At 38.4% G+C, this 65,702-nt stretch overlaps 2 protein-coding genes and 1 non-coding gene across 5 annotated transcripts; all 3 read right to left on the reverse strand.

Moving 5' to 3' along the window:
• Positions 1 to 1,022: 1,022 nt before the first annotated feature.
• Positions 1,023 to 35,352, reverse strand: LOC148861697 (serine/threonine-protein phosphatase BSL1-like). 2 transcript variants are annotated; one of them, XM_088982919.1, is made up of 21 exons: positions 34,585 to 35,352; positions 34,439 to 34,499; positions 34,247 to 34,325; positions 34,049 to 34,128; positions 33,858 to 33,952; positions 31,879 to 31,978; positions 31,675 to 31,744; positions 26,945 to 27,046; positions 24,735 to 24,816; positions 24,247 to 24,417; positions 16,390 to 16,573; positions 16,089 to 16,290; positions 15,835 to 16,005; positions 15,508 to 15,746; positions 12,710 to 12,794; positions 12,504 to 12,602; positions 12,224 to 12,423; positions 12,054 to 12,129; positions 1,944 to 2,079; positions 1,726 to 1,865; positions 1,023 to 1,639 (listed from the first exon to the last, which is right to left on the reverse strand). In XM_088982919.1, the coding sequence occupies exons 1-21, from the start codon at positions 34,784 to 34,786 to the stop codon at positions 1,556 to 1,558; spliced, it is 2,658 nt and encodes an 885-aa protein (XP_088839045.1). In that variant the 5' UTR covers positions 34,787 to 35,352; the 3' UTR covers positions 1,023 to 1,555. The 2 variants fall into 2 exon arrangements, with proteins under 2 accessions (XP_088839045.1, XP_088839046.1); XM_088982920.1 differs by having other exon boundaries at positions 34,049 to 34,118; positions 34,585 to 35,349.
• A 13,694-nt stretch (positions 35,353 to 49,046) lies between these two features.
• TRNAA-UGC (transfer RNA alanine (anticodon UGC)) lies at positions 49,047 to 49,119 on the reverse strand. Its single transcript has one exon. It is a non-coding gene; the product is annotated as a tRNA-Ala (tRNA).
• A 9,447-nt stretch (positions 49,120 to 58,566) lies between these two features.
• On the reverse strand, positions 58,567 to 63,204 carry LOC148861699 (DHHC-type zinc finger family protein). Of its 2 annotated transcripts, XM_088986376.1 has the most exons (10): positions 62,961 to 63,204; positions 62,750 to 62,843; positions 61,024 to 61,118; positions 60,750 to 60,917; positions 60,561 to 60,633; positions 60,386 to 60,438; positions 59,900 to 59,991; positions 59,758 to 59,810; positions 59,338 to 59,463; positions 58,567 to 59,073 (listed from the first exon to the last, which is right to left on the reverse strand). In XM_088986376.1, the coding sequence occupies exons 1-10, from the start codon at positions 63,107 to 63,109 to the stop codon at positions 58,795 to 58,797; spliced, it is 1,182 nt and encodes a 393-aa protein (XP_088842502.1). In that variant the 5' UTR covers positions 63,110 to 63,204; the 3' UTR covers positions 58,567 to 58,794. The 2 variants fall into 2 exon arrangements, with proteins under 2 accessions (XP_088842502.1, XP_088842503.1); XM_088986377.1 differs by lacking the exon at positions 61,024 to 61,118 and having other exon boundaries at positions 62,961 to 63,185.
• Between the last annotated feature and the right edge of the window lie 2,498 nt (positions 63,205 to 65,702).

The following is a 65,702-nucleotide window of genomic DNA, read 5'->3' on the forward strand; positions in this document are numbered from 1 at the left end:
GAGTTCATAGTTTCCTAGTAAAAGACTCAGAAATTCAATGCCAAACCCAATCGGATAGGATGTGTGGGAGACAAATCAGACCGACAATGCTCAGCTGAAGCAAATTTTTTTATGTTGGGTTTTATTTTGAAATTTTGAGGAATAATAGAAGATAAATTTGGCTGATAACAGTACTTTTAAAATAATATATAAACAATAAAGATAGAATTAATCAATTAGATAAATCACAAGAGTAATTTAAAAAATTTGCCCTATCCAAAAAAAAAACAAAAATATCTTAGAGATAGAAAAAATGAAAAGACTTGCATCTACCAATGGAGCATATCCTATGATACTTTGAACTATGTGAGCTTATACCACACTTATAATCATCTAAGACTTGAATTTGGGGTTATTAATGTCTTATTTTGGGATTTATTGGAATTTCCTTAGTGTATCTATACATATCCTAAATTTTCACTATATCCATGCGTATTTAAATCATATCCAATATTTCTTAAATTTGCCTTTGCAATACTACTTGCATTTCTGATACTTTTGGCCTTGTTTAATATATGACTTGCACAAACCACAAAACCTTAAGTTTAAGAGATCCAGTCTCAGCATAAGGCGGGTAGGTTTAGACGTTTAATTTCATTGGTTATGTCATCACTCCATTTAGACAAATCCAGACATATGAGGAGATTGTTCCCAATTCACGAGGGGTAGGCGTGGGCAGAAGATCCGGAGCCCATTTAGACGTTTAGTTTGGTTGGTTACGCATCACCCCAAACGGCCCGAACAGTACTAAACTTACCGCTTGACATCCTTATCTTGGTGCTTGATCAAAAATAAAAATAAACATATCTCAGTTACTTAATTCTGCAACGATGTGTGTGTGTGAGAGAGGGGTTAAAAATAAAAGAACAACCTTCCCTTTGTCCCTATTTGTGCATCTGTTCACCGAAAAGAAAAAAACAAACAAAATATAACCCTATTTGTGCATCTGTTCTCTGCAGTTAAAAGAGAATGGGAAAAAAAACTGCCGCAATACCCACTTTTCATTACCAAATTGATCATTATTCCATTAAGGGGTTCCAAACCGTAAATTGCACGTAATCCTGTATAACCGGATAACCTCATCTAACAAAAATGGACAATAATATAATACATCAAATGGAACACAAGTAATTTACATAGGAGTAAACTACCTAAATGTTCAGTTTATCTGTCCATTTACCTACTTCCTCCATTGGCCGGAAAAATGTTCAACGCCGTCTCTTGCAAGTTTCGGATTGTACAAATATTACACGAACAATTTGATGATGGATCATGATCGCCAACTGGAAAAAAACTAGCTCTTCTAATACTCAATCTATGTAAACTAGATAAGGGCTCATCTTCTGATGCTTGTATTTTTCGGTGTAAGTTACAACAGCTACTGCAGAATAGCTCCGTTGTACCCAAATTTGTCAGATTTGAGCTTGGCTGAACAGGAGATGGAAGTATAGTTTCCGCATCAAATAAGAAGCACCATAATATATGATACTTCAAAAAGGAATCTGTTTGCGTCCCATTATATATATGCAAGTGAGCTTCGGTCAAGGTCAGGCTGTGGGCGACCCCGAATTGGGGTTGGGGGTCTTTGAATGTTAAGTTCCTGCAGAGACCCAAAATGTACAGGATGGAACAAGTCAATTACTGTATGGACTTCCTTACCATATGCAATTCCAATTTAATCTTTACCTGCATCCATGTTTCATCTAAGACGCGTTCTGGAGATGTTTCTGGTGACTGAAGAGGAGGTGGTAAAGGATGAATCAATTTTGGAACTATAACCAATCCCCTACCAACAACCAGTATAGCTCCCGCATTGTTTGCCGTCCCTGAATCAATAATCAACTTAGATGCAAATATAGCAGATTGGTGCAGAAAGGGAAAAAAAATTTTCAAACATTGCTTACCACAGTAGTTGGTTGCAGAAAATAGAGTTATCAACTGTCCCTGAGCAAACCGTTCGAAGCCATCCATCACACATTCATGTGCTCTTATAATGAGCTGTAGTTTATTTTTCTTGCAGAAGTCTGTGACTCGATCAGGCTGTGATAATAATACCAAATCAAAATATGTTCCAAAAGTGCATGCAGTGAAGAATGCCTTGCAATTATTCAAAGCATTAGTTGTACTCTTGCAACACTCGAGTGAAACAAATAAAAATTATCCTAACCAGGAAGGTGATATTAATGTTGTAACAGAATACCAAAATATGATAGCATGAGAAAATACCACTAGCAGTGTCAATTAGTTCCTGTGGTTTACCAATTTTGTGACTGTTTTTGATGAATAAAGATTAATAAAATTGGGGTGCACCACGAGGGCTTCCCAGGAGGTCACCCATCATTTTGTGACTGTTCTTTTAAAAAAAAATAAGTATGCATGTTATTTGATGAGTACTGTGAAAGTCCACTATAGGATAAGTACTGTGAAATACAATGAGCAGTACACTTTCTCTTCCCTTTTCTGAGGGCAATAGGAAGGTTCAGGTTATCGGTAATGGGATTAATAGAATAAATGGGAACTGAAACAGTAGAGGGATCAAGAGGAATACTTGAATCCGTGTCAACTGAATTTGAAGTCCCCAAGGAGCCAACAGGAAGTGATATGAGTTCTGTTGTAGTGGAATCAACCTCCCTGTGAAGTCTTTGTCATGAGTAACACTGAGAAGCAGGACGCAAGGGAGGTGGTAAGGTAGGTGACACAGGAGGATCAGGCACAGGAATGGACACAGGGACTAGAACTGGGAGAGGGATAGACTGCTCACTCACTTCCCCAAAACACTCCCCCTAAGAAGGATTCTTCGAGAAGAAGTATGTTGACTAAAAAAAAGTGACATCTATAGTAACATACCAACTCCCAGAGACTAGATCATAGCAGCAGTACCCTTTCTTATTTTCTGCATATATAAGGAAGACACACTTCTTTGCCTTCGGGTCAAAGCTTCAAACAATAAGGAAAAAGGATATGTGCAAAGCAGACACACCCAAACACCCCAAGAGGAATATGAAACATCTCCCCCTTAAGCAAAAGGAGACTGAATGGACCCTGTTAATCAAATATACTGTTGTGAGAACTACATCACCCCAAAACCAAACTGGAATTGTAGATCATGCTTCTTGCAATCTCAACAATGTGTCTATTCTTCCTTTCTACAACGCCATTCTACTGTGGACTGTAGGAACAACTGCTCTGATGGACAACACCATATTCTAACAGATATGAAGCAAAGTGTTTTTCAAAATATTCCCTGGCATTGTCTGATCTGAACACCTTTATTCGTGTTCCAAACTGTGTTAGCACCATCTGATGAAATTGTCTTACCAAGGATGGTACCTCATCTCAGGATCTCATCAAGTAAACCCAAGAATATCAAGAGAAATCATCCACAGATAAGAGAAAGTATCGATGACCACCCATAGAAGGAACATGATAAGGTCCCCACACATCAGAATGAATAAACACCAAAAAAACACATTTTATTACTAGCTTTAAAGGAATGTCTACAATGCTTTCCAAGTTGACAACCTTTACACTCCAAACTTGACAAACTAACAAACTCAAATAACTTGGGAAACAAAAGACCCAAAGAAGAGAAAGGCAAATGACCCAAACGATTATGCCAAAGCATAATCTGACCCACTGACCCTAACTCACTATCCCTACTGACATGATGACTTTGATGAAGAGGAAACACATCTAGGAGGTAGATTCGATTCACTTCACGGCCAATCCCAATTGTCCTCTTTGAATCCAGACCCTATAAGATACAATGACCAGGAGAAAAAATTACTGAATAGCTCAGATTCTTAATCAAACTACTAACAGATAACAAATTAGTGCTCAATCTAGGAACATGAAGGATAGATGGAACGGAAATGGAATCACTAATCTTGACAGACCCCTTCCCAGCAATGGAAACATGAGATCCATCAGTTGTGGAGACCCTGTCTCTGCTAGAACAGAGCTGGTAAGAAGAAAAAATAGTGGAGCTATGGGTCATGTGCTCTGAGGCTCTAGAATCTATAATCCAAGGAGGTCCCTCCTTACCTGAAGTAGAAACATAATTTGCAGTGGCATGTGAACTACCTGTGTGAGCAAAGGAAGTAGAATGAACTCCACCAGAACCACCTGTACCTTGTTGTCCGCCTATTGCTGAACTAGAACTGGCTATATTCCACTGGTTCAGAAATTGCCCATACCTCTTAAGTTCGGCCCTTACTGTCCAAAGCAGTTGTAGTAGGAGGGGCCAGAATGTCACCAGTGACTGCCATGTGAGCATTTCCCTTCTTATTTTTTAGTCTATTCGGCACAAGATGTGGATGAAACTTCCAAGTATCTTTTGTGTGTTTAGGCTTCTTACAGTAGTCACAAATCAAATATTTTTTGTCTTCCTTCTTGATTTCACTACCACCCCGGTCTCCACCTTGTTTAGGTCTCATAGTACTAACCATGGCTGACTACTCAAACCCAGAATTTTTCATCATCACATTTCTCTTGCTCTCCTCCCCCTGGTTTCATTTCACTCCCGGGCTTGTTTTCAACTCCGTGACCATCCATACTTCTCAAAAGGTGCAAAGAAAATTACTGTAATATGCAAGAAGATCAAATGAAACACTTTTGGAACCAACGACACCTTTCCGGTGCCCTAGATGGTCCTCCTACAAAAGATTCATTTTCTGCGGAATGGAAGAAGAGAGAGAAGAGGCAACCACTCTCTACAAAAACCTCCAAATCAGGCAGGACTTGAACCGCCCTCTATAGAAAACTCCAAAGAACCCTAAAAAATTAGGGTGCCACTTCCTAGGTCAAAATTGAAGAGTCCAACAGAAACATGACTCTCCCCCTTTTCTCCAGTTTTTCCTGATTTTGATGAGAAACCCTAGGCCAGCTACAAGGCAAAACAGATTCACCAAAAAATCCAAAAATTAGGCTTACCTGAGATCTTTGATCAACCTCTTAAATCACCATGCAGTCGGCCAATCTGGGGCTGCATGAGAAAACAACTCAAGGAACCTTCAGCCCTCTAATACCAAGTAGAAATCATTGTTTATAAATCAAGATGAATTCCTTGTGAAGAGAAAGCAGATGATGAAGAGTTTCAGCAGTAGAAAAGAAAAGAGAGGAAAGAAAGAGTGGGATGTTAACTAGATTGAATTAGTTCTGGCCACCAATCCCTCATTATATTTTATACTTAAAAGAATGAAAGATTACAAGAATGCCCTTAGTAGGGCAGCTACTAAAGTAGTTGAACAATCACAACTTGAGAACATAAGCTAATGGGCCTAAAGCCCAACAGCTTCCTAACTTAACAACTTAAAGTAAGAACAAAAAACAACTAGCCCCAATAATTAGAAATCGGCCCAACTCAACAAAAGGATTCAATGTTAATGACCTCAACAGGAATGTGTTCCACTTTTTGCACTCCTCCCCCTTTATTCCACACACCCCCAGTCCCCTCAATAAGGGAAAGAACTTGGACTCTAAGTTTTGATGGAAGTGCCTTGGGTAACCCTAGAGTTGTCGGCATAGGGGGAACCCTAAGAAATGAAAATGGGCTCATCTGCTGGGTATACAGTGGACCGACTGGAATAGCTAACTCTACAAAGGCTGAAGTGTTAGCAGCTCTTACAGGGATTCACCTAGTCAGCAAACTGGGTATTCAGAACTTCTCCATTGAAGGTGACTCAGCAAACACTATAAAATGGTTAGGAAAACAAGAAGTTGGACCGTGGAAACTTAGTCACTTCTTAACAGAAGCAAGAGATCTATTGGCTCTTACGAATGTTTCTCTATACTGGATTCCAAGGGAGCTAAACACCATTGCATATGGATTAGCAAAATTAGGTGCCACTCTAGAGTCCTTGTATTGTGATAAAACCCCTCCCGTGTAATTCTCAGAGGTTTGACCCCTGTTATGTATTTGTACACCTTCTTGTGCACCTTTCTCTCTTTTTAATGAAATCGGTTAACTTTTTTTCAAAAAAAAAAAAATTCCCATATTTCATGGTGTAGAGTGGAGAACGGAGGTTGACATTGACAACTTATTGTTTATGGACTCAACTCAAAAGGAATGAGAAAGGGGGAGAAACCAAAGCCCAAAAAGGTAATCAGTGGCTATAACTTGTCATACATTACAGTTCAACTAATGGTACTTTAGCACACTTTTTTTTTTGATAAATATGTAGCACTCTGTAGAGAACACTGATGTGGGCCCCACAGCTACGGTCCCACTGTGTTCATAGGGTAGAAGGTGTTCTAGTCTTCCTAGGGTTAGTTGTTGGTCATTTAGTTGTTTCAGTTGTTATTTATTTCAGTCTTATTTTGCTCTATTTGTTATGTAAAGACTAAGGGCAGATCTGTCCTTTCCATGTAATGAGCATAACCTATAAATATTAAATAAAGTGGCGGCGGCAAAACATTAAGTTTCTATTCCTCCTTTCAACTCTTGTGTACTACTGCTCTTTCCTCCCTCTTTCTCCTCTCTTCTCTATACATTTTTTCTTATTTTCAAACCTGAAATCTATTACGGTTCAAGACTGATAACAGTTCTGAACATCTACTTGGTATCAGAGCTAGGGTTTCTCATGTGAGTCTAGTCCAGCCGACCACATGAGAACCATCTAAGGCTAGAAGCTGAGAAGGTAGAGTTCGTTGACTGGTTCTTGGAGATCTCCAGAGGGTTTAGCAGTTGTTTGAAGAATTGCCACAGTTGCAGCGTGTTGGTGATTAGGAAGAATCAGAGAAGGCTAGGGTTCGGGTAACCTTGGAAGGCAGCAAACAACATCCTCTTTGTAAGTTTTTTTATTTTCTGAGAGAAGTACTATCAGAGAAGATAGGTTGGACCTATCTAGAAAGGGCAACCGAACCACTCTAGGGTTTTATCTTTCTATTCTCTAGGGTTGTCTTAACCCTACGGCAAACCCTAATACTGGGCTGAACCTTGTGATCTAACACTGCAGCAAACCCTAATAGTTCTCTCCTCAACATTGATCAGTTTTAGGGTTTCATATTAACCCTACTACAAGCCTTATCCGTACGGTACTGCCTGGAGTGTACAACTGAGAATTTGCTTTTAGGACTGATTAAAACCCTAATTCTGCTTTAGCATATCAGATTATTCTCCAAGCTGTTTTCAGTTTTCTTTTGGGGTTTCGAACTCTTCTAAGGGGATGAAAACTGTACGGATTGTTGCTGTTGTGTGTGGTAATTGGTTTCAAATCAGTTTTATACCTGTTTCATGCACATCTACTGTGAGTACAGATTGGTTCTATACTGATTTTGTGATTGTGGTTGATAGTCCAAGTGCTGTTTTGACTGTAGTAACCCTAATTTTGAGACTACTGGCTCTTGACCAAAATGGAGTTTAAGAATCAGGCAGAAGGTAGTTTTGGGAACAGCAGTTATGGTGGTGGTTCCGAGACAGGTTTTCAGATTACAACTGTAAGATTTGATGGATCAAACTATTTGGAATGGGCCCAATCAGCCATGATGGCTATTGGTGGAAGGGGCAAAGTAGGGTATCTCTTGGGAGATGTGACAGAACCTTCCAAGGGAGACCCTATGTATACCAAGTGGGTCCAAGAAAACTACTTGGTTATGACATGGCTGTGTAATTCATATCAGTCGAAATTACTTGTGGGCAAAGACAGCCAATGAGATATGGGATGTGATGAAAGAAACTTACTCCCAACCCCTTAATGTTGCCAGGGCATATGAATTGAAATGTGAGGTGAATACCCTTAAACAAGGAGAGAAACCGGTTTCGGTCTACTTCTCTACCTTGAAGTCCTTGTGGCATGAGATTGATCACTTAGAGACTCTTGAGTGGGAGAGTCCCAAAGATGCTCAGACCCATAGAAAGCACATCGAGACAAACAGGGTGTTTGAGTTTCTGGCAAGACTAAATTCAGAATATGATATTGTGAGGCAGCAGATTTTGACCAGAGATAGTGTGACCCTCACTCAGGCATACTCCTTAGTGCACAGTGAAGAGACCAGGAGGAAAGTCATGATGCAACCTCAGCCGCTTACACCTGCCTTGGTAGTTGTCAAACCCAAAACAGGAGGTGATTCAGAGAGGGACAGAAAGAATGAAGATAAAAGGGATGTGGTATGTGAGCATTGTAAGAAACCTAAACACACAAAAGAAACATGTTGGAAGCTGCATCCACATTTGGTCTCGACAAAGTTGAGAAACAAGAAGGGTAATGCTCATGTGGCCGTGACTACTGATTCAGCATCCTCGTCTGGCACAAGAGGCACACCCTTAGAGACCTTAACTGCAATTCAAGCTACTCTAATACAGTTGGAAAAGGAAGTTGGCAACTCAGCTCAGTCACCGCAGTCACCATCAGCCCCTGCCACATCAGCCTTTGCACATTCAAGTACTCGAGCCTCAGCCTACCATGCCTCTGCTTGGGGAGAGTTCTCGTCGAGAAGAGTCAGTGGATAAGAAGTCACTTGTTTCTCAGGTTGTGAGTCCGGTTATGCTTTGGCATAACCTTTGTCTTTTCGATCCTTAAAGAGTGTGTTCCCTACTTTGTTTGAGTCTGTTGAGTCGTCTCAGTTGAAATGTGAAAGTTGTGAGTTTGCTAAACATTGTAGAAACTCTTATTCATTGAGTAATAAAAGGAGTAATAGTTCTTTTGAGCATACTGATGTTTGGGGGCCATATCACATTCCTTCTATGGATGGGTACAGATATTTTTTGTTATTTGTTGATAACCATACTCGGTTTTCTTGGGTTTATCTTATGCATTCACGAGATGAGGTTCTCGCCCTGACCCAAAACATCCACCAAATGATCCTAGCTCAGTTTGATGCCAGGATCAAAGTTCTTAGATTTGATAATGCAAAGGAATACTTTGCTAAGCCATTGGCATCGTACCTTCTTAATCATGGGGTTATCCACCAGAAAACTTGCCCTCATACACCTCAGCAGAATGGGGTTGCAGAAAGGAAGAATAGGCACATCTTGGAGGTGGCTAGAAGTATTATGTTTACCTCCAATGTCCCTATTCGCTTCTGGGGTGATGCTATCCTCACGGCGGTATATCTTATTAATCGGGTTCCTTCCCGGGTTCTTGATATGAAACCTCCTTTGTCCCTTCTATACTCCAATGAAGAGTTGTTTACTATTCCCCTGAAAACATTTGGTTGTACCTATTTTGTTCAGCTTCTCGGTCCCCATCACTCCAAGTTCGAACCCAAGGCCTCCAAATGCATCTTTCTTGGTTATGCACAAACTCGAAAGGGTTATTGCTGCTATGATCCTGTCTCAGGGAAGAAGTTTGTATCCATGGATGTCACTTTCTTTGAGGAGACACCCTACTATTCTTGGGTCTCTCCTCAGGAGGAGAGTAGTGAGCGTGGGGATTTGGGTCATTTTCTTCAGGGGGAGTGCAGTGACAACAGGGTTAATACTTTTGGGGCTGTTCCTTTACCTATTCCATTAGGTGATGAGGGCTACAGTAGCGAGGGTGGTCAGGGGGATCAGGAGTTGAGAGTCTATCACAGGCGATGCAGGCAGGTTGATCCCGGTCATCAGCAATCCCAGCCAGCTCCAACCTCCTCAGCGACTCCAAGTCCAGATATTATAGTCCCAGGGCCCACAGAGACTCTTTCCATTGTTTCCACTTCACCCCCTGTAGACGACCTTGACCTTCCCATTGCCATCCGTAAAGGAAAACGGCATTGCACCACATCTACAGCCCACTGCATCTCCCATTTCTTATCCTATGATCACCTATCTCCCTCCTACAGGTCCTATCTCACTTTCGTTGCTAATGTCCCTATTCCAAGAACAGTGCAAGAAGCCCTATCAGTCCCGGAGTGGAGAGGTGCAATGCAAGTTGAAATGGATGCCCTATTGAAAAATAATACCTAGGAGCCAGTTGATTTGCCCAAAGGAAAGAAACCAATTGGATGCAGATGGGTATTTACTGTGAAGCATAATGCGGATGGTTCCATTGAGAGGTACAAAGCTCGGGTAGTTGCAAAAGGGTTCACTCAGACTTATGGTATAGATTACTTAGAGACATTTGCCTCGGTAGCCAAGATGACCACCATTCGAGTTCTATTATCTCTTGCAGCGAGCCACACTTGGCCTTTGTACCAAATGGACGTTAACAATCCCTTTCTGAATGGGGACTTGCAAGAAGAGGTTTACATGCAGTTTGCCTCCTGGATTCTATGATACAAAGGCAGGTAAGAAGGTCTGCCGGATCAATAAGGCATTGTATGGTTTGAAGCAGTCACCTAGAGCTTGGTTCGACAGATTCAGACTAGCCCTTGGGAAGTTTGGTTATGTATAGGCCCAGTCAGATCATACATTGTTCATCAAGAGGGTGGAGTCCTCTCCGACACTACTTGCAGTATATGTTGATGATATTGTGGTGACAGGAAATGACATCCATGAGATTGAGTCCCTCAAACAGCTCCTTCATCAAGAGTTTGAGGTGAAAGATCTGGGTGCACTACGGTATTTTTTGGGTATTGAGGTTGCTAGATCTAAACAGGGGATCTTTGTCTCTCAGAGGAAATATGTTCTAGATCTGTTGGCAGAAACTGAAAAGCTAGGTGTCAAACCTGCGGATACACCCATTGAACAGAACCGCAGGATTAGTGCAGAGAGTGGGGAGCCTCTTGAAGACAAGGTTATGTTCCAACGATTAGTGGGAAAACTCCTATATCTATGCCTCACTTGGCCAGATATCAGTTATGCAGTTAGTGTTACCAGTCAGTACATGCATTCTCCTAGAACCACACACCTTCTAGCAACAGAAAGAATATTAGCATACTTGAAGAGATGCTCGGGTAGAGGTATATTGTTCAAGAACAATGGCCACATGAAGGTGGAGGTCTATATGGATGTTGATTGGGCTGGAAGTGTTGATGATAGAAGGTCTACCTCTGGATATTGTGCTCTTATGGGAGGTAACCTGGTCTCTTGGAGGAGTAAGAAACAGAGTGTTGTCTCCCGATCTAGTGCTGAAGCTAAATACAGGTCAATGGCTAACGGAGTGGCTGAAATTCTTTGGCTGAGATAACTACTTGAGGAGTTGGTATTGAGTATGAGAAGCCCATGATGTTGTATTTTGATAATCAAGCGGCTATTAATATAGCACACAACCTGGTGCAGCATGACAGAACTAAACATATTGAAGTTGATCGACATTTTGTGCGTCACAAGAAGTGTGTCTCCCGTACATCACCTCCAACATGCAACTGGCAGATATCCTCACCAAAGTTGTACCACGAAAGAAGCTAGAGGCGGATCTATCCAAGTTGGGAATGATAAACATTTATTCCCAGCTTGAGGGGGAGTGTAGAGAACACTGATGTGGGCCCCACAACTACGATCCCACTGTGTTCGTAGGGTAGAAGGTGTTCTAGTCTTCCTAGGGTTAGCTGTTAGTCATTTAGTTGTTTCAGTTATTTATTTCAGTCTTATTTTGCTCTATTTGTTATGTAAAGACTAAGGGCAGATCTATGCTTTCCATGTAATGAGCATAACCTATAAATATTAAATAAATTGGCGGCGGCAGAACATTAAGCTTCTGTTCCTCCTTTCAACTCTTGTGTTCTACTGCTCTTTCCTCCCTCTTTTTCCTCTCTTCTTATTTTCAAACCTGAAATCCATTAGGGTTCAAGACTGATAACAGTCCTGAACATCTACTCACTCATAATTTAACAATATAAGTGGCATTAAACAGAATGGAATGGCAAAATTGGATTCATGTAGCCGACCCCATACAGTTGGGATGAGGTTTAGATGATGATGATGAAGAATTAAATAAATGATACTTAGATATCAATAATAGGTTCCATCCATATATCTAAGGCAATTTTTATGTATTGAATGATAGAGAACAATATGTATGATACCATAAAAGTTCAAATTATGGATATATTTTGGATTTAGATATTGCAGTTTCAGTTCTCAGCAAGAGGGAGAGAGAGAGAGAGAGAGAGGCAAAAATGCACTTAGAGAAGTTCAATGGATTGAGAGAGCATACTCCAAAAGTGACAAGACCAGGTCCCCTAGCATTTGGTCTCAAACCCTCTATACTATCATTTTCTGTGGGATCAGACCTGCAAGGTATAGCAAACATTTGCAGTAAGCTAATTATATATAACACAAAAAATGTCAATGTGCAGAGAGGACTAAAGTTAAAAAAAAAAATACCATAGAAGGTCCATTAGAATGATAGACCCTGTATCCATTGTTATAGGTCTTTCAAGTTTCTCTATTTGTTCTACAGAGTGGATCGACCTTCCAATGCCACCATGCATGCAGATAATTTTCTTCTCAATAAGTGCGGCAAGTGGAAGAAAGTTGAAAAGCTGATTGAATCGTGTCCATGCCCATATCCCATCACTCTCTCCCTACAAAAAAAACATCTTTGCTCAGTATTGCTAATTCTGGCTTTCAATTCAGACAAAAAAAACATGAATATTTGTAATACCATTCTCTCAATGCATTCGAGACGGAAACCAAAAAGTGCGTTTATGTCAGCGGCCTCATGGTTCCCACGGATTAAGTGAACATTTTCAGGATATTCAATCTGCAAAAACCAGAGCCAAGGAAAAAAGTGAATGCAATCAACAAAAAGTGCAACCTGGAACACTATTAGTCCTTTTAGTTGCAATACTTGAAATGGAATAAACTTGCCTTAAGAGCTAGAAGTAAGGTTATAGTCTCCAAGCTGTGCTGTCCGCGATCAACATAATCCCCCAAAAACAAATAGTCAATATACCTGAAACATCAAATATATGGCTGCTGAACAACAATTCCATGGAGATATATCAGATTACTATCAAATATCGTAAATTTTAATAAAAAATTGGGAAGTTGTAAAAGTAGAAGAGTAGCTAGCAGGGACTAGGCCACATATCAGGGTGCTTAGGCACTTCAATGTAACATTGTTATTTTTTTAAAACTTTATTTTTAAGGCTAAAGATAGTAGCATATGGGTGTGTTACCCAAGATGATTTGTGGAATGTTTTTTTATGGTATTCTTCTATTCAAAAAGGGTACAAGTGTCTTGATAATGTGTTTGGGTAACACTTTGTTACTATGGAGATTACCTTTTCTAGTCCACTCCATATTTTTCTACTGCATCTCTTCAAGGGGAGAGTTTGTTGGAACCTCTACACCTAACCAATGTCTCTTCCCCTACCCAGTATCCCAATCTTTGATGTTGTAAAAGATCCTTTAAGTTTATTCTCAATGGGCTAAAAAGGGAAAAGATATTGAGGCCTCTGCTGAACCTCCAAAACAATTGGAGTCCTTGAATCCAAGCCCAAGTATGCAATCTATTGCTCAAAGAAAAGGAACATAGCATTGTGCCTATGATGCCAAGATACTTACACATGCCTAGCATACCAATGTCAGATATGGTATTCAATACTCCATGGATACTTTTTTTTTTATAATTAACTCCATGGATACTTCTAGATGTACTTTATAGCATTAACACATTTGAAGTATGTAAAATGGAAAGTTTTAACAAATTATATCATAAAAGGACCTGCACATATTAGAAATTTAATTAAACTTGGCAAGACATAAGTCTTGAAAATGACATTTAGCTTCCTTCACAAAGTAGACATAAACATATGATACAAGCATATTTCATGAGATACCCTACATCCCGACCTGTATCCATGTCCATGGTTTTAGGAAATGGAGAATCAATTTAATTAAAGTTTATTATACAGTCCTAGAGAGATAATGTGATCAGTTTTGGAAAAGGATGGACAAATGGATATGTTGACCTAATTAAGGATATGTATGAGAACACAACAACCGATATTGAAATTCTTGTGGGAAAGACATTAGATTTTTTTAGTTGTTGGGTCTTCCTCCAAGGCTTAACATTAAACCTTGTTTATTTGCACCAGTCATGGATGAATTGACTAAACATATTCAAGAGGAATTTCCATGGTGCTTGTTGTTTGCTGGTGACATGGTATTAATTGACGAAACCAAAAAAAGACTAAATGCAAAGTGAGGTTTATGGACAGATACCTTAGAAGCAGGAGGTTTTAAAATAAGTAGGACTAGAACAAAACATATGCAATGTAAATTTAATAATAATAGGACTGCAAATCAGGCTGCACTTAGGATTGTTGAACAAGAGATAACTCAATGTGGCCTCTTCCTTGCCATGGTTCAATAATCCATAACAAGGAAGATGTGTTACAAATTAACTCCTGGCCCTGATAGACCCCATTCCAAATGATCCCTTATAGCTCCTGCTCTTGCTAAGGAATCAGCCAAAACAATTGCACTCATAGGAATCAAGTTGAACAAGCTATTCAAACTCTTACCCAGGATTCATGCCTTGCTAACCAAAGATAGAAATCCCCATGGGACCTCCGCTTTTATCTTCATCCACAAAATTATGGTTTGACAGTAGCCTTCCACGTCAACATCTTTCATCCAATTCCTGCTCAACAGATCTAGGCCTTTGTTTAGTGCCATTAATTCTGCCCTTCAGCATTACCTTGTCCAATTCATCCCACAATATTGCTGTTATGGTCTCTTACGACAACCCCCACCCCAGACTGTCCTGGATTACCAAGACGGCAGCCGTCAAAATTGAGTTTTAATCTGCCTACAGCCAGAGGACTCCACACTTCCTGCCTTTGCTGATTTCTGATTCTTTTATAATAAAATTAAATTTTATTAAAAGGAAAAGGAGAGAATACAAGAAGGTGACCAAACTAGCCTCTAAAATAAAAAAAGGAAATAACACTTCATCTTCCACAAACCAACACCAGCCTCTAAAAAAAACTCATCAAACTAGAAAAACCAAACAAACAAGAAAACCAACCCACCATCATACGATAGCCTACCTACCCAACACAAACCAAATAACAACCACCCCACTAAACCAGACAAGACTAACAAAGCACCCTACAAAGAATAGTAAAAATTCTTAAAAAAATCCACAATCTTATTTTGGAACCTCACTGCTACAAATTTTCTTTGATTTCTTCACCTCCTTAGCAGGTCCAACTCCAAATAAACCACATTCTAATCTTGTGCTACCCTTACCATAATAAGATCAATAAATCTTTCAGCCTCCACTTCTTTGTTTTTGAAAATTCTTACATTTCTCGCAATTCACAAGCCCCAAATAACTGCTGCCCTTGTGCACTAACATAGTATACAGTTAATGATTTTTATTAACATATGAACAGATTATATGTAAGGATAATGTGTCAAGAACTCCTTAAAGCCAACCAACACAAAATAGATTAAAAGCTCCTACCTTGGGGAATTAAACCCCAATACATATGAATTCTGTTAACCTCCTGCCTTTGCCAGGCTATCTGCTAGGCTATTGAGTCAATTTTTTTTTCTTTCTTTCCTTTTTAAGAGAGAGAGAGAGAGAGAGAGAGAGAGAGAGAGAGAGAGACTATTGACTATTGGCTCAGTTTGTTTCCTATAGTCATACGCACGTTATGTCTCCAGCAGTTGAAGGAAATCCATATTCATCAAATAAGCGCATTAAATCACCAAACTGTCCATGAAGATCACCAAATACTTTAACTGGAGCCTTCAATTGCAGAACTGTTGGCTCTTGCATGAAGATCTGCTCAGCAGCATAGCAAAGCTCACCCACTTCATAAGAGTCTAGGAAAAATCTCCTATTAGCAGGAGCTTTCCAGTTCCGTGGCCTAAGTAGAAAAGAAATGATCTGCAATAGAATAAATGGCAATAAACCAACTGAAATTAACATACAATAATTAAAAAAAAAAAGAGCCAAGAGTTCAAATAATGCTTACCTTCTTATGCAACCCCTGAGGGGACCTCTGTCTAGTGAAGAACTTTTTAGTAGGATATGATGGATCACTGCTTGTGGGGACCATTCGTCTGCTCTCATTTTCAAACTGATCCAAGGACAGCTGCCTTACCAGACCCCCTAGGTTGCCAACAGTCTCTTTCGCAACCACAACCTGTAACATCAGGATCATCAAGTACTTTTAACTTGAAAATGATGGAAATTCTACATATATAAATGGTAAGGAAAGATACATACAGCTCTAGAGTGAAGGTGGACATCAGCCTCGTTATCACTACCATCTGAGGAGTGCTCTGGGACATTCAAGTTGCTCTCTGACACAGGTGCTTCTTCTACAGGAACTGCAGATGTTAACTTCATGGTTTGCCAGACAGCACTGACAGCCTCAGCTTCAGCAGTTGAAGCTGCCACCAACTTCTCAATAGAATTCTTGTCCATGCTGGTAGAAATGGGAAAAAATGCACTTTCTGTAAAATTGTTGTGAGTCAAAATAAGTTTACCAAATAATAGACAAGGAGTAAGCTATTGGATATAAAACCTTAAGCCACCAGAAGGAATCTCCATTCTGCCATCTGAAGGTGGTGATACATAAGAACTTGCACTTGATTGATTTGTTTTTGCACTCACCATAGGCGATACTTTCTCAGAGTTTAATATAGGCGAGTTAATTTCAGACTGAAATGGTGAATTTTCTGCAATGAGAAGATCATCCAGCAGCATATCTGCAAAAATTAATTTAAATACTGTTAGGTTGAAACACAAACATAATGACAAACAAGAGTGAATCAGATGCCACAAACAAACTGGTTAATTGCATTGCTTCATGAAATATGTGATAAATAGCCAGACATTAATCTCCTAGATGCAAACAGAATTTACATTATTTCAAATCTATAGTATAAAATACAAAAAACTTTTTCTGGGAAATGTCATCATCATCTAAGCCTTGTCACAACTATATTTGGGTCAGCAATGTCAGCTACATGAATCCTGTTTTGCCATCTATTCTGTTTAAATCCATATCCATTGTTAAACTATTGGCGCTTAAATTATTTTTTACTACTTCTACCCAAGTACATTTTTGGTGTATCCCAGGCCCTTGTAGCCCCTTCAACTTGCAACAAATCAACTTCTTACAGCTGCTGTTGATGACCTTCCATGCATGTTAGCAAACCATCTAAGTCTACTTTCTCTCATTTTATCACCTATTGGTGCTACTCCTATGTTCCTACAAATGACTTTGTTTCTAATCCTATCCTTTCTAGTTTTTCCACTCCATCTTAGCATTTGCATTCTGCCACACCCATTTTTTGGGCATGTCGCCTCTTGACTAAACAACACTTGCTCCATACAGCATAGCTGGCCTTTCAACTGTTTATAGAATTTTCCTTTTAATTTAAGTGGCATTTGTCTATCACATAAAACTCCAGATGCACTCCTCCATTTTTCCCATCCTGCTGGACCTGCTCTAATTCTATGGGTGGCTTCTTCATCAATCTATCCCTTGTTATGAATTGTTGAACCAAGGTGCTGCAAAAGGTCACATTATCTCTTGGTCTCTGTTTCGACTGCTGCTACAGTAGTCCGAACAGGAAGAGGAGAAGAAGAAAAAGAAGAAGAAGAAGAAGAAGAAGGGTCTGTCGAAAATCTGATGGTTAACCCATCCAGTCGACCCCCTTAATCTATATTAGATTCTAATAATGTTTACAAAGACAGAAATGCCCTTACTTAAGTGTGGGGCAGAGTAACTCTAATAACACTGCCACATAAGCAAGTTACTTAATAAACAGAAGAAGACTAAACCACCCCTATTCAGCACATCTTAACACTCCCCCTCAAGCTAGAGAATATGTCATATAATCCCAGCTTGTTACATAGATAGTTCACTTTCCCTGAGCTTAGAGCCTTTATAAACAAATCTGCCCACTGGTCATTGGAGCCCACATGTTCTTTATTTATCTCTCCAGCAAGAACCTTCTCTCTCACAAAGTGGCAATCAACCTCTATGTGCTTTGTTCTCTCATGAAAGATAGGATTGGATGAGATATGGAGTGCAGCTTGGTTGTCACAGTACAATCTCATAGGTTTATCCATGTGAAACCCAATTTCTTATAGGAGATTCCTCAGCCACACTAATTCATAGATAGTGTGAGCCATGGCCCTATATTCGGCTTCAGCACTGCTTCTGGCCACAACCGTCTGCTTTTTACTCTTCCATGTCACAAGATTTCCTCCTAGAAATGTGCAATAGCCTGTAGTAGATCTTCTGTCACTCACTGAGCCTGCCCAGTCTGCATCTGTATACCCAACTACTTCAAGTTTTCCTCCTGGTTTATACAATAGCCCACGGCCTGGAGCTCCTTTCAAATACCTCACAATTCTAAGGACTGCATCCCAGTGAGGTATACGAGGGTTCTGCATGAATTGGCTCACCACACTAACTGCAAAGGAGATGTCGAGTCTCGTGATAGTCAGATAATTCAGCTTTCCCACTAGTCGTCTATACCATCCAGGATCTTCAAATACTTCTCCTGTATCACTGCTCAACTTAACATTTGGTTCCATAGGGGTCTCAGCCGGTTTTGCACCTAACAGTCATGTTTCTTCCAATTGATCAATGACATATTTCCTTTGACACAGATTCACACCTTGTTTTGACCTGGCAACCTCTATTCCCAAGAAATACTTTAATGTTCCAAGGTCCTTTGTTTGAAAATGATTTTGCAGAAATACCTTTAGTTTTCCAATCCCCAATTTATCACTACCAGTGATGACAATATCATCCACATAGACCACTAATAAAATCTTCCCAGCTTCTGAGTCATAGCTAAACACTGAGTGATCAACCTTGCATTGCTTCATTCCAAAACTCCTCACCACTTCGTTGAACTTCCCAAACCAAGCACGTGGAGATTGCTTCAACCCATAAATTGTTTTCTTCAGCTTGCACACCTTACCACCCTCCCCCTGAGCAACAAACCCAGGTGGTTGCTCCATATATACCTCCTCCACTAGATCACCATGGAGGAAGGCATTCTTTATGTCAAGTTGAAGGAGAGGCCAATCATACATAACTGCCAAGGAAATTAGGACAAGAACGGAACCAATTTTAGCCACTGGAGAGAATGTCTCCATGTAGTCCACACCATACAACTGTGATTAACCTTTAGCAACAAGTCTGGCCTTCAGACGCTCCACACTACCATCTGGCAAGTATATCTCAATATACACCCATTTACATCCCACAGCATGCTTACCAGGTGGAAGAGTAGTAAGTTCTCACGTTTGAGTATGTTGAAGAGCAAAAAGTTCCTCCTCCATTGCCCGCCACCATCTAGGTGAACTAAGAGCTTCTTGAACATTGTTAGGTATGGAAATAGAAGACAAAAGTGAAACAAACTGGCGATGTGAGGTAGAAAGACGAGATAATGAAACAAAATTGGAAATGGGATGGAGTGTAGAACTACGTTTACCTTTCCGTAAGGCAATGGGTAGGTCAAGGTCTGAGGGTTCAGCAATAGGAGCCATGAGAGGATCCGCAGATGAGGTAGAAGCAGGAAGAGGGGCCGGTGTCGTTCGACGTGTGTACACTTGTCGGATCGGTGGTCGTTCAGTGGTGACCTGCACTGGATGAGGAGATGAGTCTACTCCAACAATAGCCTCTAGAACTGAATCACTGACAGGAAGAGGAAGAGGAGGTAAGGGTGAGGACAAGGGTGCTTCATGACTGGAGAAGAAGGGGAGAGACTCAAAAAAGGTGACATCAAGGCAGACATAGCACTTTTGGGCAATGGGATTGTAACACTTGCACCCTTTTTGAGTCCGAGAGCAGCCAAGGAAGACACATTTAATTGAGCGTGCATCTAGCTTGTCTACTCCAGGGTTCAAATTATGAACAAAGCACACACAACCAAAGACACAAGAAGTTAATGGAAACGGAGATAAAGTGGGAAACAAGATGGAGAAGGGGATCGACCATGAAGAATAAAAGAGGGCATCCGATTAATGAGAAAACATGCAGTGAGTACAGCATCACTCCAAAACCGTTTAGGAACATTCATGTGGTGAAGCATAGACCGAGCAATTTCAAGAAGATGACGATTCTTCCGTTTAGCCACCCCATTTTGTTGAGGGGTAAAAGCACACGAGGTCTGAAAAATAATGCCATGTTGTTCTAAATACTATTGAAACGAAATAAGAAAGTATTCACGACCATTATCTGAACAGAGAACTTTGATTGAAAGACCAAATTGTGTGCGTATTTCAGCATGGAATTTTTGAAAAATGGAAAATAATTCACTTCTTTCTTTCATTAAGTAAATCCATATCATTCTTGAACAATCATCAATAAAGGAGACAAAAACTTGTACCCATTATAAGACTCTATTTTGATTGGACTCCAAACATCTGAATGAACCAAAGAAAAAGGTCTCAACATACAACTCTCAACTCTTGGACTGAAGGACACACGACGGTGTTTACCGAACTGACATGACTCACATTGTAAAACTGACAACTGACTCAATGATGGAACCAACATCTTGAGAACCTTAAGAGATGGATGTCCTAGTCGGCAATGCCATTGTAGAGGAGTAAGGGAAGTCTGAAGTGCAATTGAAGATCCACCACCGTCAAGGTAATACAATCCACCAGCTTCATGCCCCCCACCAATCTTCTTCCCCGTCTTGAGATCCTGAAAAACACAAGTGGAAGGAAAGAAGGTAACAGAACAGTTAAGAGCTTTGGTTATTTTACTAACAGACATAAGATTGAATGGAAACTTAGGTACATATAAAACAGATGATAAGGGGACAGAAGCCATGTCAACATTACCAACACCACAGATGGGAGATGAGGACCCATTGGCAAGTGTAACAGTTTGTGATGTGGAGGTTTCAGAAAGAGAAGAGAACACACCTGGAGTCCCGGTCATATGATCTGAGGCTCCAGAGTCAATAATCCAGGAATGAGTTTTAGATGACATGCAAGCAATACCTGATTGGGCATATGTGGCAGTGGTATGTTGTGAAGTAGTTTGAAGGAACTGTTCATACTCATCACGCGGAACACTCAGCATCTCCCTCCCAGAAGTAGATGTAGATGTGGGAGGTGTTCGGTCTGCCAATTTACTATCACTAATAGCAACCTCTTCTGCTACAGCATGATTAGCCCATTTAGAGGGAGGGCTATGTAGGTCATAACAAAAATTCACTGTGTGTCCTTCCCTATCACAATGAGTACACTTCCTCATAGAGTTATTTTTTCCTCTGCCACAACCTCCCCCTGAGTCACGGCCACCCCGACCAATCATGGAATTGCCACGGCCCCCTCTGAGATGACCTCCCCCTCTTGTACTATGTCCACCACCTCTAGTTGTCACAAGTGTTGATCTATCAAACTGTGTGGGGTTCTCTATCTGTCCCAAAGAAATTCTACAAAGTCTTGAGAATACTTCCTCAAGTGTAGGGAGAGTAGAGCCCCCCAATATTTAAGCTCTAACTGGTTCATATTCCGACTTCAACCCCTCTAAAAATCTTGTAACATCTAGTTGCTCCCTTTGCTGTTGCTAAACTTGAATATCTGGAGTAAGGGGATGATAGACATTGAGTTCATTCCTTATATTCTTCATGCAGGCATAGTACTCTTCTAGTGTTTTGGTTCATTGTTGTAAATCAAAGTACTCCTGATACAATTGATATACTCTTGTTGTGTTATCTTGTCCAGAATATAGCTTCTTAGCATGCTCCCATATATCCTTAGCCGTATGAAGAAACATGAAGTTGGCACTGATTTTGGGTACAGCCAAGTCATGATTTGAGCATCTTCTTGTTCCCAATCATCAAACCCTGGAGAGTCAACCGGTGGCTTCTCATCTCTTACATGCTTTACTTTCTTCTTTGCCTGGAGAAAAACTTCCATAGATTTAGCCCATGGAACATAGTTCTCATTTAACTTAATTGAGGTCATTTGTACCCCTAGGTAGTCGAAGGAAATTACTACACTAGGTTTCTAATCATTGTAACAATCTCCTATTGCTGCCATTGTATTCTTTCACAATTGCCTCTAACTTTACTTCTCAGCTACAAGCTGATTGATGTTGTTCAAAGTTTGATATTTCAGCACCTATTGCAGCCTCTAAACACAACAATGGAAGCACACACTTGTTCTTTTTCACACTACTGCTGACTTCACACACTTACATCCCACATAAGCATCAGTTTACCATTCACTAATCACAAGTAGGCCCTCTTAAAACCACTCAAAACAAATTGTGCATCACAAGCACCACAGCACAGTCAAATCTGTTGCACCCAGTTCAGACTTGTTTAACACACTTAAGAGGGCATTACACAACCACAAGGAGTTCGGCAAGGTCACTGCATTCTACCTTACACCACTCGGCCACTTACAGCAGCCCTAACACCACTTAACAACTTACAGCAGCCCTACACCATTCGGCTACTACACACACAGCCCTTCCTAGGGCAACAATGAACCTAGTTCTCTAGGTTCTAATCAATACTAACAGCTTCTTGTAGGGTTTCTACCCAAAAATATAAGTAACACTTGAAGAAGAGAGAACCGACCTTCCTTTGAGAATATCAATCAACCATTCACTGTTGAAGTCACTTTCCTTGTTGAAGAAGGTTATGTGCAGCAGAGAGACAAGCTGTAATGTTTCTGACATAGGGCGAACCAGTTCTCTCCATTGACTGACCAGAAATGAAGGTGAAGAGTCACGAACAATGTTGAGGTGCTTTACCAACTGACGTAGGTCAGGAGCATGGCTCTGATACCATGTTTCGACTGCTGCTACAGTAGTCCGAACAGGAAGAAGAAGAAGAAGAAGAAGAGAAGAAGGGTCTGTCGAAAATCTGATGGTTAACCCATCCAGTCGACCCCCTTAATCTATATTAGATTCTAATAATGTTTAAAAAGACAGAAAGGCCCTTACTTAAGTGTGGGGCAGAGTAACTCTAATAACACTGCCACATAAGCAAGTTACTTAATAAACAAAAGAAGACTAAACTACCCCTATTCGGCACATCTTAACAGTCTCCAGTCCTTAGTGTACCATGATTTGCACTCCTTTTATTATTGAATTTGCATATCATATATTCTGTTTTAGTCTTATTTTGAAACCTCTTGTTTCCAAAGTCACAGAATAATATAATAATATACACGAGGATTACCTGTCAACACCATAATAGTATAGAAACGAGGATGGCATGCACTAACTTTGCATGTTCTGAAAGGGGTACAGATTGCAAGTGAACTGGGCGTGACAAATTTGGAGATTGAAGGGGATTCAAAGCTGGTGATTGGTTGGTTGAAAGATCCAGACTCGATAATTCGGTGTTATAGGGGTGAGATGAAGGAATTTAAATGGCTAACCAGGAATAATGAACATGGGAATAAATTGGGTTAGGAGAACAGCTGGTGCTATGGCAGATGGGTTAGCTAAACAAGGGGTAAACAGGGACAGCTTGCACTGGGCTCAGTTGTAATAGATATCTGTTTTTTTTCTAATGTCTAAGTGAGAGGTAGCATCTCGTGCCTCTCCATGGGATGCTTGTATTGTTTACTTCTTGCAACTATAAATATACAATCTTTTTACTTATCAAAAAAAATTGCATGTTCTTATGTCATTTTAGGTCATTAATGTAATTTTTTTGTCAATAACAGGAACCCATTAGATTAATAAAAAATTTTAGTTACAGCACTCCAGAGAGAGATAAAAAGGCTTAACTCTCTCCAAGACGACAACAAAGAAAAAACCTACAGAACAGCCCAAAACATTTGATCCCTTCCCACCCCCTGCTTTGCCAAATCATCTGCAAATGCAATTTAACCCACTGAAATTGGATTTCCAGCCCCCTAGTTAGCCATTTAATGTAATTTTCATAGTGATTCTAGTGCAGTAAACCGGACAACTTTTCCAAGGAATCCAACTCACAAACATTACATGCATACATAGCATCTATGAATTCATGTAGAGAAATGTGAATCTTTCTCTTCCTTTCTTTTTTGTTGGACTTCAATTAATAAGATTATACAAAATTAAAGGAATACAAAAACCAGGGAAGAAAATAACCCATATTGAGAGATAAAGAAAAAAGTGACTAGGTCATAACTGTAGAGCTCACATCTGCACCCCACAGAGTGCACCCCACAGGCACCCCACATGCACATCTCAGCGTGCATTGGGAACATGTCCCATACTTGTCATTGGGAGATGTTCCCAATACATGGTTGGGATGTGCTGTGGGGCACAAAAGTGATCTCATAACTGCAGCTTAAATTTAATATTTTCCAACTCCATGCTTAGCATATATCCAGCATTTCAGTTATCTAAAACTTGAAAATAAAGCATATGTTGCTGCATCATGTTTACCTCCTCTGAGACCTCCATAAATGTATATTCGAACTCCTATTGATGCAGATGCATGGCGGAAACGGCGCATAAGTTCCAATGAAGCATCATGTTCATTGGGAGACTTATTTGTTCGGGATGAAGTCACAATCCCATTTCTATCCAGCCATACTCCAGCAGCAGTGTCCAAGACTTCCAAGCAAAATAAAATAAGATGAATTAAGTTCCATAGTAATGGACTGATAAATGGGCCATTACCTGGCAGAGAGGTAAAATCTTGGAATGACAAGCATGAGAACACAGGTTCAAATCTGAGAGCATGGGGGGGGGGGGGGGGGGGGGGGGCTTGGAGGGGGACTTAGGTCCATATCCAACTACCCCTCCCAGAACCCGGATAGCCAGGACCATCATTGGCTAATTGTCTTATGTAGTAATGGATTGACTACTTTGTATGTAGGGGGGGGGGGGGGGGGGGTCTATGCGTGAGAGGGAGAGAGAGCATAAATTACCTGCAGTAGATGCTTCACCTTCTACTGGTCGTCCTCCCCTCAAAGAACCACCTGTCACATGCAATCGAGCACCAACAAAAACCTACCAACCAGCAAAACTAATTATCATCATCATTGTTATTACTATTAGTAGTAGTAGTATATTATTGTTGTTGTTATCTAAGTTAAAATGTAAATTAAGACCAAACAACTGAGGGCAGCCACATTGTGTGGAAAAATGCCAAAAGGTTAGGACCATACCCAGTCTACCCCTCCCAAGACCCCAAATAGTTGAGACCAACATTGGGTAATGGCCTTTTTTACTTGAAATAAGAAAACAAGAAAAACACAAAATGGAGTTAACTTTTAAAACAATAGGCCATCTGAAAACATGTACAATGTGCATAATCCTAAACTCAAAAATTTGTGAAATAGGCAGTATTGGCATAGTTATCAAAAACTTATTATTTACAATATGATTTCACGATCAGAATTATGAATCTTAATGGTCCTAATTTGAATCTTATAGTGGAATCTTTAAAAAAAACTAAGATTATTGATTGAAACCCACTATTCAATTCATGAATCTTACTGTTTATCGGACTCATGCAATTTGGAACAGTTTGACTGGGACAGTTATGTACTTTTGTCAATTTTTTGTTCAATTTTAAGAAGCTTTCTTATTGCTAACCCAATAGCAATTTCGTTGATATGTAAAAAAGAATATATAGTCTATACAAGACAAATTGTACCAAGCACCTCACAGTTCAGTTTAGGCTAGCCCATCCGCCTAACCCATTAGGAGCCCTTCTTATGATTACATGTATCATTCTGTTTCCCTGTGAGTGACACCCCCCCTACAATGAAACTTTTGTAGTTTGAGTATTGCATGTAAGCCTTGATTTAGTTCCCTAGACCAATAGGTCAGGAATAGATAGCCAATATTGCCCCGCCTTGATTCTTAAACATTATCCCAACACCTGAAATACCTGGGTTTCCCAAGATGCACCCATCAATGTACGGTTTTATATGGTTTACTAGTGTCAGGGACCAAATAAGTGATGCAATGCTTCTAGCCGAAGACAAGGGCACTGATTTAACCCAATGAGACACCTTCACTGTGATGTTCTCAACCAAAGTTTTCTTTAGGCCATGTTTGGTTTGACAGAAAATAGAGAGAAACAGAAAGTTGAAAGAAAAGTTCTAAACAAATTTTGTTAAATCCCTTAAGAACTTCCTCTCAAGTTCCTATTTCGCCCATATTTTCTGACAAACCAAATACAACTTTAATGTGTGCCTCCTTCCTAGTGGTTCTTACATTCTTTTCTTCCCAAATTGACTAAAGGATGGAAGTCCATGTGAGCCTCCATAATTACTGTCCCTCTTTTTTGGTTGGAGACAAAAAGGCATGCTCAAAAAGACTTCCCATGTTCCTTGGAGATGTCTACCAGCCTCCAAAAAGGCCAAAGAAAAACTCCCAAATACCACAAGCATAAAGGCAAGAGATTAGCCGGTGAAGTTCAGTTTACCGCTTGCCATGCAAATAAGCAAATATGAGGTGACAGGCACCAGTTAGACCTCCTTTTCTAAAGGGTTTCACAAGTATTGATTTTCTAATGTATTACCTCCTAACAGTAGACCCAGATCTTGAGGACGTAAATAGCAGATCTAAAGTAAAGAAGAAGAAAGGGAAGCAGTTATTTACCTAAATTCCGTTTCTCAGTTGTTTAATTTCTGTTTTAATGATTCTTGATTGTTTCTAGATTTTTTTTATTCTCTACAGTTTACAATACAATTACAATTTTCAGAAGTATTGATTTTCTAATGTATTACCTACAGTTTACAATACAATTACCACTTGCCATGCAAATAAGCAAATATGAGGTGACAGGCACCGGTTAGGCCTCCTTTTCTAAAGGGTTTCACAAGTATTGATTTTCTAATGTATTACATCCTAACAGTAGACCCAGATCTTGAGGAGGTAAATAGCAGATCTAAAATAAAGAAGAAGAAAGGGAAGCAGTTATTTACCTAAATTCCGTTTCTCAGTTGTTTAATTTCTGCTTTAATGATTCTTGATTGTTTCTAGATTTTTTTTTATTCTCTACAGTTTACAATACAATTACAATTTTCAGATGACTGTCAAATATCCAATGGAGACCTTCCATTTGAAATTGTACAGCCATGAAATTGAGTAACAATATGATAGAAACCATATAGCCTTCACTTACCGCAGCATGCTGGTACCTTGGGGAAGGAGACACCCCAGGTGCAAGTGTCCATTCCCATTGACCATTCCTATGCAAGAGCAATCCATAAGCATCCCCCAGTGGCTGCAAAAGCATGGGTAAGTTTTATTTTTTCAGAAAAGAAAAAAGCTGCAACAAATTGTCTAACTTATTTACTGTAGTAAAAAAACAAAGGATTTTTTTTATAAGTAAAAAATCATTAGAAAAACAAAAAGGAGTAGTACAATCTGATGGGTGACAAGTCATCACCCAAATACAATACATCTGAAAATCAGAAAGAGTTTTCTGCATTATAGATTTGAATACCCAGAACCTCCCCTAACTTATTCCCCAGGTCCTCCTTATCTAATTGCCTAAACTCTGGGAGAATCAAGACCCAGTCTGCCACAGATCTGCTAACAGCAGCTATCAACCTATCCACACTGTGAGCTCTGTCATCGAAAGTTCTTCTGTTCCTCTCCTTCCATATGTTCCAGAAAATAGAAAAAGGGGTGCAGCTCCATCAGCTTCACCTTCTTGCTTCCTCCCAGTTTAGGCCATGAAGAAAAGATTTCTGCAGCTAAAACTGGGTGGAAACCAGGGACCCCAAAAATGGTGGTAAATAATCTCCACACAAAATTAGCAAACTTCCAGATGATAAATAGATGCCTCACATTTTCCTTCTGTTCTTTGCATAGACAGCACCTGTTAGCCAAATGGAATCCTCTTGATTTCAGGTGATCCACTGTCAAGACGCTACCCATTGCCACTGGCCATGCCAAAGCTTCAACTCTCAGGGGCACTGGGTTTCCCCAAATACCTTTTATTTGACTTGAGTCTGTGTTGGACCTGCTGAGTGCCATATAGCATGATTTGACTGAAAATTTCCAATTCTTACATTCTTTCCACCAAAGTTCATCCCTCTGGTGCCCTGAGATTTTTTTTTTCTATCAATGCTGCCCTGAGATTTTCACTCTTTCCAATTCTCCCAGCAGAGAGATACATTCTTCCACTTCTCTATCGCCCCCCCCCCCTCTTTCTTAACATTGACTGATAGATACCTCTGCCTCAGTCAGCCTATATAATGTTGAGCATAGATCACTCAACTTGCCTATTCCACACCAATTGTCATCCCAAAACCTGATTCTTGATCCCTCCCGTACTGCAAAACATATTAGACTTCTAAACTCCCTGTTAAAACTCATAATCCCCTTCCACACACTCACCCCATATGAATCACTCACCTCTCTAGATTCCCAGCCGAACCTCACCACCCCATACTTCCCAACCAGCACCCTCCTCCATAATGAGTTTTCCTCTTTCCCTAAACCAAATCTCCAAAGCCACTTTCCCATTAGAGCCTTATTGAACATTCTCACTTTTCTCAGCCCCAGTCCCCCCTTCTCTTTCGGTTTACGGACCTTAACCAAATTTACCAAGTGAAATTTCTTTCCCCCTCCAATAGGAAGTCCCTCTGAATTTTCTCAGTTCTCTCTGCTACCTTAGTTGGTATTTTCAGCAAAGATAAGTAATAATTTGGTAAGCTTGACAAGACACTTTTAATTAATGTTATTCTCCCCAACCCTCCCCCCCCCCAAAAAAAAATAAAAAAATAAAAAAAGATAGATATTTAGCTTTCCACCCATCCAACCTCCTTTCAACCCTCTCTAAGATTGGTGTCCAAATTATGCCAGAATTTGAAGCACCTCCTATCAGCATTCCCAAATGGGTAAATGGGAGCTCACCAATTATGAATTCAAGAGCACTAGAGCATTCCTCCATAACATCCCTCCCCACCTCTCCTACTTCGATTATCATGGTTTTTGACAAATTAATCTTCAGCCATGTTAACATTTCAAAGTTTTCCAATACTTCTCTTAAATTCAGCATCTGTTCCACCATAGCATCCAAAAAAATCAAGGTGTCATCTGCATACTGCAGATGGGTAATACAAGGACCATCCCTTCCAACCTTAAATCCCTCAATCAGGCCTATTTGTCCATTTCTCTCTAATAAAAGATTCAAAATCTTCATAACCATCACAAATAGCAGAGGAGATACTGGATCTCCTTGTCTTAGACCACTAGAAGCTTGAAAGAATTCTGAGGATATGCCATTTATGAGAATTGAGAGTGAAACAGTTGATACACATGCATGCATCCAAGACCTCCACTTTTCCCCAAATCCCATCAGTCTTTGAATTTCTTCTAAGAATCCCCATTCCACATGATCGTAAGCCTTCTCCATGTCAACCTTACACACCAAACCTTGCCTTCCACTTCTCAATCTAGACTCAATGCATTCACTTGCCACTAGTACTCCATCCAGAATTTGTCTTCCTTCCACAAAGGCCATCTGAGCTTCCCCTACTACCTCATGTAAAACTGACCTTAATCTCTTCGATAAAACTTTAGCCAATAACTTGTAAGGGCTGCTGATTAGACTTATTGACCTAAAGTCCTTTAGATCCACAGCTTCATCTTTTTTTGGAACTAGGGACATGAAAGTAGCATTCATCATCTTCTCCAAGCTCTTATCTCTATTAAACTCCTTAAACATTTGATTAAAGTTTCTCCCCAACCAATTACAACAGGCTTTGATGAAGGTGAAGTTAAAACCATCCGGGCCCAGGGCTTTATCCCCGTTAATGTCTTCTAAGGCTTCTTTAACTTCCTCCAACCAAAATTCTCTTTCGGTCCAGGATGCTCAATTCTCATTCAGCTTCTTTGGAGGCAGCCCTCCAAGTGGCATCCACTCCACTTTTTTGAGGTATACAAAGCCTTGTAAAAACCAACTACCTTATCCTAGATTTCAATCCAGGGCTCTCCAATCTCCCCTTCCACCTGAATTCTAGAGATGAAGTTCCTCCTTGCACTAGCATAAGCATGAAAAAAAAAGGTATGTTTTTACTCTCAAAATGTGGCAAATCATCACATTTAAAATACAAAAATATTTTAAACATATCAGTTTGAAAACTTACAACAATAACTACTAATATAATAAATATTAGCAATTTCATATCAATTATCAACTAAAGAAGGCTATAATTTTATATGATAAAAATTTAAGAAAGAAAGTAAAGGAGAAAAGACAAGGTTGGAGCTGTTGTTTTATTTAATGTCAAACAGGGAGAGATAGAGAGAGAGAGAGAATAGGAAAAAATAAAGATTAAAAAGCATCTTTATGTTTCTATTCTTTCTTTCCTTTTCTCTTATCAAAACCCTTTGACCTTCCAAATTTCAAGAAAAACTTTAAAACAAATCATAAATGTTAGTAAGAAAAAGCAATATGAATGATATTATAATAAGGCACCCACCATATCGTTTTTGTTGCCTAGGCAGATGCCTTGTTGCTGCAAGTCAAGGAATTTAGGTGATGCTTTGAAGTCTTCAATTGTGTGTAAATACCACATCCAACACTTTGTTTATCTATGCCCTTACCATATCTCTATCAACTTATATATGATATAGTATCACCATCTTAATTTTGGAACTATCTCTTTTGCAGTCAAGGATCTCTTTGTTGGTGGGATAGGGCCTGTGTAACTAACCCCAAATAGTTGGAATTAAAGCTGAGATGAGTTTGTGCTCAAATAGTCAGCTCCTAGGCAACAAGTAGTCAAGCATTGCCTAGGGAGGCCAAAACAACTATTAAACATCTCACCTCACTGATGTCACTGTTCAAAAGTTATTTTAATAGTTTAAAAACTTACACATTCAGGTAAAGTATCCAAACTTGGGGACAATATAATACAAAGAAACCAAACAAACTATAAGTTGCCTAATCTAGAACATATATACATATTGTGAAATAGAATATAGGTCACCTATTCGAGAGGAAATGCACATTCCATGTCAGCTACATGAGTCCTGCTTCGCCAATCCATTATATTTCTAACCCCTTCAGTGTGTAACAAATCACTTCTTCTAATTGGCGCAGTTGGTGGTTGCCTATGCACATGCCCAAACCATCTTAGTCTACTCCCTCTCATTTTATCACCTATTGGAGCTACTCCTAGGTTCCTACAAATAACTTCATTCCTAGTCCTATCCTTTCTAGTTTTTTTCACTCATCCATCTTAGCATTTGCATTTCTGCTACAGTTTGGGAAGAGTACAAATACAAATATTTACACTACAAATACAAGGTTTAGAAATACAATATGTGCAAGGTTTTGCACTTTACATATTTGTATTTGTACTCTTCCCAAACTGAGTCTTAGAAGTAACCACTATACACTCCAATAAGAAATATTGGATTTTATAAGAAAACCTGAAAGAAAGTTATGAAAGCATGGGCCCCACAAGTTGTTCATTCTCTTGCTTCTCTTTCTAACAACTGAATAATAAAGCATCTAAAGAACTCATAATGAAAATCCAAAATAACGTAAATAGACTGATAAAAAGCTGTCAGACTTCAGGGAAAAAAACTCAAGACACCCAAGTCTCAAATCAACGCCAAAGGCACCTAAAAACAATTCTGTTCTCCTTAGCACAGTGAGTCTGACAAAAAAGAAAGAGGTGAAAAACCAAAAAAAAAGATTCAATATCACACCCCAAAGTTCCATTGGGAAAAAACAGTTTAAGATCATGCAAACATGTTGTTATGTTATATGGACATAATTCAAGGATTAACTTTTTCAGATCTTATAGAGAGCACCGGGGGAGGGGGGAAGGGGTGAGAGAGAAAGAGAAAGAGAGAGAGAGAGAGAGAGAGAGAGAGAGGACATTATACCATGCCCGAGGAATCTCTTCCACCACAAAGCAAAAACATACCATCCGAACGGGCACTAGCTGTTGCATACCTAAAAGGTAGAATGAGTGAAATTAATTAGGGAATAGAAGCTCTTCAAACTTTCTTTTCGTTCAAGATAATATTACTTAGTAGAACTTTTACAACTTCGTAACGATGTGTATAACAATGTGTATATAAACTGACATTCTAGCAGAAGGCCTATCTCCTTCAGGGTTGAGTTTCTGCCATCTGTATGGTTTTTGTGCAGTATCCAGAGCCCAAGCATCTGATAAAACTCTCTTGCCTACAAAAATAAAGTAAATTATAGTCCAGAACCACTAAAGAGATTAATACATAATAAAAAACATTGTTCACACATATGCACATGTATTCAAATCAATTGCTTAGGAAGAATATCTAAAAATAAATAATAGATGTTAACGAGGATCACAAAAAGGAGTAGAAAACAGTTGGTAAACTATAAGACATATTGCTCCTCCAGCCAATTATTTTTCCTCTTTGTTGCTGATGGGTTCTTGTAGATGCTGGATCATGTGGAGATGTGCCCATGCAACTATTCTTTGGTGGTGCATTTTGCAGGAAAGTTATTCCAAAATCTTCATCATAGACATGAATATCATCAAAATGGCCCACTGCATCCTACAAGAGATTAGTCTAACAACTTCTAGGTGGATCAGTGATCAGAGAAAAGGCACATTATTGAGAGATCATCAATTAGCAGGAATGGTCAGTCAAACAAAGCCCCCCCCACCCCAACCACCATCACCACCAAACACAATCAGGGACCTATGAAGCCTGATCTCATTTTTTGCTAAGGAACCTGAGACCTTCAATAGAGGTGGTTCATTTGGAGGATCCAGATAAATACTGGTAGTGTGCTCAAACCAATTGTGGATGAACAATTCACTCAGAGCAAAGATTATAGCATTGCTTCTATTAGTGGTGTAGGGGGAATTCTCAGGCCACAACTGCATATGGATGAAGAATGGTTTTGATGGACCTCGAAGTCTAGTCATATAATTATGGTGGCAAAAGCCTTGGTTTCTGAAGAAAAAACAATTTGTCACCCTCAACTCACAAAAGTGTGCCCATAGTACTCCCAATGACCTCTTTAAAGCGCATATTCATAGCCTCCATGGAGCTGAAGCGGAAACCTTCCCATACTTGTTATTGCAATGTAAATACACATACAACATTTGGTCCCACCTCATGATGTTCAAAAGAAATCAGATCATCTATAAGAATCTCCCAATGTTGATATCTTCTTGGCCAATAAGAGATTTCATCAAGCATGGCACCATTTTCTAGAATCACACCCCTGCAAGGGTCAGAGTATATATTGCTTATTAAAAGAGAGCAAGATTTGCTTTCAAAGATGAGCTTCAGATTCTTCCCTTCCAATGACTTCAAAAGTCAAAACCTGATAAAAGGTTTCAACTTCCAGAGATTTACCTTCAAAAGGATGGACTGTTTCTCAGGTGTTCTTTAATTCCTCCTCTTCCTTAGATTCCAAAACATGGTAACAACGGACCAACTTCAAAAAACTTCACCCTACTAGCACATAAGAAGCTTAAAAATCCTTACCCTGCCCATATCACCAGTTACCATGGAGAATGACAGACACTGCAAATGGGCTGCAGACTGGCTCCTTTCTTTTCTTCTCAAAGCATAGCTCCAGATGCACCATCAGTCTTTTTTTTTATCAACACTGGACGTGATCAATCCATCTCAATTAATCAACCATCTCTTGCACTATTATCCATTATGGCTTGGGAATACTCATGGGTCTAATGGATGTGCTCATTCATGACTTTCTATTTTCCTGGAATTGACAGCTACTTACCTCAATCTCCACACTCAACTATTCTCATTGAGAAAATATTATTTCGTGCTCGTCTCAGACTTTGTTTCTACAAGGCATGAGCAGTCTCACTGTCTCAGTATTTTCCTCATTCATCTTTAGTTGCCCATTATGTGTTAGTTAAGAAGCAACCAAGATGACTTGCTATCATGATCCTTTGTCATGATTCTCATTCTCTTATTTTTGCATAACTTTATTGATACAACATAATAAGAAAAATATATGCACAGCTAAGTAGGGGAGGAGAGGTTTGCATGATCTGAATAAAAGAAAGAAAGAAAGAAGTGTCAAATGCCCCCACCATCATTGCCGCTAACGGTGACGAGATACCTTTGACCAACCAAATCCATTGCGTGGCCATAGCGAGGTCCGGGACCTGGGCCTTGAACAACAACCCTGCATTAAAGTAGGGGGAGAAAAAGATGAAATGAAACAACAGTAAAGAATTCACCCTTAACTCAAAATTCACTAGAAGAAACTCCCATGACTAACCTGTGCCACTTAAATTTTTCATTAGTCAAGTCAAGCACGTAAAGATCATCTGTGGAATGCCCAGCAGGACCTATGCCACCCTAGCAAGATAGCATCAACGAGTAAAACAAGACCATATAATGTAACAGAAGAAATAAATAACATACTTCAAAAGAAAGATGTCTGTTTCTTTCTTTTTTCTGAATTTCCTTATTTCACCTGGAAAACAACCATAGTGCCAACAGCAGCTGCAGCATGTGCGGCCCGAGGTGAAGGTGGCTCCCCAGCAGGTCGGATCCTGCAAAATTCGAAGCCTCAAACCCACCCAATAAGCAAATCTCTTCAAACTTTAATCAAAATTAGGGGGTTCAAAGGATAATTAAAAAGCAGAATAGAATGAATAGGACGTACCTAGTCCATTTCCTGGTAAGAACATCATAAGAATGAACTGAACTGGTCACACCCGCCAGCCCTGCAATACACAGACAAAATACTGAAGTGAATTCATAAACAGAGAGGAGGTAGTTGCAGGGAAAAAAAGTGGAAGGAACCATAACTGATCCCAGGAGCAGAGGGACCGCCACCCTCGATCGCAGTGGCTCCACCAAAGAGAATAAGGCGAGGACCGTGAGTTTTGGTGGCAGCGACGGCAGTAAGCGTGTGTGCACAGCGTGGTCCAGGTGCATCCTCGTCTGTTTCCCAGCTCGTCTCGACAGAACGGTAGGTCGGAGCTGGGTACAGCCATGGCTTGGAACCCATCCAGCCAGAGAGAGAGAGAGAGATGACAGACTTGACAGGTATGAAGGGATGGAGGGAGAGACGAGACGAAGGTGGAAAGAGAAAAAAAAAAAAAGACGAGAAAAGCCAATAGAAGAAAAGTGGAAGAAAAAAGAAAAAAGTTGGAACCCTAGGTGGATCGGAGGTGGGTCCCGGACTCGGTTGGCCTGGCACCAATACCGACCCCCCCTTCTTTCTTCCCAGTTCTCAGTTCCCCCCTCCTCTGCCGCTCTGCCACACTGCTCTGGTGTTTGGTTGGGTTGGTTCTGCTGTTGTCTTTGATTCCCTTTTTATGGAATTTCTTTACTTTTTTTGGCTTCTCTGGCTTGCTCCCCCGCTCCCAAGAAAAGAAAAAAGAATTACAGGTAGTTGAGAGAATTCCCCCCTTCATCAGTCATAAGTCATCATCATGTGCGTTTTCTTCAGTTTTGCTTCTTCTCTGTCTGATTTATTTTCTCATTCTTCCTTCTTTTCATTTGTAATCATGGTCATTTTGATCCTCTGGAGCAAGAGTTAAAGCCAAGTAACCAACTCTCAAATTCAAATGTGAATCGATTCAGAGAACCTTGACTATTTATTACTGTTTGTCTGTTACCGCAACGTACAGTTGGGTTGGTGGATCCAGGACCCATGTGGAATTTTTCAGTTTAAACCTTCATGCGTCAGTTTCTTATCCGAGGGGTCCACACGTTGGGATGACGTGGAGTATCGTGATTGGCCCAATATCACCCACCACGGCCATAGAGAATTCAAAGTTCAAACCGCAAATACTCAGCGTCAGCGAGTCCACTTTGAATTGTACGTTATCTTTACAGGTAAATTTTTCTTCTTCCATTTCAACCAATGAGATGGGTCCACGTCGGTTCCTCTTTCTTTTAATTTCAATTCAAAGGCTGCGTTTGGTTGACATGTAAATACACTTTTATACACTTTTATACCGATGTAATAAAATGTAAGTAGCAATCAGATTGTTAGGGAAGAAACCCAAAAAAGGACAAAAGGGGAGTGTGTTCAGACAACACACTAGACAGGTGGCAAAGGAGAGTGTTAGACAGGTGGACAGTTGTTGATAGCCGTCATGGAAAATACATCCCGGTGAAGATGCGATTGGATCATGAAGGATATGTTTAGCATCGATGCTACATATACGGCATGTGTGGGTGGAAGAGAAAATGGTGTTTTTTTTTTAAATGTTGTTGTTAGCTATAACGTTTCTTGGAGTAATAACAACACTTTATGGTACTAATGCTTCATATCTATTTTCATCACAATATGTCGTACCCATTATAGGAAGTCCATTTCATGTTACATCAAGTCTTCATTGGCAGCAATGAGCTCCAATACAAAAAAATGTCAAATTCAGCATTGCTCCAAACCATACCTTCTCAATTTCCTAGGCATGGCTTGGAATACAATTTTTTATGGAAAAACGGTTCCAAACAAACAGGCATTTCCTAAAGCACTTTTTTTTCCAACGTGGCACTAATGTGTCACCGTTTTCTAGAGCAACGACATCGATGCCAAACAAACACAAAGAACGTAGGGATGCAAGTCAGGCGGGTTGGGCCAGGTTTATGGTCAACCCGGGCCCAACCCTAAATTTTGGGCTTAAGGCCCGAGCCCAGACCAAGCCCGAAGTCAAGCCTGATTTTCCTAACCCAAGCCCAGCCCGCACTATAATTTGATTTGGGTTGGGCTCGGGCTCGGGCTGAGTTTGGGTTGGTCAATGAACCCACTCTAAAATTATACATATATGTATACGTATATTTATGTATATATGTATACAAAATATGTATGTGAATAGAATATATATATATATATATATGTGTGTGTGTATAATTGGGCCGGTTCGGGCTCAGGTTGGGCCCGCCCAAGTTGCACCCCTAAAAGAATGCCACAAGAAGACTCAAGCAAACAGTTAGATGGATATATCATTATATCTTATTTATAAGGAAAATTTCTTTATCAATACTCTCTGAACTTTTAAAATTGTGTCAAGTTAATTCCTGAACTTCAAAATATAACTGCAGTACTCTAAACTTCCAAACTATCCCTCAGATGTTGGTTGGGGGATGAATTGAGATTTCTTACCAATTAAATATGGTTCAACACCCTACCAACACCATACACCTCATACATGTCTGGTTCAACTTTAATGGTGGATATGAGAAGAATTTTTTATTGTTGGAGATTCCTTGAAGGGAATGAAATCATGTTAAGGATTGGTTAGCCAATAACTCTCTTAATCAATAATTAATTGGTTCTAATTTTCATTGAGATATTTGTGAAGGATTGGGGTAGTCCTTACTCAGCATCATTTTCATCTTTCAACATATTAAAGAAAAAAGGAAAATTGTCTAAAATTCATCACGACTTTTCAGTATTTCTCTTAAAATCATCATAACTTTTCAAAACGTCTAAAATCCATCATGTCACTAGCTAATTTTACGTTAAACAAACTAATGGGTGTTAATATATTACAATTTTACCCTTCATAAAAAAATATAAAATATATACATATATATTTTAATATTTTAAATAAAAACACATGAAAAAAAGGAAAAGTTCAAAAATTATTTTCAAATATAAAATAAATAAAAACACAGAAATTACAAAAAATATATATATAAAACATTATAGAAGTTCCAAACAAAATAAAAATTATTTTTAAATTATAGAAACTAAAGAAATTGAAAAACAAAATCAGAAAATAAAAATTATAGAAAAACACAAAAAATTATAGCAAAACACAGAAATTGCAAATAAATAACAAAAATATAGGAAAATTTATAGATTGTAGAAAGTAGAAAATTTTTAAAAAAGAAATTATAAAAACATTAGAAATTATATAACACAACAATGAAAATGCAAAAAAAATATAATAAAATTGAAAACTAAAAAAGACAAAAAAAACTCTAAAAATATAAAGATTGGATAAAAACAGAAATTGCAAATATACATTGAATGATAAATGTTATATAGAAAAAAGTAATAAATTGTAGAAAACAAGAAAATTATAATTTTTTTCAAATAAATCAATTACAAAAATACATAAAGTGATAAAAAATTAAATCAGTGTTTTAAAACATGGAGGCATGACGCAAGGTGTAATTCAGAACGCAAGAGGCATAAGTCTCCCGAACACACCTTGAGAGGAGGGGGTTATGAGGAGGATGAAAAGGAAGGGGGGATCTTATTATTATTTTTTTTTTTAATAAAAATCTTTTATATTAAGAAGAATAAAGATGCATAAGAATAGTTCAGAAGAGTGAGTATACCTTCTTGCATGTTCTAATGATTGAACGGAAAAAAACTATGAAATAAGTGCAAAATGAAGCCTAGAGCAGTTATGAGATCTTTGGATTGTTGTAGCTGTACATGTACAGAATAGTAGTTATGAGATCTTTTTTTCATCTCTAATGTCCTCTCATCTTCCCTATCGCTCCCTTTATTCCTCTATTTCCATGTTTGTTTAGGTGTCTTTGGTGATTATATAACCTGGGTTTTGAAAGTTGAAGACTCACTTGACGGTGAGGAGGTGTTGAAGGTGAGATGTGTGCAATCCATCATAAACGGTTCTAAGTGTCGATGGTGGTGATTATTCAATCCACAAGAAGGATGAGGATGTTTTATTTTTATTTTTTTAATGGTTTTTGCAGCATCAACTCTAATTTAGTTTCTTTTTCGGATTTAGGTTTTGTAAAAGCTACCGCAACAATGATAGAAATGAGAGGAGATCATCACTAGGGAGTACACACATCAATGCACTTTCAAGAAGATGGGTTGGACCTATACATGAAATCAAAAAGTTTACATAGAAAACAATAGGGGATCTAGAGTGTGACAAGGGGTTGGGTTCTCTACAATTTGGTTGAGTTTTATTTATGCTTTGGTTGCTTCAACCGAAATGGGTAATTTGGTAATCTGCTAATGAATTCATGTAGAAGGGAATTTATTTTGTGGTTAACATGAGTTGAGTTTGGATTATTTTATGGGGAACATTGATTGGCATTCGGTAATAATTGAGTTGGTAGCTAGATTCTAAAATTCTTCCACTTTTTTTTTTTTTGAATTGGAAGCTTCAGGTTGGGTCATAAAAGCTTGATAAATGCAAAACAAATACCTAATATTATTTTCATAAAATAACTTTTCAGGTCTCACCAAATATAAAAATTACATAGTGGGGAGCCCACTTGAATTGCTAGGTTACCAATTAATGGTGGTTTAGTTGATAGTTTTCTGGATGTTTGTAGTGGAGATCTAGGACCAATTATCACTGCTACTAGTAGGATTGTCCATGAAAAATCGAACCAAATCGAGAAAACTGAACCACAAAATGTGGTTAATTGAATTGGTCAGTTTGACTTTGGTTCGGAATTTTTGAAAAACTAAAGGACTGGTTCAGTTTTGGTTAACCTATAAAAAAAACCGACGGTTAACCAAACCGACTGGTACATATATTTATATGTATATTTTATATATATTTTTAATATATGTCACATATTTTCTATGTATTTTATATAAATATATATTCATTATATATAAATATATACTTATATTATATTTATAATGATCTATTTACAAATATATTATATATTTTTAAAATATTTATAATATATTATATATCATTTATTCTTTATAATATAATTAAAATATTTACAAATGACATTTGTAATTTATTTTATTTTTAAAACATGGCCAAGTTAGGTTGTAGTCATAATTAAATTAATCTAAGTCCAAGCTTGAGCTTTAAGACTATGGGCTGGGCTTTGGTTGATCCTCAATTCAAACCAATCCACCCAAGTTACACACCTAAGAGAAATGTGGTATTCGTATATGGGTTGAACCAAAACAAGGATAATCCATCCATACATTATTTTTAGGGTTTTAACTAATTTTAGATAAAAACTATTAATATTGAAGCCGAAGGAACTATGGGGAATGGGCTACCCCCATTCATGTAGCCAATTGAACCTAAAAATAAAAGATCTTGGGCCAAGCTTTAATATTGTATTAATAGTTTTTAAGGTTGCCTTGCCCAATTCGACTCACATCCCAAGTATAATAATATTTGTTTGGGTCTGAGATATGGACTAGCTTGCATATATTAATTATAAAACAATGATTTCTTTCATAAATTACAATTTTTATTTAATTTTAATTTGCTATAATAAATATATAAAAAATCTATCTAGGCAACCTATAAAATTATTAATACAATATGAAAATCTAGCCCAGTATCTTTTATGTTTTTGGTTCATTGAGCTACACAATGGCATCCCCTATAAATCAGTTTGGTTCAAATAATTACAAATGTCGCATTGCTCTTAGGGTTGCAACTTAAGGGGTTGGGTCAGGTTGAGGATCAACCAAAGCTCAACTTGAATTTTTAAACCTCAAGCTCGGGCTTAGAATAATTTAATTATAACTACAATTTAACTTTATGTATTTACTAATATTTGAGTATTTTAAATATTTATGTAATATTTACAAAAAAAATATTATATTTAATTGATAATAAAATAAAATAAATAAAATAGAATACTAATGGATAATATGAAAAATATTTATTTTATTAAGTAATTAACAGTAATTTATTATTTTTGTAACAAATAACAAAAATAAAGATCAATTATTTGAAACAACATTGTAGTTATCAGATTTATTATTTTTAACAAATTCCTTCAGACACATGCCATTGTAAAATTTCAATAGATAGAATCTTAGAAGATGTTAAACTCTCACTCTTAAAAAAGTCTATCCACTCACAAAAAAGCGATAACTTCACTTGTTAAAATTCACACATGTAGCATCATAATTCCTAACAAGTGGACACTTCAAATGTTATGGTAGTAATTAAATTTTATTCGAACACAACCATTTCAAAAGTAAAGATTAAACAAATAATTTAACTTTAAAATATTCAAAATATTAAATGGATAAAAATAAAAATAAATGAAATTCATAAAAATGACTAAACAATTAATACAAATGGTGTGGGTTTCATTCTTTTAGATGAAATAGTTTATTAATTGCAAACTAGATTTAACTTTTTTTGGAAGCATAACCTAATTTAGCTTTTAAAAATAAATTTATCAAATAAATAGTAAATACCAATTCAAGTGGGTTATTGTTTACAAATAAGACCTCATTTAATCTCTTAAATCATATTAAAAACAACATAATTAATAGTGTTTTTCCAACAAAGTAGGTAAGAATGGATTGTCAATTACAAAGATGCAAGACCAATGATAATTTTTCTAATTTAATTTTTTATAGTTAAATAATAAATTTCAAATTAAATGATAATGTAGCCGTCCCTTATAGTATGAGGTCATTCTCTAGATAAAACATGATAAGCCCCTTAGGCTGCACTTGAAAGCGATGTAAATCAAGAACCGATGTAAAATTTACATAGGTTCAATTTTGTAGGCGTTTGCAAGGAGCGTGCAATTATGATCGACGTAAAACTCCACTTCGGTTCAATTTTGCATGCATTTGGATAGAGTAGAGTTTTACATCGTCAAGCATAAAGTTTTACATTGATACTTGATATAAATATTACATCAATTTTATCGATGTAAAGCTTTACACTTCTTATGATGTGTAGTTTGAGAGTGCTTTTTTGAAAAATAATTACTTAAAAAATAAGTGTTTATCACTTAGGAGCGTTTAGGACACAGTATAGGTATTCGATGAACTAATCAACAACCGAACGAGACTGAATCCAAGCGAGTGAATGCAAGAGGAAGGGCTTTGTAAAGTGCAAAGGACTATAAACAACACTATTCGGAATAGGAGTCTTTGCTTATGAGTTTGAGTTTGAGTTTGAGCTGAAAGACGAGTCGAAGAAGTCAAAGGAGCAGGAAAAGGCATAATAGCCATCAACCGGAAGCAGAGCAGAAATAGGAGGAGAGCTTGTCTCAGCAAGTGATTGGGATTGCCGACGAGGACATAGTTGCCTGACCGCGAGGAAGGCCCTAGACGAGTGATTGACTGACCGTCAGGCTCCCTAAACCAAAACCCACCTATTCTTATTGAAATGACATGGCGGGTTAATTTTAACCTCAGAAAGTAGACAAGTAGGAATGTCAAAAAGGAAATAATTATGTGTACAATAAGCACTTAACAGAAACTTAAAATTTGAATTTTTCGAATAAGTAAGAGAAGTACCAATCAGCCCACATCAGAATTTACTAGGTTAAAAGTACATGGGAATGCATGAATTGATGCCAAATTTACGGGCAGGATGTGGTTTATAGGGGCGAGAGGGCTAGTTGTAGGGGGGCCTGGAATTCAGAAATTTGCGTCGTGTGTTTTCGTACTTTTCCCTTATTCTTTTGCATTTATTTGAACTTATTTATAAAATGCAAATAAGGTTGTGTTTGGTTGCAATGTAAACACAAATATAAGGTTCCCTTATTCTTTTGCATTCACCTTGTTTGTTTGAAATGGATGCAAAAGTGTGGGCCCATCATTAAATGCTCTAAATATCTTATGCTCTAGTGTATTAACTTTGGTCAAAAAGTTATTTATCAGAAGAACACAAAATTGTATCAAAAAAATAGGTACAATAATGTTCTCTTCTTAGAGTATCAAAGTGTCAGAAAATGCATTTTTACTCTGATAATCATTACTTTTTTATGTTTCAAACAAACACTTGCAAACACGAATCAGGGTACATAAATACCCCGGTTCGGCGTTTGTATCGCAAACAACAGAGTCTAAGTTATTATTGGTGTGGTCCCAACCCGAAATAAGTGGTTATTCAAATAAACACTTATTTTTAATCACTCCTAAACTTAAACTTAATTCACATCGAGTTTGATTTTAATTGCCATTCTTTTTTTATCCAATAATGGAAAATTGTGTTGTTTGTTTGTATTATTTTACTTATTTAGACACAAGTTCTAAACCCAACCCACCCACATCCCTTGAATGCGATGAGGGTAGGGTCGAGGGTTTTGCATTTTCATGTACAGGGAGAATTTGGATTCTCAAAATCCAACTCACTACAGGTTTTGTGGCGGGTACGTGTTAGGAGGTTTAGGGAGGCAAGTAGGGTATAGAATTTAAACTTTGAATAGGTAATTTTGATATTTTAAAAAAATTTTAAGTCACACATGATATAGACTAAACCGGGACATTTTGGGAGTTCAAGTATGAATTGGCACGTTTTGAAATTCGGATACCAAAGTGAGACTAAGCCTGAAATACAAAATACTAATCTATAATTTACCCTAAAATTTAATCCCGTCTCTACTACAATCATGTAGGAAACTTGGTGATGAAAAACAATCGTATTCATACTAATAGTGATGAGGATCGATCCGCACTAAATCCTTGCTAGCAATTAATGATAGCTTGTCTCTAATTGGGTGACATCAATATGCCGAATATGTAAGACGATAACATGTTAGAAAGCCCAAAGGGGATGACCCAGGCAGGGGACTCTGATAGTCAAGTTAGCATTGAGCTGACGAAGTGAATGGAAACTAACAAGTAGGAAATCAGAGTAGAGAGCTAGTATGCAAAAGAGTGAGTATACCTTTTGAGGGTGAGGAATCACCTTTATATAGACTTTGAGGCTCGATTGAGGCGTACCTAACACATATGGAGATGATAGAGCTTATTTGTCAGTTGCTTACGGAGTATGCCTACACAGCATCGTGGTGCCCCTTATTGATTCCCTACAAAGCAAAAGGAACCGGATTTATCGTTGCCATGTGGACGTTGTGTTTGTACACGTTTTGGGGGTGCTAAGTGGTGCGAACGAATAAGGAATGACATGCCACATAGGTCAAAAATCATCCTAAGATCAACGTGATCTTTCAGGTCGTAGGTTGTCCAAGTCGAAGAGGTAGATCATTGTTCAGTGCAGTCAATGAACGTGCGTCTTGACTCTATAAGCCAATATACCAATCTGCTCTTAAGCGAGATCAGAGTTACTCTAAACAGCATAAGCTGATCTGTCAAAGAACATTCAAGTGTGGTCGCACCACATGTGATGCCGAAGTGTCATAAAACAAGTATAGCCGCGTCGCCACATGGAAGCTTGTGATTGGAGGGTCATTTTATCCCTCATCAAATATTCACATGTCAAGTGCCAAGTGAAGACAAGTAAATCTCTTAAACTGCCCCTATTGTTCATGAAATTGACAAACTATCATGTGAGTGGTAATTATTTTAAAATTCATAAAATACCCTTATTGTTTATGGTTGTTGTTATAAGTTGCAGTTGTGGCGATGATTTTGGTATCATCATCCCAAGCAACGGCGACCACACGGTTACTGGTGCTAGAGTTGACCCTCTTCCCTTCTCGCCAACCTAGAATTGGTCTCTCTCTCTCTGCAATAGACATTCTCGAAAGACGATGATGCCGATGGTAGTTCTCTATTCACCGTCAAGAGATGAAGATGGAGGAAAGAGAAGTAGAGGAAGAAGGAGAAAGAGAAGAAAACTTGGTCGTCTGTATCCGAGTGCGTGAAGGGGTCCCCCACTACTACAACTTGTAGCGGCGGTGATGAAACAAGGGCAAGAGGGAATGGGGAAGAGAGAGAGAACGAAGGGGAGGAAGAGAGAAAGAGAGGGAGGGAGCCATTTGCCGGTGGCTGTTGTCGCCTACGACAACTATGCTGAGAGGGAGAGAGAACGAATGGCTCATCGTAGGCATAGTTGTCGTTCTCTCTCCCTCTCGGCACAACCGTCACAGGCGACAATAACCACAGGTGAAGGGCTCCCTCCCTCTTTTTCTCTTTTCCTCCCTTTTGTTCTCTCTCTCTCCCCCTTGCAGTAGCGGTAGCGATGAAACAGGGGCGAGAGGGAATGGGGGGGGGGGGGGGGGGGGAGAGAGAGAGAGAGAGATGATGATGAAGGGGAGGAAGAGAGAAAGAAACAGAGGGAGCCCTTCACCGGTTGTTGTCGTCATTGTGACAACTGTGCCGAGAGGGAGAGAGAACGATGATTGTGCCTGCAACAAGTTGTTTGTTCTCTCTCCCTCTCAGCACAGCCGTTGCAGGCAACAGCAGCCACGGGCAAAGGGCTCCCTCCCTCTTTTTCTCTCTTCCTCCCCTTCATTCTCCCTCTCGCCCTTGTTTTATCACTGTCGATGTAGCAAGGCTATCACCCATGTTTCATCATCGCCGACGATCCACCAAATCAGTGTTGGAAAGCAACGTGAGGTTGATCTTTAAAGTCCCTAGATGATCCGACATCTAGGGATTATTCATTGCAGCTCGATCCACAAGGATCCCCATAATTATCTCAGAGGCGGAGGGGAGGTCTGAGAATGGAGAGAGAGTAGAGGGGGACAGTAAAATAGGGGATGAAATTTGAGGAATAGTGGAAGATAAATTCGACATTTCATTTTCGTCTGTTAACACTTAACAACAATGCCAATTGTCAGAAAACTTAAGGGTACCGCAAGACAACATCTAAATAATAAGGGTACAGTTTGTCAATTTCATGAACAGTAAGGATAGTTTAAGAGATTTACCCTAAGAATTATTTTAAATTCAACATTGTAAGATTCTAACTGAAGTAGAACCTAGAATGTTCCACTTGTCATAGCCATATTTTTGGTTGAAGGACAGCAAATTCGGGCTTTATTTTTCACCAAACATTTCTTCTGTCCGGTTTGAGTCCAAAGCCACAAGTTGCCAAAGAAAAACATGTCACATACTTGACATTTCATTTACACCAGCATAAATGCATGAATGAAAATGAGAAGAGTGCACACTCACATTCACGCTTGCATCAAGCGTTAGCGTTATTTTACTTCATCTTCACTGAAAATAAACAAAACAAACTGAAACCTAAAATATGAACAAACCAGAATTTGCAAGCAACTCATTTGCATTCTAATACCTTTGCACTAGTGCAAATGAAACTGCACGGCAAAAAAACGAGGCCATAAGTTTTGATTAATGCTCCCCACATTTCCTTGATAATAGTGTTGTACTACTAGAATAATGCATGGCTGGTGTGTAGGTGGTGGTCCCGATTCATAAAAGATGTATTCGTTTTTATACTGATCCGTTAATTGGGCAGAGTACCCCCCAATTTTAAACTTCTGCTATTCTGGATATTCTCCTGCCTAAACCCACCAGTCAGATTTGGCCCATAAAATATTGAAGGTCTGAAATACGAAGATGATACAACAGACTCAACCATTTTGATCATTTCAAAAGCTAAAAATTTACACAAAGAGATAAAGAGGCTAAAGACATTTTGGATTTTAATCAAGGGGGCAAGCATTCAGACACGTTGCAGGCAGTGTTTTCAAAACCGGATCGGAATAAACCGGTCGGTTCTATTTCACTCCAAAACCATCTTTTGCCCCAAAACTGTTGATTTGGTCAGCGAAACCATCAACCCAGACAGTGGTTTTTGGCCATTTTTTTATTATTTTTTTATTTTTTATCAGAACGGGCCATTTGTTTGGACCGAACAGTTGGACCATTCGACCCAAGAACCGGACCTCATAACGGTTCCCTGTCCAGTCTAGTTTTAAAAACCTTGGTTGCAGGAACCTTGCTAATTGCTGCAACTATTTCTGAAGGCAGTTCAGCCAAGCAAGCATCAAGGATATCTCTCCCCCTCAGCTGCCATGGCTTGGTTGCTGCAGATTCAGAGTATATAGCAGCTTGTTTGTATGTAATGTAGACGATGTATCAAGCAGTTAAAGATGCCACTTCTATCTCCACCTTTTTTCCAGATAACTCCATCTCACTCCATTTGCTTTTATGAAAACAAAGCAACTCAATTTAGTGCTACTGAATGCAACCTTATTTCACTTTACTTTGCCCGTACTGCAGATGAAAATTGAAAAGAAATATGTCATATAAATTAGCCACCCACCCCCCAACTAAAAAATCAGATCAATCTACACAAATGGCATGGACAAAAGGTACAGATGAATTATGTTTGATTACTGATTGGGACATCTCCTACTTTTATAAACTCAAGCACATACCCAGAGAAAAAAGGGACAAACAACACCCATGTTTATGATGATAAAGATTGATATCATAACACTGAAATCAACCCCCACTACCCATTGTATCAGAACAAACTCCAAACTTTTAGAAGTAGATTACCTCTCTCATGAACATAGCATTCAACCAGTCCAGAACCAAAACTTCAGCAAAACAAGCTGTACAAGTTTTATCAAGATGATGTTTGAGTTCACAATAGCAATAAGCTTGTAAATTATTATGAAGAAAGCAAGAAAATAGAAATTTTCATTCTGTGAATCAGAGTGAATGCAGAGTATACCTGCACATATACAACCTTAGCCGGCCTGGAACATCTTTGGCAAACTGAAGGAACTTCATCAAACCATATGGTGTTTCATTACTAGGACCAATATATCTGATCTTGCAGGATTCTTGGATACAAAGCTAAAGCTTGAAGTTGTTCTTCTATAGGTACAGAGAAGAACTGGCGAATTGGACCATATACAGTTTATCCAAACATTGGAACATACCCAGAAGCACAACCATGAAAATTTTCGGAAACCATGGAATGACAAACTGATTGATCATGTAAAGGAATGATATAAAGTCAAGCTTCCCAGTATCTCTACTCAGTAAATCCCCCCCACCCACCAGAAAAAAGGATAAAAGGGAAAAAAATGAAAAGCAAAGGAGAAATGTATTGACCAATCAAGCCAATGGATCTGATACAGATCAATGTAATCTGTTAACATTTGCTATAAATTATACCAACTCAGTGGACTTCCATTAAGAGCATTGAACACAAATTCCAGAGGAGAAAATGTTTACCAGAGGAATGAATGCTCACTCATTTCATCTTCCAGAATTCCCTAAGGTGGAAGACTTGAAAATTAAAAAGGTTTTACATGACAATTTTACACATGGTTTTGTTGTGTACGTGTACTATTTCCTAGTGCCTGGAACATCCATTTGTTCTCTCTAGTTTGTAACTACACAATAACCAAATGCATATGACATACTATATTGTAGCTGGAGAGGTGGAAACCAGAAAACAGAAGCATTTGATTTGAGACCAAAACAGGCAAGGACAGCAGTAGTTTAAGTTTAATACTTAGAATTAATAACTCCCACAAATGTAGCAGAGCATACGTAAGACAAATAGTTTTAACATGGTTAACAATGACATCAAAAGAGCTGAAGCGAAATTGCTAAAAGAATTACTGATCTATAGGAAAACTTCATAACGGCATCAACAAAACCACTCTCAGAGAAATTTTAAAGATAAAACCCTCCACACATCATTTACTGCTGCAAAGACAAGGCGATAGATTAGCCACAATCACAAAGGTTTTGACCAGCTCCTCAAATAAAAGCAGAAAGAAATTGCTTGACATATTTCTCTTTGCATTTAAACATATATAGTTAGGCTCCTTAGAAATGCTAATGAATCCTGATAATGTGCCTTGAGAGAAATCAGCCCTAAAAGCTAGCTGTTAGAGGGAGGAAACCCAAGTACATATATACCACACAACAATATCCCATACTATGGGTGTGGGATATCTCACATTAGCATCCCATACTATCAACATGTGACAAATGACCAATAATATAAAAAGTGAAAAAGGATGTAAAGAAAGGAGACCATAGTATATTTGGGCTGATTCCCCCAACGTTCTTAGTAATTTTTTCTAATATGTAGCTTCAGGTTTCATTCCAGTACATTGTACTCAAGGACAAATTCAAAGAGCTATCCACATACAAAAACAGAAAAGGGGGTGGAATTATATACTGTAAGAAAGGAGGGGAAAATGCAAGGATAAGGTCTCTCTAATAAAGAAAATTTGATTATATTAAGATTAATTCAATACATGAAACACAAATACCTGATAACAGATGCATTTTTCATGGTACATTGCATACAGAAGATGTTGTTGAATCATTTTAGAATGTGGAGAAGTGTGCTAAATTTCTAGTCTAGCAGAAAAATAACAATGCCGCCGCATAGAAGAAGAAGAAGAAGATATTTAACAACTAACAAGACAACCTATTTTCAATTGCCACAGTGATGTTATAGCGTCCGTCAATTTATGTGCAAATCATCACCACATTCAAATCTAACGCTAGACTAGTGGCAGCACATCACGGATATAGAAACCACCGCCATAACTCCTTTTTTACTGTCACAAATCTTCAACGGCAGAAAGAGAGGGAAAGTGAACTGAAGCCTCACTCGATGGAAGAAAGAAAACATGCAGTAGGTACGATAGAAAATTTTAAAAGAATTTGGAGATGCAGGGGATCGAACCCTGTACCTCTCGCATGCAAAGCGAGCGCTCTACCATTTGAGCTACATCCCCGTTGGGAATGATGCCTATATTAAATCTATATAAGGTAAACATTATTAAGTTTTCAAATAGGTTAAAAGCGTGAGGCCCATCTCGCCCAACATCCTCATGTCCATGTGGTTCCCATTATTTTCACCATATAATATCTTGGCTGTTTTTTATTCAAAAGAAAGACCTTAAACCAATTTAGGAAAAACAACACCTAGAGTATCTGCTACAATTATGTAATCTAGCCTATAATCACTTGAACGATCCACATCCATGCTTCTATGCTGGCCAATCCATTGCCAGATTCCCCTCCCTATGCACATGACGGATTTCAATCCTGGACTCCCTATGATATTCTTGCATTCTTATATTATTGGATGACATTTTTGAGAGCTTTTATGATTATTTGAGGAGGAAGAAAAATTTTATTATTCGACACTTTTTCATTTCTATTTTCCCATTAATATCATAAAATGCTCGTTATCTTTCCCAGTATAGCTCATAATTTTTTTTCTTCATTTCAACCCACAAGTCTACCACAGTACTCATATTCAAAGTACTAGGGGTTGGGACTTGGTTAGAAACCATTGCCCATACTTGGTTAGCCACTTGGTAATTTATAAAAATGCAGTTTGCATCTTCTGGTTGCAATTTGGATCACAATTAAACCCTTTTGGAAAAAACCTAACTTTTGTTGCGAGCTTATTGTCACGGGGTATTTGTTTTCCTCTTGTTAAACCCTCCTGTGGTACCAAGCAACTGCTTTGGTCAGCCAAACAACAAAGAATCAATACAATGCAACAAAATACATAAGAGGTTATCAAAGGAATGCTGCCCCAATACTTTATTACTGCACGATTAGGGGAAAGGGTAAGTGCTCATGCCCAAGGATGCCCCCAACATCGAGGTGCCTCGTAGGACACCTATACAAATGCCTAACAATGGGCCTATACAAAGCAACAATACAACAAATCCCCATAATCCATATCGCTCGAACCTAAGACCAGAGTTGTGCATGCCAAGTGTCCGAGCTGCCATGTTTTGCGCACTTGCACTCCGCAACAACCCCTTAGCTAATGGTTCATAACCATTCAACGCCTCTAACCAAATAACAACTACTAGCAACTACCCAGTCTGTGTCCTGACAATTTGAACGTGTGATGTATGCCCGTCTGAGATGCTTGCAACCAGACCGCGTACTCATCTAACTCTCAGCTCGCTCATGACTAAACCACGTACTCGTCTAACTCTCAGCTCACTCACGACTAAACCACGTACTTGTCTAGCTCTCGGCTCACTCGCGGCCATATGAAAGGTGTGTCCAACTTCCGCTCATTGATACCCTTGGCCAAACACCTACAACCTATCCACATGCGCACTCATCTAACTATGTAAGCATCCAATTCCGCTTCATCATTTAGGTGTGTGTCCAATCCAATGCCTTGGTCACCCACATGCCCATATCATCGTAGCTACTTGCCTCACCCAACCTTGGGGCATGGGCACCCAATCTGCTGTTGGTGCTGCCCATGGGAGAGTCCACACCACCCCTAAAGAGTATGTTAAGCTTTTGCCACTCTTCCATAAGGAAACATCAAGGTGGCTGAAAAATCATACTACTGATGTTGCCGCCCATCATCAACACTTCTTCCGCACAGCCAACGCCAAAGGCATAAGTCCCTGCCTTTAGCATGCTCATTATTGTCAAGTTAGTCACATTGGTCCGCTTGTGCGCCCATGACCAATGTGCGTAGTGGCACACCTATTCACTTACGTACCTGTGGCACACTTGAGTCCTCTATGTTAAGCATAAAGCCCAACCGCCTATGCACTAATCTCAGCATCAGTCCACCATTGCCTAGCGCCTACCTGTCCACGGCCTTAGCGCCAAACTTGTTAGTGCCAAGCACCTACATAGTCTTGGCTAGACACCTAAAGGGCTAATAAACCACCCCCACCAAAAGAATCTGATGTCCTCATCGAAACTGACTGTAGGTACTTCTGGATCTGCTTTTCAAACTGCCACAAGGACAAGGTGACATCTTGTTCCCAAGTAGCCTCCTCCACTAAAAGTCCCTTCCACTTCACTAAGTATTTGTCTTCCAGTTCTTCTTGCTCTGCCCAAGAGTTTTGTAATCTAGTATATTTTCCACTTCATTCTCGAACTGCTTCCTGATCACCTAGGGAGCCCACCTTTGTGCTTGCCTTGACCAATCTAGTAAGTCGGGGTGAAACTTTTGTAAGAAACTAATATGGAATGTGGGGTGAATCTTCAGTTTGTCTTGAAGCTTCAGCCTGTAAGCCACCGAACCTGCACACTACATGGCCTCAAATGGTCCATCATACCCGGATACCAAGCCTCTATACACAGTCTTGCTACTGATCTTCTTCTAGATCTAGGGTGTCAACTTCAGCAAGACTTGGTCTCCAACTTGGAATTTCATGGGCTGCCTATCTTAGTCTGCCCACCTCTTCATCCGCTTTACTGCTTTCACCGAATTATCTCTAACCTCATCCAACAACTCTTCTTTGTATCTAGCAAACTAATGTGTTGAAAGACACCCCTCATAGCATTGCTTAGCCACCTCATGAGGGGTTTGAGGTTGATGTCTTGTATCCAACTCAAAAGGACTCATACCTATAGGTGAACTCTGCTGCAAATTGTAGTAGAACTGCGTCGGTCTAACAAGTCCACCCAATTCCCTTGATTGGTTGTCATGAAATGGCATAGATACTCCTCTAGTAGGGCATTCACTTGTTTAGTCTGACCATCTATTTGTAGATGATTGCTTGTAGAGAATTTCAGTTCGAACCGCAATAATTTGAATAGTGTTGTCTGGAACCACCCAGTGAATCGAGCATCCCAATCACTAACTATGTCTTCAGACACTCCCTAATATTTCACAATGTGTCTGAAGAAAAGCTAAGCTGACATTTCCATTGTACAGGCATGTGGAGCCAGGATGAAGGTGGCATATTTAGAGAAGTGGTCTACCACAATCATCACTTATGTAAAGCCTTGGACCTTGGGAAAGCCTATGATGAAATCCATAGGTAGGCTTTGCTAGGGTTGGTCAGGGATGGGTGATGGCTCCAATAGGCCTAGAGTCTTCCTTCTCTTTGTCTTGTCCTACTGACATACCAAGCAAGTCTTCACATACGATTCCATGTCCACCTTCATCTTTGGCCAATAATAGAACTTGGTCAACAAGGCCAACGTTCTCTCTTGACCTTGATGTCTAGCCTACAGGGTGTCATGAGTTTCTTTCATCAACTCGAACCACAATCCACCAGTACTTGGTACATATACACGACCTTCTTTGGCATACAATACCCCTTTTTCCACTTAGAGTCGTTGCATTGTACCTTCTTGGACCTAGTGCAACAACTTCTATGTGATAGAGTCATGCTAGGTTTTCACCATGATCTTGGGGAGGAAATCGGTCTTCATTGCACTAGCTGACGCTACCATCTCACTTACAATCTTCCTATTGAGGGCATCTGCAACCTAATTATCCCGCCTTGGCTTATGTTCAAAGGTCACATCAAACTCAGGAAGGAATTCTTGCCAATAGGCCTACTTCAAGGCTTCTTTTATGTAGTGAAATAGGTCATTGCCATATTATCTATCTAAACCACAAACTTTGTTCCCAACAAATAATGTCTCCATACCTGTAAGCAGTGGATGACCACCGTCACTTCCTTCCAATGGGTTGAATACTTTTGTTCTATCGTATTCAGCTTCCTACTCTCATAAGCCATAGGGTGCCTTCTTGCACTAAAACACCACCAATAGCTTGGTTAGATGCATCTCGATGCATCTGAGTGGACCAAAGCAAAACATCTGAGTGGACTAAAGAAAAAGGATTCAGGACTCTTATTATCCCTAGGAATAAAAGACACTCTATGATGTTTACTCAACTAACATGACTCACAATCTAACTAAGTTACAGACTCTAAAGTTGGGACTTGCTTTTTCAAAACACGCAGAGAAAGATGACCAAGATGACAATGCAGTTGATGTGGTGTAAGAGATGAATGAAAAAACTTCTGAGAACCATGGTCATCCAAGTAGTACAGTCCTTCAACTTCACGATCACCACCAATCATCTTCTCCGTCTTAAGATCCTAAAAGACACAATATGAAAGATAAAATATTATTGCACAATGATGGATTTGAGTAGGCTTACTTACAAACAAGAGATTAAAGAGAAAATTATGGACATAAAAAACTGAGCATAAACTAAGGTCAGAACCAAGAGACACATTACTAGTACTAGTAATAGTAGAAGAACCATCAGCTAAGGTAACAATTTGAGAGATAGAAGGTGGTGACAATGTTACAAACATATCTAAGGAGCCAGTCATGCTCTAGAATCAATTACCCAAGGTGAAGGTGAAGAACTAGAAACAAGACAAGCAGTACCTGACTTCACAAGTGTAGCAGTACCAGAATTAGAAGAGGCAGACAGGCGAAGTTTTTCATACTCACGTGAGATAGAAATTGTGCATTTATCCTTACCAACATTGGAAGTATGAGCATCTTTTGTCACACTAAGACTCCCAAAATCACCTTCCACCATTGTTTGATTAGCCCAGGAAGACGGAGGGCCATGAAGATCATAACAAAAGTTAATTGTGTGACCTTCTTGTCCACAATGTGAGCATTCACAAGCTAAACCACGACCAAGGCCACTACCACTACGACCACCACCACCCCTTGCACCTCCAAACCCTCTACCACCTCCTCATGCACCTTTGGGCCCATGGACAAAACCCCTCGCATTTCCTCCACCTCTACCACACATATGTCTACTAGGAAAACCTCCTCTGGAAACTACCACAACTGATCTCTCTGAAGGTGGGGGATGATCACTATGTGGGTTTGAGGGTCTCCTTATGAGAGAAAAAACCTCAGACAAGGATGGAAGATCAATGCTTCTTAAGATTTGGGCCCGCATTGGTTCAAATTCAAACCTCAACCCAGATAAAAATCTTGTTACATTTAGATGTTCTCATTGTTCTTGTTGAGTCTTCAAATCAATGGATAGGGGTTGACAAGCATTGAGCTCATTCCTTAAGTTTTTTAGAGAAGTATAGTATTCTTCAACACTTGTATCCCCTTGTTGAAGAAAAAAATAGTCTTAGTACAACTAGTAAATTCTTGTGACATTGTCTTGTCCAGAGTACAATTGCTTGGCATGGTCCCAAATCTCCTTGGCTGTGTCCAGAATCATAAGGTTTACACTATGCGATTCTCCATACTATTCCAAAATGATGTCATAATTTGCGCATTCTCTTGTACCCATTCATTGTACCCTTTTGATTCACGTTTCAATGACCCTCTTTGATGTACTTCAACTTGCCTCTTGCAATGAGAAATAACTTAACCAACTTGGCCCATGGAATATAATTAGTACCATTGAGTTTCACCGTAGTTAATTAAGAAGTCATGAAATCTGATTGCACGAGTACTATAGGTTTAATGCTACCATTTGATGAAGCCATGAGTGAGAAGAGATCAATGATTTGTCGCCTAGGCAAACTGTCAAACAGTTGGTATGCAACTACTATAACACACCTTCTTCTTTAGGGAAAACACCAGGAATCATCAGCCCTCTACTTTACAAACACTTGGAATAGATTGCATACTTACTACAAGGTGTCAGCACAACACAAACCACTACAAAATCACCACACATTGAGGAGCACCTACCTCATAACTTGAAACATCACAAAGCTGTCCTCTTCAAATTGCCGAATAGAGGACTTTTAGAAAATTACCACCAACTCACACAACATTGCAATTTGAGGCATTAAAGCCTCTTTTCCAAGTTGGCAATCAGTCCTCTTAAGTTCTTTTCCTTTCCAACTATTCTTAGGGCACAAAAAGTTGGGACGTGAACAGTATTGCGAACAATACAGTGGACCTAAAGGCTCTAATACAATGTTCCAACTTTAAGAAAGTAAAAAAAAAAAATGAAGAAAAGAATAGAAGAAAGAAAGAGAAGAAGATAGGAAGAGAAAGGGAAGGGGGAGAGAAGAAAAGGAGAAGAAAAGAGGGAAGACTAGAAAGGAGAAATTTGTTCTCTTCTCCTTACTGTCAATCCAGGTTATATTAACATTCTACTAAGACTAAAATAACTACAATACCCTTAGGAAAAACAAATATAACAGAAAAAAATAATATGAAGAAGACAATTAATATTGCCCCTGTTAACTACTTCTAACAATTCTGACAGGCATAATCTCTTTCAATGAGCCATTCATTGCCCAGTTGTCTGTTCAAATATTACATTTTTTCCCATTTCCTATTTTCTAAGCAATACCCACTTTTATATTATCTCTTTGGTTACAAATGCTCCTCCAATTCCAAGTTGGTACTTTTTTTTTAATTTTTTTGTCTTGTAAGAATTTCTCATTTTTCAAATATTTGGCTTTAACCACCTTTGCTCATAAACACGATTCAAAATATCGATACGCCTGATACGTCGATAGGGGCATATCAAGCGATATCGATAGTATTTTTTAGGCTTTTTTTATTATTTTTTTAAAATTGGTTCAGAGGGCTGGTTTAAGGCTCCTCCACCCCCTGAACCGGTTAGAATCCCGATACACCTATAGGGGCGTATCGGGAAGCCACCAGCATGATACTTTGAACCTTGCTCATAAATTATCATTATCCTCCAAGACCCTCCATCCTAACTTCATTATATTATATTATATTGCCTACATTAATGCGTTCCATTTTACGAATGTCCATCCAACCATTTGATCTTAACATGCATACTTTATTCCAATTTTTCTAAATAGAGGGGCTTCTTACCTTTCTTGTTTCCCCAAAGGAATTTTTTCTGGAGTCTATCAACTTCTCTTACTATATATGCTTTGGTAGCTAGAAAAGGCTCATTTGGTGTTGGGCTATATTTGTCACCACCGCTTTCACTATGGTAATGGTAGTCCTTCCGGCAATTGAGAGAGTTTTACTTCTTCACCCTTTCAATTTATTTTTTTTATTTTTACTAGGGCTGTTCACGGGTCGGGTTGGGTCGATTTATTAGCGTTTTTCCAACCAACCCGACCTGGTCGGTTCACTGAGAAATGAAACCGAAACCGACCCAATATTAAGTAAAACCGACCTGGTCAGTTTGAATCAGTTTGGGTCGGTTTTGTGAATGATTCTCTCAGTGTGAACGGTAAAGGATTCAAGTCTAAGAAAGCAAAGGCTAGATGCCTGGAAATTAAAAATGATTTGATGGATTAAAACTGATATTTTATATATCAGAAATTTTATATATAATATGTACATTTTTTAAATAAAGTTGACCACAAATATATATTTGAAATATATATATAGTAAAACTGAAGTATATCAGATATATATAATATATCTAAATATAATATATATAATATATCTAAGTTGGTTCGGGTCGGTTCCGTTTCGGTTTTCATGTGTGAAAACCGAAACCAAACTGAACCATTGGTTTATATTTTTTTGTAACTTGAAACCAACCGGTGTTGAAGAAAAATTGGCCAATTCAGGTTGGTCGGTTTGGTCAATTTGGGTCTTGTTATGAACAACCCTAATTTTTACCAAGATTTGGATAAAAACATGGACTACTTTCTAACTTCTTACACAATACAAGTTTAACTTTTTAAAACATCGAGGGAATTAGATCCCAAGTCAATGCTAAATAGCCAGTCACCTGCTGGGACCTTTATGCTTTGAGTGTAGGGGTGTCAATTGGATCAGATTTGGTTCAATCCAATCTAGTCCCATATAAATCCTTTACAAATGGACCAGGTTCAAATCTAGAGGTGTAAAGTGGGTCGTGTCGGGTTGGCATGACACGGCTTGCAGGCAGCCTATGCAAAGTGCGGGCTGTTATGGGTCGTGCCGCCCTCCCTAGTGAAAAATTTGAGGGTCAGCCTGGCACAGCCCATGGCCCAGGCCCATGCAGGCCCATGTCATGTCGTGGGCCGAGCCTTGGGCCAGGTTGGACCATGCATCGGGCCAAAGCTATTTATTTAAAAAATTGAAAAAAAAACTTAAAATTTTAATTTTATATGAATTTTGTGTATACAATTGCTTATATATACAATAAATAAATAAATTAGTATAATAAAATTAAAAAATTATTTATTTTATTAATATATTATATACTATATATATTATTATATTATTATAATTTATATGATATTATATAAATATATATAATATATATAAATAATATATATGGGTCATGCCCGCGGCACGGCCTGCATGATTGTGCTGGGTTGTGCCAGGCCGGTCCAAGTTCGTGTCGAGCCATGCCGGGCTGCGGGCAGCATGGCCCGATTTACACCTCTATTCAATTCAATCTGATGAATACTTTGGACCGGTCCAATTCAATGTTTGGACCACCAAATCTGCTAAATTTGGTTACAATTTAGATTTATCCCAATCCAAACCTGGTCCATTGACACTTGTATTCTTATCTTCTATCAATGGACCAGATATTGGTTCAATCTGACCCAATCCAATATAAATCTATTACAGATGGACCAGGTCCAATCCAAACCAATAAATACTTTGGACCATTAAGGCTGGACTGGTCCAATTCAATGTTTTATTGGTCCATCAAATCTGTCCAAATTGATTTTGATTTAGATGGGTCCAATCCAAAACTAGTCCATTGACACCCTTAATTAAGGGTGCAAGTCACGCTTGTTGAGATCCATCTAAGGTGAACCATAACACAACCCCAGTTGTTGAACCCCCCCCCCCCCCCCCAAACCCCAAGCCTAATCCAACCCTTTTTTTTTTTTTGGATTGGGTCTAGGCAGGCTCGGTTTCTTTATTTCATTTCATTAACTGGACTTTAGATCAGCAACCTGAGCCTTTAAAGTGTTCGTAGATGGTAGTTTTGTTAATCCTAGAAAAGCTAACTTTGGTTTTTTTATTAGAGATGCTGATGATCTTTGTGTGGCTGCTAAATTCGGTTCTTTTGGAGCTTCTTCACCGTTAGTTGCTGAAGGAAAAGCTTTAACGGGAGCTTTAAAGTTGGCTGTTAATTTGTCTCTTGATTCAGTAGTCTTTGTTACCGACTGTTTGCAGTTGATAAATAGTCTGAATTCCACAGAAAATTCTTGTTCCAAAGATCTCTTTTTGCGTAAAGACATAAAGCCTGTTAGTGTTGGGAAATCCTTCACTTTGAGCTGGATTCCAAGATCTGAAAAATGCCTTAGATCACGCCTTAGATCAAGCTGGTCTCGCTAAGGATGCGTGTTTTTTTGAAGCTTTTCCTTTTTGGTTCTCGGATCTCCTCAGAAAAGAAGTTTTGAGTGCAGGGAGTGGGGGAGCTGTAGTTTGTTTTGTTTTCTTTAGTCAGTAGTTGTTTTGTGGTAGTTTATTGTTTGGTTCTAGTTTGTTTTTCTTTCTCCTTGGTTTAGCTTTGTTTCTCTGTTTCTTTGGTTCAATGAAATTCTCTATTTACCAAAAAAAAATAAGAAGGTTTGCTATATTCCAATGTGTATATTAGAAGAAACAAACAAAGTTTGTATAACCTATCACCACCGATCAGGACCATCCAATCAATAAGCCATGAATTGGATGTGGCACATCCAAAATAAGTAATTCCCGAAGAAAGCCAGCAAGCAAACTAGTAAATACTATACAACAAGGCGCCCAAGCAGGAGCCAAAAGCCACTGAGCATTCTTCAGTCCAATTTTGATTCGCTGCGAGAAAACGATGGTCTTGTTGACAGGGGAAATACAACCTCATACAGATTGCAGAGTATTCCTTTATCATAAATATTGTTCTTAACAACAGCCTCAGCATCTTCCAATGGGGACCTTCGAAAGAAAGCCCTCCATTTGCTCTCTGGAGGCTTCTTTTCTACACTCATCCCACTGATACTTGCCTTGAGCGCTGCAGCACTCACCTTTGCTTCATTTACTTTCCTCTTCCAGCTTATGTACTCTTGCCACTTGAATTTCTGTAGTTTCAAAACAGAACAAAACAGATAGAATATGAGGAAGTTTCAAAGAAAGGACCCAATCCGAGCACATGTAGTAACATTATCCCAATTAGCATCAATTTTACCAGAAAAATGTCACAATCTGTGTGGCAACAATCAAAAAGTATAAATAAAAGATATGAGGAAGTTTCATGGAAAGGTTCCATATTGTACACATTAGGCCAAAGAATTGCATTTAGTAAGCCTAGAATATGTAAGAAAATATAAAAATATAAAACTTACCTCATTCGTAGTGGTATTTGTAAGACAGAGATGGGCATGGTACCCAAAGAATCCCATCAGTAGCAAGGAAACTACGGCTAGGAACACCATAAGAAGTATCTGCGTGTTGTAGGAACCTAACAACCACTGCATGCATTAAAAAAACATTTAGCAAAAGTTGAGAAAGACAATCAACAAGTTTGAACTAGCAATTGGGACCTAATCCCTCTGTGCAGCAAGCAATTTATGTGTTTATAATCTGCCAAGGGAAATTCGTGAAAACAAGTGTAGCCCCCATACATTCAAACAGTTCAATTTACACAGCACTGTGCACTGACAGGACATCCTTGAAAAAAGGGAGGTCCTACCATTGCCACAATGATATTTCACTGTGAAGTTAAATTACAGAATGGGAGCATTTACTTATAGAAATATTCTCACCTGTACAACATGTGGAAATAAACTGGAGAACGAGTTCTCGATGCCATAAAAAGCTGAAAATGACAAAAGAAGAGGGATCCACATCAATTAGGTCCATCAACCAAGACACCAACGAAATGTGATAATTGCTGCTTAGATTTACCTGTCAGAAGGTATATAACTTTGAACTCTTTCAATTGACCAGCAAGGACCGATCCAAGGACGATTGCTCCATATAAGCAAATAAGGAAATGCCTGAAAAGTGGCACTTAACGTGAAAAGAAGCATAAAACCAAATTGGATGCAGGAAGCACAATATGAAATCTGGAATGAAATTAGGGATAATAGCAAGTAAGTCATCATCATCCAAGCCTTCTCCCCAACTATACAGGGTTGACTACATGAATCCTGTCACCATTGTGTTCTGTTTAAAGCCATAATAGCAAGTAATTCAATTAGGAAAAAAATGTCCAAGGCATCAGCCTTAATACTTGAGGCTTGGCAGAGTGGTCAAGGCCATCTATCACTTTGCAGAGCCTCGATCCAGCCGTGTCTAAAACTGAGATCAGATACACGACTGATATATATGACAATCATAGAAGTACATAGTATTTTGATGAATGAAATGCAAAATTATATGATGCCTCACCAAAGAAGGAAGGCCATGAAGTAGCGGGTATTTTTCTCCCCAATGCAGTTATTCTGCAAAAACAGTCTGCAGATTAAATATTATCAAAGTAAAACCCACCCAAATTATCCAATTGACACATAACCAATAACTAATAATAGGAATAGAAACAAAAAAAAAAAAAATGAAAACCAACCATCCATCCACAATGATGGTCAAACCGGGCTACACAGCGATCACATATGTTACAATGCTTGGATCTAGCAGGTCTAGAAGAGAAACAAAATTCCCATTAGGTAATATTGAAAACAAAGCTCCATTATAAACACATTGATGACAAGACTCAATTTTGAAAATAAAAAAAAAATTATATATATATATATACTTTGGAATCTTGCATGTTCTACATTCTTTCTGTGTGTATATGGCATTGTCATAAGGATAAGCAGTGAGGTATTTAGAAACATTCTTAGCTGTCACAGTTCCTGGATCAGAGAAGCTAGTCAATAGAAAGAGCAGCACACCCACACCAACTGCCAACAAACTTGTGTACCTGCAAAAACATGCAATGCCTAAGGAATTTTACAAAGCAACTGTCCTATTATCATGAATCTTTAGCATATAAGAAACATTAGTCTCAGTGCGTGTTCAGGCTATACCTATGGACTGCACTAAGATAATAACCAGGGATATAACTAAATGATGACTTCACAATAAAATAATATGTTCCTCCAATTATCGCTAGATATATTATCTGCAAAAGGAGGTAGCAACATAATCATAAAAGGTCTAACAAGTGTCATATACATAACACAAGAAAATAAACTGAAACCTTGAAAAGATCAAACTAGTAAGAAGAACCATATCTGCTCATATGTTTTGCACAAACATGTAATAAACAACTTCCATCCTATGACAACAAATATCATTGATCAAGTATTTTCATTGCCATAATTATATAGGCATCATCCTAGTTATTTGGTTTCAGCTACATGAATCCCATTTCAAGAAAAAAAAAAGAAAATCCTAATTTCAACATCCTAATCAGTCAAAATAATATTCTCTGTAGTACTCTTGAGGAGGAATTTCATCAAAGTGGGGGAAAGAAATTACAATTTAGTTTACATTGCTCAACCAGCTCGGCAGTCCAGCCCATTCAAACCAACAAGTTGAGAACTCATGAAGCACATGTACATGGGTTCATCTCACAATGAAAAGAATTGCATATCAAGCAGTTTTTTGTTATATTTATTGATCATATGCCATAACATTTCTTCACCCATGGAACATGCACAACATCTGCTCAATAAGCAGGATAATGCAGACAAACAAGAAGGTACCATGAGCTCAGAAAATTAGTTAAGACTGATATGCAGCTGCACTTAAATATTTTCATTTGCATTTTATCCCTTCCTCTTTTTTTCCTAGATCAAAATCATATTACCCATTTACGGCAAGGACATGGCTGCAAAAAGGTGTCAGATACAAAATATACATTAAAATTGAAGTATTCAAAAAAAAAAAAAAAAACTAGGTATCCCTGTACAGGAAACCGGGAATCATCAGAAGAACAAGAAATCCTTCACAGAACTAAAGACCACCAAAGAAACTCTTAGAAGCTAGCGGGAAAAAAAACGACTAGTTGAAATCAGAAGAAGAAATTGGATTTCTTTCCCTCTTTTCTTCAATACAATCTAAACAGAGAGGGTGAAATCAATACATCTATAGGTTCTCAAAGTTGTATCATGAAATAAAGCAAAAGGGAGTTTAAGAGATGAAATTGGATCAGCATTAAAGGTCGTGAAACAACACATGGATTCCAAAAAAAAAAAAAGCAAATTGTTTACACTAATTGAAACCCATCAACCAATATGTGTGATAATCAAATGAGTTTCGAATTGATAACAAACATGCATCGTTATAAAACCGAAGCCGCAAAAAAAAAAAAAAAAAAAAAAAAAAAAACTATTCCAGGATGAAAATATGAATAATTGGAAAGTCAAAGTTAAACTAACGAAAGGAAAAGCTTTCAATTTCAATAATCAACTTTAAAGGAAGAACATTTCGACGACCTAAAAATCACAAAAAGCCAAATTAACAACGGAACAACATTTGTGGATGTAAAACAAATTCCTTGCATTAATTAAAGGTACAAAATCAAAGAGTTTACACAAGACAGGCAAAACCTAATATTACAATTGAATTGAAACAAACAGACGGAGAGTCGGAGAATTTTGAGACTGAATTAGGACGTAGGGATGAAAGAAACAAGTTTCCTGAACAGTTTAAGCAACGATTGCTATATTGAAGAACCAGTCACGGCAGAAATAATTGACAACAACTAAGGAAGAAAAAGGAGACTGAAAAAAAAAAAAAAACAAAAACCTGTAAGATTGGGTTGGGGCGATCACAACAGTAAAACTCCACAGAGAGAACCGAATCTCTGTATTTTGAACCGAAGACAAACTCCACAAATCGCCTGAAACAAAGAAACAGAAAAGGATAAAGAAAATGCAGAATTAGAGAGCGTATTAGGGAATCAATCGGGTGTTGAAAATAAGATTAAGAAGAGATCAATAAAGAGCGGGGCTCGTACAGGAAATAATCATAGATGCCGAAGGTCAAGAAGTAATGAATACGTTCGACGAAAGTCCCCTGAAAGATTGGCCACTGGCCGCATAGGCACGACACCACGACCAACAATGTGATGCAGGCATGGCAAACCAGAAGCCATTCTACGGCCATTTCCCAGACCCAGAGGCCGGAGTCAAGAGAGGAGTCGCGGCGTGGGGTGAAGAACTCGATAATCACGACTTTATTTACTTTTCTTGTTTCTTTTCCCCAATTTAAAAAAATTTTTTTTTTTTCTAAGTTTTGTTTCCTCTATACCTGGCAATTGGGTTGGGTGGGTCGGGTTCGGGTTGATTTCGAGTCGGGTTAGATTTTCGGATTGGATTATCCAATGCTAGACCCTAACCCTAAATGTTTGGGTTAGGGTTGACCCATGGATCAATTCGGGTCATCTAAAAAATAATTGAAATTTAAAAAAATAAAAAAAAAATACATGAAAAATGTCAAAATTAAAAAAATTAACCTTAAAATTCTAAATGTAATAAAATAAAAAGCTTGAACATTTAACAATTTAATGAATAAATAATAAAAAGTAAAGACTAAATAGAAAAAATTAAAGAATGAAAACTTTTAACAATGCATAAATAATCCCAATTAGACTAATAGGATCAACGGATTGACTCATGACCCAACCCAATCCAGTTCAAAATTTTTCGAGTCGGGTCGGGTCGGGTAATTTTTACATTCGGATAGTTAAATATGAGACCCTAACCCTGTTTTTTCGGGTTGAATTGGGTCGGATTCCCGGTTTGAATCAACTTTTTGCATCTAGTTTCCTCCCTTACATTTTTATAGACGATACAGTTACAGAAGATTCAGTACTTAAGCGAAAGAACAGACCACACTCGCAAGTCGCAATGGAACGTGCCAACTATGTCATCTAATTCTCTCTCTCCCTCTCTGCTCTAACAACAAAAAGTTGGAATTTTCATTTTCTTTTTCTTTTTCTATTTCTTTTTTTTTTTTGTTTTTTTGTGAAAGCTTGGAACCTCTAAATCAGTAAAATTGTCATCTCCTGCAAATCAAGGATCGATCATAGATTTATCAATGCAGTAGGTCCACGTCCGCCCTCAGTGGACCCCACAGGCCACAGCACCCAAATGGACACGGCCTTGGCGCTGGCAACTGTGAATTATTGTCATTGACCCCTGGGTTTTGGGCCTAAAATATAGGCTCGGGTCAGTTGGGCCAAAGTCTGGGTCTATAATTTTTTATAAATAATATATTATAAGTTTTTGGCCTCATTTCATTTGATCAGACACCAGTAAAGAAAACCCAACCCGCTAACCTAACCCCAAAAGCATATAAGCAATGTTTGATATAAAAATGATTTTGGATTTACATCATAGCCCTGCATCGGGAACATCTTCTGTACCTTGATTTTATCATTAATGCAGAGCTGTGATGTGCTGTGAGGGCAGTGAGGCGCACTTTATGAGTAATAAATCCAAATTCATAAAAGAGTAGATACTACGGGGTCAATGACACTAACCCCTAAATCTTTATTAGTGGTAAAAAGTAAAAACCGCCTTAAACTTTCACTTTGCATTAAACACCCTCTAGTTGTTAAGTAAAATGACAGAATGGGTTAAATTATCATACTCACCCGAGCTTTCTTTCCTCTTTTTTTACTCGCCCTTTTTCACTTAAGCTCTAATTGACCCAAAAAAAAAAACTTCATTAAATTGTAAAACAAAATTATATTCTTGTTTATTTCACTGACGTGAATATCTCTCTCTATCTATAAGATAAAAACCTCTACCATTTCATTTGGATATTAATTCCAGCCAGAAATTTGCAAAGATCCATTGCATAAATAGAAAAAACTTCAATAACATATTTAAAAAACTAATAGAATCATAAATCATTCAAATGAATAAGAAAATGATAGTTAGAGAATTTAAAACATTTTAAACAATTGAATAAAAATCTTTTCAAAATTAACCGACAGAATTGTAATGGGGGTATTTGTTACAAATGAAAGTTTTATGGCTAAATTGTCACCGAGGATATTTATTACAAATGAAAGTTCATGGGATAACTATAACACCCCTGGGGTGTTCTTTGCAATTCACCCAAGAATTTAATACATCTGTCAATATCAATTAATGATTGAAAGATATGTGCTAGCTGCACCTAGGGCTGTGAATGGTCCGGGTCTGGTTCAGGTTAAGGTAGAATCGTTCGGAACTGGTCATGGATTTTGAACTATTGTTGACCCAGACAGTAGGACCATTCGGCCCAGTAACCATCTAGGCAACTAGTTCGGTTTTACTCCAAACCTAGCCTCTGGCAAAAAACCATTGAGTCAATCAACGATCCATTGACTAATAATAATTAATGACTTTTAATCGTGTTTAAAGTATCAATACGATATGCCCCATATTGGGCATATCGAATCGTATCTTTTGAAAAATATATGCTCCAAAAACCCTAAATTTTTTAATAATAAAAAACATGTTTTTAGCTTCCCAAAAAATCAAAATTTGAAAAGAATACTAAAAAAAAGTGTTTTAGGCGTTTCTAAGTACCAAGACGATACTACCGATATGTGTGTCGTATCGGTACTTTGAACCTTGCTTCTAATTAATTAATTTCAGCTATTAATTACTAATAATAATAACTCACTTATAATAATTAATTATTGATGATAATTTCTTATAATAATTAATGCTAATACTAAATTACTGATATTAAATAATTATTG

This window comes from Nelumbo lutea, chromosome 4, assembly GCF_056320005.1.
Source record: "Nelumbo lutea isolate HS-2025 chromosome 4, American lotus-T2T, whole genome shotgun sequence".
NCBI classification, from domain to species: domain Eukaryota; kingdom Viridiplantae; phylum Streptophyta; class Magnoliopsida; order Proteales; family Nelumbonaceae; genus Nelumbo; species Nelumbo lutea.

What these genes read in the sequence shown, in the direction of transcription:
- LOC148861697 (XM_088982919.1), bottom strand. Translation starts at nt 34,786, where the DNA reads ATGGGTTCCAAGCCATGGCTGTACCCAGCTCCGACCTACCGTTCTGTC. An exon ending in AGGTGAAGCATCTACTGCAG is followed by an intron (nt 24,418 to 24,734) that starts GTAATTTATGCT and finishes TTTGCTTGGAAG; the next exon opens with TCTTGGACACTGCTGCTGGA. An exon ending in CTCAGGGGTTGCATAAGAAG is followed by an intron (nt 15,747 to 15,834) that starts GTAAGCATTATT and finishes ATTCTATTGCAG; the next exon opens with ATCATTTCTTTTCTACTTAG.
- LOC148861699 (XM_088986376.1), bottom strand. Translation starts at nt 63,109, where the DNA reads ATGGCCGTAGAATGGCTTCTGGTTTGCCATGCCTGCATCACATTGTTG. An exon ending in TTCATGGCCTTCCTTCTTTG is followed by an intron (nt 59,992 to 60,385) that starts GTGAGGCATCAT and finishes GCCACTTTTCAG; the next exon opens with GCATTTCCTTATTTGCTTAT. An exon ending in AGTTATATACCTTCTGACAG is followed by an intron (nt 59,811 to 59,899) that starts GTAAATCTAAGC and finishes TGTCATTTTCAG; the next exon opens with CTTTTTATGGCATCGAGAAC.